Here is a 69,907-nt window from a genome sequence, read left to right as displayed (position 1 = left end):
TAATGTCCACCCATAATTAATGAATAGCGGGCAACAAGTAGGTTCCAATGCCCAACCATACATCATCAAAAGCAGGAGTGGATGTGTTCGGCTACAAGAAGGTTTGAATGTCCGAGCATAGTTTGTAAAAAGCGGGTAAGAAAAGCTTCGAATGCCCGAACATACACCATCAAAAGACAGACCGGACGTGTTCCGCTGTAAGTAGGTGTGAATGCCCAACCATAGTTGGTAAAAAGAAGGTAAGAAAAGGTTCAAATATCCGACTGTACACAATCAATAGCGGGAGCGGATGTGTTCGGCTACAAGAAGGTGTGAAAGTCTCACCATGGTTTGTAAAAAGCGGGTAAGAAAAGGTGCGAATGCCCGACAATGTATGATCAAAAGAGGGAGCGGAGGTTTTCGGCTACAAGAAGGTCTGAATGTCCGACCAAAGTTTGTAAAAAGCGGGTAAGAAAGGTTTGAATGCCCGACTATACACCATCAAAAGCGGGAGCGGAGGTGTTGCACTGTAAGACGGTGTGAATGTCTGACCATAGTTTGTAAAAAGCAGTAGGTGTGAATGTCAGATCATAAGAAATGAGAAAGGGTGAGAATGCCCTACTATACACCATCAAATGCGAGAGCGGAGGTGTTTTTCTGTGAGTAGGTGTGAATGTCCCACCCTAGTTGCTGAAAAATGTGTTAGAAAAGGTAAGAATGCCAGCCCATACATCATCAAAAGCGGGAGAGGTGGTGTTCGGCTGCAAGAAGGTGTGAATATCCAGCCATAATTACTCACAAACGGGTAAGAAAAGGTAAGAATACCAAACCATAAATTATCAAAAGCGGCAGCAGAGATGTTCGGCTGGTATTTATAAATGTCTAGATAGATTTGAACAAAAAACAACGTAGTATTTTGCAGTAAAAGAAAGAAAGGTTCAGAAATCCGAGAAAAAGCTTTTCATGAGTTCTGCATGATTTGGGATTTTGCTTATAAAATGCATTCCTTCAATCAAACTATGGTAAAACGGCTTTTACCTTCATATTTATCAATGTCTAGATCGACTTCAACAAAGAACAACATTAGATTTTGCAGTAGAAGAAAGAGAGACACTGAAGGAACAGGAATCCGAGAATAAGCTTACTTTCATACGTTCTGCATGATTTGGGATTTTATGTATAAAATGAATTCCTTCACTCAAACCAAGTGAAAACTTCTTTGTCCTTCATATTTATCAATGTCTAGATTGACTTCAACAAAGAACAACATTGTATATTGCAGTAGAAGAAAGAGAGACACTGAAGGAACAGGAATCCGAGAATAAGCTTCTTTTCATACGTTCTGCATGATTTGGGATTTTGCTATAAAATGAATTCCTTCACTCAAACTATGTTAAAACTGCTTTTAACTTCATATTTATCAATGTCTAGATCGACTTCAACAAAGAACAACATTGTATATTGCAGTAGAAGAAAGAGCAACACTGAAGGAACAGGAATCCGAGAATAAGCTTATTTTCATACGTTCTGCATGATTTCGGATTTTCCTATAAAATGAATTGCTTTGCTCAAACCAAGTTAAAATTGCTTTGTCTTCATATTTATCAATGTCAAAGCAGTTTTAACATAGTTTGAGTGAAGGAATTCATTTTAAAACAAAATCTCAAAACATGCACAACACATGAAAAGCTTATTCTCGGATTCCTGATCCTTCAGTGTTGCTATTTGTTATATTGCAAAGTACAACGTGTTTTCTTTGTTTTGTTTAAATCTATCTCGACATTGATAAATATGGAAGGACAAAGCAGGTTTAACTTGGTTTGAGCAAAGCAATTCATTTTGTAGCAAAATCCGAAATCGTGAAGAACTCATGAAAGCAAGCTTATACTCGGATTCCTGAAACTTTTAGATCTTAGATTTGCTCTTTCTTTTACTGCAAAGTACGTTGGGGTTTTTTTTTTTGTTCAAATCTTTCTAGACAAGGTAAATATGAAGGACAAATCAGTTTTAACATAGTTTGAGTGAAGGAATGTATTTTATAAGCAAAATCCCAAATCATGCAAAACTAACGAAAAGCTTTTTCTCGCTTTTCACTGCTTTTTACAAACTGGTCGGACGTTCACACCTTCTTGCAGCCGAACAATTCCGCTTCCACTTTTGATGGTGTATATTTGGGCATTCAAACCTTTTCTTACCCGCTTTTTACAAACCATGGTCGGACTTTCACACCTTCTTGCAGCCGAACACCACCTCTCCCGCTTTTGATGATGTATGGTCCAGCATTCTTACCTTTTCTAACACATTTTTCAGCAATTATGGTCGGACATTCACACCTACTCACAGCCAAACACTTCCGCTCCCGCATTTGATGGTGTTTAGTCAGGCATTCTCACCCTTTCTCATCAACTTTTTGCATATGATCTGATATTCACACCTACTTGCAGTCGAACACCTCTGCTTCCGCTTTTGATGGTACATATTTGGGCATTCGAACCTTTTCTTACCCGCTTTTTACATACCATGGGTGGACTTTCACACCTTCTTGTAGCCGAACAACTCTGCTCCCGCTATTGATTGTGTACAGTCGGGTATTTTAACCTTTTCTTACCCGCTTTTTACCAACTATGGTCGGACATTCACACCTTCTTACAGCGGAACACGTCCGCTCCCTCTTTTGATGGTGTATGTTCGGGCATTCGAACCTTTTCTTACCTGCTTTTTACAAACCATGGTCGGACTTTCACACCTTCTTGTAGCCGAACACCTCCGCTCCCTCTTTTGATCATACATTGTTGGGCATTCGCACCTTGTCTTACCCGCTTGTTACAAACTATAGTCAGACATTCACACGTTGCAGCTGAACCACCTCCGCTCCCTGTTTTGATCATGTATGGTCTGGCAATACTAGCTTTTCTTACCCGTTTGTGAGTAATTATGGCTGGACATTCACACCTACTTGCAGTCGAACAGCTCTGCTCCCGCTTTTGATTTTGTTTGGTTGGATATTCGACGCTTTTCTTAACTGCTTTTTACAAACTTTGGTCGGACGTTCACACCTTCTTGCAACCGAACACCTCCGCTTCCGCTTTTGATGGTATATATTCGGGAATTCGAACATTATCTTACCCGTTTTTTACAAACCATGGTCGGACTTTCACACCTTCTTGTAGCCGAACAACTCCACTCCCGCTATTGATTGTGTACAGTCGTGTAGTTTAACCTTTTCTTACCCGCTTTTTACCAACTATGGTCGGACATTCACACCGTCTACAGCGGAACACCTCCGCTTCCGCTTTTGATGGTGTATAGTCGGGCATTCGAACCTTTTCTTACCCGCTTTTTACAAACTATGGTCGGACATTCAAACCTTCTTGTAGCCGAAAAGCTCCGCTCCCTCTTTTGATCATACATTGTCGGGCATTTGCAACTTTTCTTACCCGCTTTTTACAAACCATGGTCGGACTGTCACACCTTCTTGTAGCTGAACACATCCGCTCCCACTATTGATTGTGTACAGTCAGGTTTTTTAACGTTTTCTTACCCGCTTCTTACCAACTCTGGTCGGACATTCACACCTTCTTAAAGCGGAACACGTCCGCTCCCTCTTTTGATGGTGTATGTTTGGGCATTCGAACCTTTTCTTACCCGCTTTTTACAAACTATGCTCGGACATTCAAACCTTCTTGTAGCCGAACACATCCACTCCTGCTTTTGATGATGTGTGGTCTGGCATTCGAACCTACTTCTTGCCCGCTTTTCATTAATTATGGGTGGACATTCACACCTTGTCGCAGCCAAACACCTCCGCTCCCTGTTTTGATCATGTATGGTTGGACATTCGCACCTTTTCTCAACCGCTTTTTGCAAACTATGGTCAGCGATTCACAGCTTCCTCTCCACCATACTTGTATGGTGGAAGATTCACACCCACTTGCATCCGAAGACCTCCGCCCCCACTTTTGTTGATATTTAGTCGGTCATTCGCACCTTACCCGCTTTTGGCAAACTATGGCCTTCTTGCAGCCAAACACCACTGATCTCGTTTTTGATGATGTAAGGTTGGACAATCAGACCTTGCTTCACCTGCTTTTCACCAAATATAGTCGGACATTCACACCTTCTTGCAGCCGAACACTTCCGCTCCACCTTTTAGTGTTCTATCACACCTTTTTTTCACCGCATTTTATAGATTATGGTTGGAAATTCTCAACCATTGTCATCCGAAGACCTCTCCTCCCGCTTTTGTTAATATATTTGAACTTTAGTCGGACATTCACACCTTCTTGCAGCTGAACCACCTCCTCTCCCTGTTTTGATCATGTATGGTCTGGCAATACTACCTTTTCTTACCCGTTTGTGAGTAATTATGGCTGGACATTCACACCTACTTTCAGCAGAACACCACCTCTCTCGCTTTTGATGATGTATGGACCGGCATTCTTACCTTTTCTAACACATTTTTCAGCAATTATGGTCGGACATTCCCACCTACTCAGAGCCGAACACCTCCGCTCCCGCATTTGATGGTGTATAGTCGGGCATTCTCACTCTTTCTCATCAGCTTTTTGCAAATTATGATCTGATATTCACAGCTGCTTTTGATAATGTATGGTTGGGCATTCGCACCTTTTTTTACCCATTTTTCAGGAATTATGGGTGGACATTCACACCGTCTTGCAGCTGAAAACATCCTCTCCCGCTTATGATCATGTGCGGTTTGATATTCGAAAATTTTCTTTCATGTTTTAAAGAAATTATTGATGGACATTCAGACCTTCTTGCAGCTGAACCCCTCTGCTCGCGCTTTTGATGGTGTATAGTAGGGCTTTCGAGCCTTTTCTTCCAGGTTTTTACAAATTATGGTTGGACATTCAGACCTTCTTGCAGCTGAACACCTCCGCTCCCTCTTTTGATCATACATTGTCTGGCATTCGCACCTTGTCTTACGCGCTTTTTACAAACTTTAGTCGGACATTCAGACCTTCTTGCAGCTGAACCACCTCCGCTCCCTGTTTTGATCATGTATGGTCTGGCAATACTACCTTTTCTTACCCGTTTGTGAGTAATTTTGGCTGGACATTCACACCTACTCAAAGCCGAACAACTCCGCTACCGCATTTGATGGTGTATAGTCGGGCATTCTCACCCTTTCTCATCAGCTTTTTGCAAATTATGATCTGACATTCACACCTACTTGCAGTCGAACAGCTCTGCTCCCGCTTTTGATTATGTTTGGTTGGATATTCGAACCTTTTCTTCACTGCTTTTTACAAACTTTGTTCGGAGGTACACGTCTTCTTGAAGCCGAACACCTCCGCTTCCGCTTTTGATGGTGTATAGTCGGGCTTTCGAGCCTTTTCTTACCTGGTTTTTAGAAATTATGGTTGGACATTCAGACCTCGCAGCCGAACACCTCCGCTCCCTCTTTTGATCATACATTGTCGTTATTCGCACCTTGTCTTACCCGCTTTTTACAAACTATAGTCAGACATTCACACGTTGCAGCTGAACCACCTCTGCTCCCTGTTTTGATTATGTATGGTCTGGCAATACTACCTTTTCTTACCCGGTTGTGAGTAATTATGGCTGGATATTCACACCTACTTGCAGTCGAACAGCTCTGCTCCCGCTTTTGATTTTGTTTGGTTGGATATTCGAACCTTTTCTTAACTGCTTTTTACAAACTTTGGTCGGACGTTCACACCTTCTTGCAGCCGAACAACTCCACTCCCGCTATTTATTGTGTACAGTCGGGTAGTTTAACCTTTTCTTACCCGCTTTTTACCAACTATGGTCGGACATTCACACCGTCTTACAGCGGAACACCTCCGCTTCCGCTTTTGATGGTGTATAGTCGGGCATGCGAACCTTTTCTTACCCGCTTTTTACAAACTATGGTCGGACATTCAAACCTTCTTGTAGCCGAAAGCCTCCGCTGCCTCTTTTGATCATACATTGTCGGGCATTCGCACCCTTTCTTACCCGCTTTTTATAAAACCATGGTCGGACTGTCACAACTTCTTGTAGCCGAACACATCTGCTCCCGCTATCGATTGTGTACAGTTGGGTTTTTTAACCTTTTCTTACCCGCTTTTTACCAGCTCTGGTCGGACATTCACACCTTCTTACAGCGGAACACGTCCGCTCCCTCTTTTGATGGTGTATTTTCGGGCATTCAAACCTTTTCTTACCCGCTTTTTACAAACTATGCTCGGACATTCAGACCTTCTTGCAGCTGAATCACCTCCGCTCCCTGTTTTGATTATGTATGGTCTGGCAATACTACCTTTTCTTACCCGTTTTTGAGCAATTATGGCTGGACATTCACACCTACTTTCAGCAGAACACCACCTCTCTCGCTTTTGATGATGTATGGACCGGCATTCTTACCTTTTCTAACACATTTTTCAGCAATTATGGTCGGACATTCCCACCTACTCAGAGCCGAACACCTCCGTTCCCGCATTTGATGGTGTATAGTCGGGCATTCTCACTCTTTCTCATCAGCTTTTTGCAAATTATGATCTGATATTCACAGCTGCTTTTGATAATGTATGGTTGGGCATTCGCACCTTTTTTTACCCATTTTTCAGGAATTATGGGTGGACATTCACACCGTCTTGCAGCTGAAAACATCCTCTCCCGCTTATGATCATGTGCGGTTTGATATTCGAAAATTTTCTTTCATGTTTTAAAGAAATTATTGATGGACATTCAGACCTTCTTGCAGCTGTACCCCTCTGCTCACGCTTTTGATGGTGTATAGTAGGGCTTTCGAGCCTTTTCTTCCCGGTTTTTACAAATTATGGTTGGACATTCAGACCTTCTTGCAACCTAACACCTCCGCTCCCTCTTTTGATCATACATTGTCTGGCATTCGCACCTTGTCTTACGCGCTTTTTACAAACTTTAGTCGGACATTCAGACCTTCTTGCAGCTGAACCACCTCCGCTCCCTGTTTTGATCATGTATGGTCTGGCAATACTACCTTTTCTTACCCGTTTGTGAGTAATTTTGGCTGGACATTCACACCTACTCAAAGCCGAACAACTCCGCTACCGCATTTGATGGTGTATAGTCGGGCATTCTCACCCTTTCTCATCAGCTTTTTGCAAATTATGATCTGACATTCACACCTACTTGCAGTCGAACAGCTCTGCTCCCGCTTTTGATTATGTTTGGTTGGATATTCGAACCTTTTCTTAACTGCTTTTTACAAACTTTGTTCGGAGGTACACGTCTTCTTGAAGCCGAACACCTCCGCTTCCGCTTTTGATGGTGTATAGTCGGGCTTTCGAGCCTTTTCTTACCTGGTTTTTAGAAATTATGGTTGGACATTCAGACCTTGCAGCCGAACACCTCCGCTCCCTCTTTTGATCATACATTGTCGGTTATTCGCACCTTGTCTTACCCGCTTTTTGCAAACTATAGTCAGACATTCACACGTTGCAGCTGAACCACCTCTGCTCCCTGTTTTGATTATGTATGGTCTGGCAATACTACCTTTTCTTACCCGGTTGTGAGTAATTATGGCTGGACATTCACACCTACTTGCAGTCGAACAGCTCTGCTCCCGCTTTTGATTTTGTTTGGTTGGATATTCGAACCTTTTCTTAACTGCTTTTTACAAACTTTGGTCGGACGTTCACACCTTCTTGCAGCCGAACACCTCCGCTTCCGCTTTTGATAGTATATATTCGGGCATTCGAACCTTTTGTTACCCGCTTTTTACAAACCATGGGTGGACTTTCACACCTTCTTGTACCCGAACAACCCTGCTCCCGCTATTGGTGGTGTACAGTCGGGTATTTTAACCTTTTCTTACCCGCTTTTTACAAACTATGGTCGGACATTCACACCTTCTTACAGCGGAACACGTCTGCTCCACCTTTTAGTGTTCTATCACACCTTTTTTTCACCGCATTTTATGGATTATGGTTGGAAATTCTCAACCACTCTCATCCGAAGACCTCTCCTCCCGCTTTTGTGAATATATTTGAACTTTAGTCGGACATTCACACCTTCTTGCAGCTGAACCACCTCCGCTCCCTGTTTTGATCATGTATGATCTGGCAATACTACATTTTCTTACCTGTTTGTGAGTAATTATGGCTGGACATTCACACCTACTTTCAGCAGAACACCACCTCTCTCGCTTTTGATGATGTATGGACCGGCATTCTTACCTTTTCTAACACATTTTTCAGCAATTATGGTCGGAGATTCACACCTACTAACAGACGAACAACTCCGCTCCCGCATTTGATGGTGTATAGTTGTTGTTTTGCAAATTATGATCTGACATTCACACTTACTTGCAGTCGAACAGTTCTGCTCCCGCTTTTGATTATGTTTGGTTGGATATTCGAAACTTTTCTTAACTGCTTTTTACAAACTTTGGTTGGACGTTCAAACCCTCTTGTAGCCGAACACATCCACAGCTGCTTTTGATGATGTATGGTTGGGTATTCGCACCTTTTTTTTACCCATTTTTCAGTAATTATGGGTGGACATTCACACCTTGCAGCTGAACACCTCCTCTCCCACTTATGATCATGTGCGGTTTGATTTTCAAAATTTTTACTTTAATTTTTTCTAGCAATTATTGATGGACATTCAGACCTTCTTGCAGCTGAACAACTCCGCTCCCTCTTTTGATCATAAATTGTCGGGCATTCGAACCTTTTCTTACCCGCTTTTTACAAAACTTGGTCGGACTTTCACACCTTTTAGTAGCCGAACAACTCCGCTCCCGCTATTGATTGTGTACAGTCGGGTATTTTAACCTTTTCTTACCCGCTTTTTACCAACTATGGTCGGACATTCATAACTTCTTACAACGGAACACCTCCGCTCCTTATTTTGATGATGTATGGTTGGGCATTCAAACCTACTTGTTGCCCGCTTTTCATTAATTATGGGTGGACATTCACACCTTGTCGCAGCCAAACACCTCCGCTCCCTGTTTTGATGGTGTATAATGGTGGACATTCGCACCTTTTCTCACCCGCTTTTTACTATGGTCGGCCATTCACAGCTTCCTCTCCACCATACTTGTATGGTGGGATATTCACACCCACTTGCATCCGAAGACCTCCGCCCCCACTTTTGTTGATATTTAGTCGGTCATTCGCACCTTACCCGCTTTTGGCAAACTATGGCCTTCTTGCAGCCAAACACCTGATCTCGCTTTTGATGATGTAAGGTTGGGCATTCAGACCTTGCTTCACCTACTTTTCACCAAATATAGTCGGACATTCACACCTTCTTGCAGCCGAACACTTCCGCTCCACTTTTGAGTGTTCTATGTAGCATTCACACCTTTTTCTTCACCGCATTTTATAGATTATGGTTGGAAATTCTCACCCACTCTCATCCGAAGACCTCTCCTCCCGCTTTTGTTAATGTATAGTCGGGCATGAGAACCTTTTCTTACCCGCTTTTTACAAATTATGGTTGGACATTCACACCTACTTGCAGCCGAATACTGATACTGATCCTCCCGTAATAAAATGGTCGGATCTTATCAAACACACTTTGTTTCTTGTGACAATCAAGTCAGCGAAACAGCGTATACACGTCAAGACACTGAATCAAGTTTGCCACAAGAACTCATAAGTTTGGCAGTATTGCTCTGCCGTCAGCAATCATACACCCATTTTATTTTCGTGAGACATGTGCAGGCACCTGTTCATCTACTGTTCTATCACTATGAATTAGTTTATCTATTATCAATAAGGATACTTCTACAACTACTATCAAAGTATGTCCGGACTTCTTATGTTGTCAGTTGCTATATATGAATAAGTGGGTAGCTACTGACAAGCATTAAGCATGTCACACAGCCCAAACATATAACATTTCAGGACACACCACACAGTTAACAACCACAGTGAAGCGTGTCAAAGCCCAAACATGTAACATTCAACGGGACACTTACACAACACATTAAAATCAAACAGTCAGACAACATACAAGAACATATACCCCAGCCGGCATTGCTCCCTGCCTATTTTCCTACAGCTCACTATGTGTGCGCACACCTTTATTCACAAACTCTTCAACTTATACTCTTTTACCGAAGCTGCTACAGCTCGATTGGCCGAATACCCTTAGATCCTATTTCGGTGAATTTGACATCTGCCTTACATGTAACAGATTAGCGATTTAGTTTGAGTGAAGGAATTCATTTTATAGCAAAATCCCAAATCGTGAAGAACTCATGAAAGTAAGCTTATTCTCGGATTCATGAAACTTTAGATTTGCTCTGTCTTTTACTGCAAAGTACAACGTTGTTTTTTTTGTTTAAATCTTTCTAGACTTGGTAAATATGAAGGACAAAGCAGTTTTAACATAGTTTGAGTGAAGGAATTCATTTTATAGATAAAATCCCAAGAGTCTGCTGAGAAACAAGAATGAATGAGAAGTAGACTTTAACACGGCTCTAGGAGCGAGCCGAGTGTGGGCTAACCGGGAGAATTGCTTGAAAGAAACGCGACACCGAATGAGCGGTCAGAACAAAGCCTCAATACGGTTTTCCCGTGGTGTTTTTGTTGCTGCCTTGTCTTTTGCACAGAGTAAAAGACAAGGCAGCCATCGAATAGGGCCCGATTGTTCCTACTTGGTCAGCCGAGGAGCAAGGGGGGGAGCAAGCGTCTCAACCAAGCAAAGCTCACCATGGGGAAGGTGGCTATGCCAACTAGCCTGATGCCCTGCTCCCGCAGTGATGGATAATCGTACTCTGGTTTCTCTTCATAACGTACAAGTCTTTCGCCTTTTACTAAAGACTTCCGTGGAAAGCAGCACTAATGAGTTGTTTCTATTTTTGGCAGGCTTTACCTTTGCGGGTGAAGCCCTTTCCGTCTGTGCAAAAGAAATCTTGTTACTGTGCAGAGTGACTTCTCTGAGTAGAGTCGCCTTACTTGTTGCAACTGTGCCGATGTTGCTTGGATGGTGCTTGCTGGAGCGTGCGGGAGTGCAAAGTTATACCATTTAAAAGGGCTGAAGAGTGCTCAGTGCAGCGGGTGGGCGGAGGTGCAAAGTGACACTCTGGCCACCTATGGCCATAAAAAGAACACCGCTACAAGTGTGCATTGTGCCAGGAAGGGCCCTCGGACGTGAACCAGTGGACAGTTATCGCTTCTCGGCCTTTTGGCTAAGATCAAGTGTAGTACCTGTTCTTATCAGTTTAATATCTGATATGGCCTTTGTACGAGGACTACATATTAAATGGATTTTTAGGAATAGGAGTTGAAAAAGGAGCTTGCTCCGTTCACTCCAAGCATCGACCCGGTACTGCAGTGCCGCTGGGAACGGTGCGCTCTTCTCTGCTCTTGTGAAAAAGCAAACAGTGGTGCAGGATGGAAGTTTCAGGGAGCCCAAGATGAAACTTTCTTTTAGTCTGCTGAGAAAAGAGAGTGAATGCGAAGTAGACTTTAACACAGCTCTGGGGGCGAGCCGAGTGCGGGCTAACCGGGAGAATTGCTTGAAAGAAACGCGACACTGAATGAGCGGTCAGAACAAAGCCTCAATACGGTGTTCCCGTGGTGTTTGTGGCTGCCTTGTCTTTTGCACAGAGTAAAAGACAAGGCAGCCATCGAATAGGGCCCGATTTTTCCTACTTGGTCAGCCGAGGAGCAAGGAGGGGGAGCAAGCGTCTCAACCAAGCAAAGCTCACCATGGGGAAGGTGGCTATGCCAACTAGCCTGATGCCCTGCTCCCGCAGTGACAGATAATCGTACTCTGGTTTCTCTTCATAATGTACAAGTCTTTCGCCTTTTACTAAAGACTTCCGTGGAGAGCAGCACTAATGAGTTGTTTCTATTTTTGGCAGGCTTTACCTTTGCGGGTGAAGCCCTTTCTGTCTGTGCAAAAGAAATCTTGTTACTGTGCAGAGTGACTTCTCTGAGTAGAGTTGCCTTACTTGTTGCGACTGTGCCGATGTTTGAAGCTGGAGTGCAAAGTTGTTGCTTGAATGGTGCTCGCTGGAGCGTGCGGGAGTGCAAAGTTATACCATTTAAAAGGGCTGAAGAGTGCTCAGTGCAGCGGGTGGGCGGAGATGCAAAGTGACACTCTGGCCACCTCGAAAACCGAGGTTACATCCAGTACCAGGGGCAGCCCAAGCTCTGCCGCAAGTGTGGTGAGCATGGGCACCTGGTTGAGGCTTGTACCAAGGTGATATGTGGGAAGTGCAGAGAAATTGGGGACACTTTTGGAGAGTGTCCAAATGGCAGGAAATGTAATCTCTGTGGAGAATTAAATCACCTCTTCTGAGATTGCCCTAAATCTTTTGCCAACAAATTAAAGACGGTAAAGCCACAGTCAAGCCAACAAAGAGAAGGACCAGAGGTGGCAGTTGGTGAACAAAGTGAAGAGGTTGACCCAATAAATTCAAACTTCCCGCTAAAAGCTTGGATTGGAAGTGAGGAGCAAAAAGGAGAGGGGCCTGTAGAGGCCTCACCACTCAGTGCTGAAGTCTGTGAGAATTCACAGGCAGAGGGTGGAGCTAAGCTAAATGAGGAGGAAGAGCAGACAGGTGAGTCTAGTGAAGGTACTCACCTCCCCGAAGGTCAACAGCCGAGGAGGACGGCATCTGAGTTGTCCTCTGATTCCCTTTAGCTCTGCAATCAACCCCCAGGGACTCAAAGTTAAATGCAACATTGCATCAGAGGCCAACACGAGAGTCCGAAAAGGAGAGTGTGTAATTTGTTTTGATAACTTAGAAAAACGAAAATGACATACCTACTTTCCTTTATCCTTTTAATGGTTCTCACCTTCTCAACACTAAATGTGAGAAGTGTGAAATCAAAGACAAGAGCCCAGAGTATTATATCCTTCTTAGACTCCATAAAATCAGATGTGTTTTTAATACAAGAATGTGGACTACCTTTTTTGAAAAACCATAGACAATGGGAGGAAATGTGGCCCAATTTATCGATTTGGAGTGGCTCAAATCAAATTAAAAATGATGGTGTGGCCATTCTAATTAAAAATCCGCATGTTCTGGTGCGAGACGGACGGGCACTTTTAGCACACTTGAATTTTATGGGGCAAGACTTTAACCTCTTAAATATTTATGGTTTCAATGGAAAAAATGACAGGTATGACCTTTTAGAAGATTACTCACAAACGGGTAAGAAATGGTAGTATTGCCAGACAATACATGATCAAAACAGGGAGCGGAGGTGGTTCAGCTGCAAGGTGTGAATTTCTGACTAAAGTTTGTAAAAAGCGCGTAAGACAAGGTGCGAATGCCCAACAATGTATGATCAAAAGAGGGAGCGGAGGTTTTCGGCTGCAAGGTCTGAATGTCCAACCATAATTTGTAAAAACCGGGGAAGAAAAGGCTCGAAAGCCCGACTATACACCATCAAAAGCGGGAGCGGAGGTGTTCAGCTGCAAGAAGGTGTGAATGTCCGACCATAGTTGGTAAAAAGCGGGTAAGAAAAGGTTAAAATGCCCGACTGTACACCATCAAAAGCGGAAGCGGAGGTGTTCCGCTGTAGACGGTGTGAATGTCCGACCATAGTTGTTAAAAAGCGGGTAAGAAAAGGTTAAACTACACGACTGTACACAATCAATAGCGGGAGTGGAGTTGTTCGGCTACAAGAAGGTGTGAAAGTCCGACCATGGTTTGTAAAAAACGGGTAAGAAAAGGTTCGAATTCCCGAATATATACCATCAAAAGCGGAAGCGGAGGTGTTCGGTTGCAAGAAGGTGTGAACGTCCGACCAAAGTTTGTAAAAAGCAGTTAAGAAAAGGTTCGAATATCCAACCAAACAAAATCAAAAGCAGGAGCAGAACTGTTCGACTGCAAGTAGGTGTGAATGTCCAGCCATAATTACTCACAAATGGGTAAGAAAAGGTAGTATTGCCACTCCATACATGATCAAAACAGGGAGCGGAGGTGGTTCAGCTGCAACGTGTGAATGTCTGACTATAGTTTGTAAAAAGCGGGTAAGACAAGGTGCGAATGCCCGACAATGTATGATCAAAAGTGGGAGCGGAGGTGTTCGGCTGCAAGGTCTGAATATCCAACCATAATTTCTAAAAACCGGGTAAGAAAAGGCTCGAAAGCCCGACTTTACACCATCAAAAGCGGGAGCGGAGGTGTTCAGCTGCAAGAAGGTGTGAATGTTCGACTAAAGTTTGTAAAAATCTGGTAAGACAAGGTATGAATGTCCGACAATGTATGATCAAAAGCGGGAGCGGAGGTGTTTGGCTGCGACAAGGTGTGAATGTCCACCCATAATTAATGAAAAGCGGGCAAGAAGTAGGTTCGAATGCCCAACCACTCATCATCAAAAGCAGGAGTGGATGTGTTCGGCTATAAAAAGGTTTGAATGTCCGAGCATAATTTGTAAAAAGCGGGTAAGAAAAGGTTCGAATGCCCGAACATACACCATCAAAAGAGGGAGCGGAGGTGTTCCGCTGTAAGAAGGTGTGAATGTCCGACCAGAGTTGGTAAAAAGCGGGTAAGAAAAGGTTAAAAAAACCCGACTGTACACAATCAATAGCGGGAGCAGATGTGTTCGGCTACAAGAAGGTGTGACAGTCCGACCATGGTTTGTAAAAAGCGGGTAAGAAAAGGTGCAAATGCCCGACAATGTATGATCAAAAGAGGGAGCGGAGCTTTTCGGCTACAAGAAGGTTTGAATGTCCGACCATAGTTTGTAAAAAGCGGGTAAGAAAAGGTTCGAATGCCCGACTATACACCATCAAAAGCGGAAGCGGAGGTGTTCCGCTGTAGACGGTGTGAATGTCCGACCATAGTTGGTAAGAAAAGGTTAAACTACACGACTGTACACAATCAATAGCGGGAGTGGAGTTGTTCGGCTACAAGAAGGTGTGAAAGTCCGACCATGGTTTGTAAAAAACGGGTAAGATAATGTTCGAATTCCCGAATATATACCATCAAAAGCGGAAGCGGAGGTGTTCGGTTGCAAGAAGGTGTGAACGTCCGACCAAAGTTTGTAAAAAGCAGTTAAGAAAAGGTTCGAATATCCAACCAAACAAAATCAAAAGCAGGAGCAGAGCTGTTCGACTGCAAGTAGGTGTGAATGTCCAGCCATAATTACTCACAAATGGGTAAGAAAAGGTAGTATTGCCACTCCATACATGATCAAAACAGGGAGCGGAGGTGGTTCAGCTGCAACGTGTGAATGTCTGACTATAGTTTGTAAAAAGCGGGTAAGACAAGGTGCGAATGCCCGACAATGTATGATCAAAAGAGGGAGCGGAGGTGTTCGGCTGCAAGGTCTGAATATCCAACCATAATTTCTAAAAACCGGGTAAGAAAAGGCTCGAAAGCCCGACTTTACACCATCAAAAGCGGGAGCGGAGGTGTTCAGCTGCAAGAAGGTGTGAATGTTCGACTAAAGTTTGTAAAAATCTGGTAAGACAAGTTATGAATGCCCGACAATGTATGATCAAAAGCGGGAGCGGAGGTGTTCAGCTGCAAAGAAGGTCTGAATGTCCATCAATAATTGCTAGAAAACATGAAAGTAAAAATTTCTAATATCAAACCGCGCATGATCATAAGTGGGAGAGGAGGTGTTCAGCTGCAAGAAGGTGTGAATGTCCATCAATAATTGCTAGAAAACATGAAAGTAAAAATTTCTAAAATCAAACCGCACATGATCATAAGTGGGAGAGGAGGTGTTCAGCTGCAAGAAGGTGTGAATATCCACCCATAATTCCTGAAAAATGGGTAAAAAAAAGGTGCGAATGCCCAACCATACATCATCAAAAGCAGCTGTGGATGTGTTCGGCTACAAGAAGGTGTGAACGTCCAACCAAAGTTTGTAAAAAGCAGTTAAGAAAAGGTTCGAATATCCAACCAAACATAATCAAAAGCGGGAGCAGAACTGTTCGACTGCAAGTAGGTGTGGATGTCAGATCATAATTTGCAAAAAGCTGATGAGAAAGGGTGAGAATGCCCGACTATACACCATCAAATGCGGGAGCGGAGTTGTTCGTCTGTGAGTAGGTGTGAATCTCCGAACATAATTGCTGAAAAATGTGTTAGAAAAGGTAAGAATGCCGGTCCATACATCATCAAAAGCGAGAGAGGTGGTGTTCTGCTGAAAGTAGGTGTGAATGTCCAGCCATAATTACTCACAAACGGGTAAGAAAAGGTAGTATTGCCAGACCATACATGATCAAAACAGTAAGCGGAGGTGGTTCAGCTGCAAGAAGGTGTGGATGTCTGACTATAGTTTGTAAAAAGCGGGTAAGACAAGGTGCGAATGCCCGACAATGTAAGGCAAGGCAAGACAAGGCAAGTATATTTGTATAGCACAATTCAACAACAAGGTGATTCAAAGTGCTTCACAGAGACATTAAAACAGAAGAAATAAAAAGCATGATTTAAAATTTAAACAAAAGAAGGAAATAAGAACAATAGATAAAATCAGAAAAAATTATATATATGAAAGATAAAATCAATAGTTAAAACATGATTCCGTTTTGAAACTCAAGCTTATTCAAATGCAGCTGAAAATAGATGTGTCTTCAACCTGGACTTAAATACACTGAGTGTTTCAGCTGATCTGAGGCTTTCTGGGACTTTGTTCCAGACATGTGGAGCATAGAAGCTGAATGCAGCTTCTCCATGTCTGGTTTTGACTCTGGGAACTGATAAAATACCGGATCCAGATGACCTGAGGGGTCTGGAAGGTTCATAGTGGGTCAGGAGGTCACTGATGTATTTTGGTCCTTGACCATTCAGAGCTTTATAGACCAGCATCAGAACTTTAAAGTTTATCCTCTGATGGACAGGCAGCCAGTGTAAAGACTTGAGAGCTGGACTGTGATGTGCTCCACTTTTTTGGTCTTAGTGAGGACTCGAGCAGCTGAGTTCTGGATGAGCTGCAGTTGTCTAACTGACTTTTTAGGCAGACCTGTAAAGATGCTATTACAATAATCAAGCCTACTAAAGATGAATGCATGGACTAGTTTTTCCAGGTCCTGCTGAGACATCAGATCTTTTAGCCTTGATATATTCTTAAGGTGATAGTAGGCTGACTTTGTTAATGCCTTAATGTGTTTGTCCAAATTTAGGTCTGAGTCCATCACTACACCCAGATTTCTGGCCTGGTTGGTCGTTTTTAGATTTATAGATTGAAGCTCTGTGGTGACTTTCAATCGTTTATCTTTGGCTCCAAAGACAATTACCTCAGTTTTGTTTTTGTTTAGCTGGAGGAAGTTGTGGCACATCCAGTCATTAATCTCCTCAATGCATTTTCCAAGGGCCTGTACAGGCCCTCTGTCTCCTGGTGACATTGTTATATACATCTGTGTGTCATCTGCATAGCTATGGTAGTTTATTTGGTTGTTTTTTATAATCTGTGCCAGTGGGAGCATGTAGATGTTAAACAGAAGAGGTCCCAGGATGGAACCTTGGGGAACTTGTGATTCTTGTCTGCTCAGATGTAAAGTTACCTATTGACACAAAGTACTTCCTGTTCTCTAAGTATGTTTTGAACCAGTTTAGTACAGTTCCGGAAAGACCAGCCCAGTTCTCCAGTTGTTTGAGTAATATATTGTGGTCAACTGTATCAAAGGCAGCACTGAGATCCAGTAAAACTAAGACTGACATTTTTCCACTGTCTGTATTCAGACATATGTCATTAAACACTTTGGTCAGAGCAGTCTCAGTGCTGTGGTGCTGTCTAAAGCCTGACTGGAAGGTATCATAGCAGTTATTTTGTGTTAAAAAGTAATTAAGCTGTTGAAAAACCGCTTTTTCAATGATCTTACTTAAAAATGGGAGATTTGAGATGGGCCTGTAGTTGTTCATTTGCGTCTTATCAAGATTGTCCTTTTTCAGCAGAGGTTTAATTACAGCTGTTTTTAGTGGCTCTGGAAACACACCTGACGTTAAGGACAGGTTCACAATCAGTAACAGGTCTGACTCCAAAGTCTTTGAGACCCCTTTGAAAAAACCTGTTGGTAGGATGTCTAAACAGCAAGAGGAGGACTTCAGGTGACGTAAGATGTCCTCCAGGTCTTTACTGTTAATGGGTTGAAATAGTGTCATGGTGTTTAAACCGGTTTTCGGTGGACACAGTACATATGCTGAACCTGCTGCTGATGTACCAACTGCTTGTCTAATATTTTGGACTTTGTCTATGAAGAATTTGGCAAAGTCATTGCAGGCCATGGTGGAATGGAGTTCATTTGCCACTGACACAGGAGGGTTTGTTAGCCTGTCAACTGTAGCAAATAAGGCCCGAGCATTATGACTGTTTTTGGTGATGATGTCAGGGAAGTAGGATTTCCTTGCATTCCTCAGTTGTAAATTATAAGAGTGAAGTTTCTCTTTATAGATGTCATAATGAACCTGGAGATTTGTTTTTCTCCATCGGCGCTCAGCTTTCCGACACACTCTTTTCCCATTTTTCACCAGTGTGGAATTTCGCCATGGAGACTTCTTCCTTCCAGAGATAACCTTCACCTTAATGGGAGCAATAGTATCCATAACATTTAACATTTTAGTATTAAAGCTACTGACGAGCTCACTGACTGAACCCCCGGACAGGGCAGGTGCTAAGGAGAAAACCTGGTTAAAGATCTTACTACTGTTTTCAGTTTTGAGATCACTGCTGTTGAGACATTTGTGTGCACTGAAATCGTACTCTCAAAGAAAACACAGGAATGGTCAGACAGGCCCACATCAGACACAGTAATCTTTGAAATGCTTAGACCCTTGGAGATCACTAAGTCTAGAGTGTGCCCCCTATTGTGCGTAGGCTCTGTTATATGCTGAGTCAGCCCAAAGTTGTCCAGAGTGTTACTCAGGTCTTTAGTCCCTCTGTCCTGAGGATTGTCCATATGGATGTTAAAATCACCAACAATAATTATACAGTCAAAATCAACACAGATCATAGACAGCAGTTCACTGAGGTCTTCAGAAAAATCTGAACAGTATTTAGGGGGCCTGTAAATATTCAGAAACAGGACACTGGGTGAGGCCTTCACCTGTATAGCCATATATTCAAAGGACTGAAAACTTCCAGGAGATAACTGCTTACATTGAAAGGATTCATTGAATAAGACTGCGACCCCTCCTCCTCTCCTGCTCACTCTGGCCTCGCTGATAAAACTGTAACCAGGAGGGGTTGACTCAATAAGAACAGCAGCACTGTTATTTTGTTCCAACCAAGTTTCAGTTAAAAACATAAAATCCAGGGTGTGCTCAGTGATAAAATCATCAATTAAGAATGTTTTCCCAGCTAAAGACCTAACATTTAATAAAGCCAACTTAAGTGTTTTAGAGGTATTATTTGCCCCCTCGTGTTTGGGTGCAGTCTGTGGCACACAAGGTATGTTTACTTTATTTAAAGATCTTTTTGAGTGCAACTCTCTGTGTTTTGACTGGGTCACATTTCTCCTTCTGTCACCTAAAAGTACAGAAATTTTAAGATCTTCTAATAAACAGGGTCCCAGCTTGTCCTGGGAAAAGTCACGACTGTCAGAATTCACACAGCCTGGACCCCTCACACATCACACATCAGACTGCGGAGACAGTACATGGTGGCAGCGTGAAGGGACAGAAGGGGGTGGGGCTGGGCTCCGTCGCTTCGGCTGCTCTAGTAGGGGCGGGGCTCGGCGGGGAACCTTTGGCCGCTTTGGTGGGGGGTTTATGGGGGATAAAAAGGGATTGGGCTGGGGGGTAGATCTAAGCCCAGCATTGACCCGTTCCATCATCTCCTCAGTGAATTTCAGGTGAGGGGAGGAGGAGGGAGAAAGGGAGGGTGAGGAGCACAATGACCTGTCAGGGGTTTGGGGGGCTGGGGAAGGTCCTGGTCCTGGTCCCTGGTCCTGGTCATTAGTGCTGTTGAGAGGGTTTGGGGCAAATAAAGACCTCTCTTCTTGCCTCTGATGTCTCTCCTTTCCAAAGTTCCTCTTGGGTGGGGGCAGATGGAGTTCCTCCTCAAGGTTTCTGCTGGGATTTGTTTGTTCCTCTCTATGAGATAACTCCTTGTTTATCTCAGCCTTGGCCCCGAGCACAAATGGATGACGTAGGAAATAAAATATGTTGGAGGTGAACAGTTTCACCCCTGACTTGTTAAAATTAAATCCATTTGCCATGTATGATCAAAAGAGGGAGCGGAGGTGTTTGGCTGCAAGGTCTGAATGTCCAGCCATAATTTCTAAAAACCGGGTAAGAAAAGGCTCGAAAGCCCGACTTTACACCATCAAAAGCGGGAGCGGAGGTGTTCAGCTGCAAGAAGGTGTGAATGTTCGACTAAAGTTTGTAAAAATCTGGTAAGACAAGGTGCGAATGCCCAACAATGTATGATCAAAAGCGGGAGCGGAGGTGTTCAGCTGCAAGAAGGTCTGAATGTCCATCAATAATTGCTAGAAAACATGAAAGTAAAAATTTCGAAAATCAAACCGCACATGATCATAAGTGGGAGAGGAGGTGTTCCGCTGCAAGAAGATGTGAATATCCACCCATAATTCCTGAAAAAAGGGGAAAAAAATGGTGCGAATGCCCAACCATACATCATCAAAAGCAGCTGTAGATGTGTTCGGCTACAAGAAGGTGTGAACGTCCAACCAAAGTTTGTAAAAAGCAGTTAAGAAAAGGTTCGAATATCCAACCAAACATAATCAAAAGCGGGAGCAGAACTGTTCGACTGCAAGTAGGTGTGGATGTCAGATCCATCCATCCATCCATCATCTGCCGCTTATCCGGGGGTCGGGTCGCGGGGGCAGCAGCTTGAGCAGAGAAACCCAGACGTCTCTGTCCCCGGCCACTTCCTCCAGCTCTTCCGGGGGGACCCCGAGGCGTTCCCAGGCCAGCCGAGAGACATAGTCTCTCCAGCGTGTCCTGGGTCTTCCCCGGGGTCTCCTCCCAGTGGGACGTGCCCGGAACACCTCCCCAGGGAGGCGCCCAGGGGGCATCCTAACCAGATGCCCGAGCCACCTCATCTGACTCCTCTCAATGCGGAGGAGCAGCGGTTCTACTCCGAGCCCCTCCCGGATGACTGAGCTTCTCACCCTATCTCTAAGGGAGAGCCCAGACACCTTGCGGAGGAAACCCATTTCGGCCGCTTGTATTCGCGATCTTGTTCTTTCGGTCACTACCCACAACTCGTGACCATAGGTGAGGATGGGAACGTAGATTGACCAGTAAGTAGAGAGCTTCGCCTTCTGGCTCAGCTCCCTCTTCACAACGACGGGTCGGTGCAGAGCCCGCAACACTGCAGACGCCGCACCGATCCGCCCGTCAATCTCCCGCTCCATTCGTCCCTCACTCGTGAACAAGACCCCGAGATACTTGAACTCCTCCACTTGGGGAAGGATCTCATTCCCGACCCGGAGAGAGCATTCCACCCTTTTCCGGCTGAGAACCATAGTCTCGGATTTGGAGGTGCTGATTCTCATCCCAGCCGCTTCACACTCGGCTGCGAATCGCTCCAGTGAGAGCTGAAGGTCACGGCCTGACGACGCTAACAGAACCACATCATCTGCAAAAAGCAGAGACCCGATTCTGAGGTCGCCAAATCGGACACCCTCAACGCCCTGGCTGCGCCTAGAAATTCTGTCCATAAAAGTTAGGAACAGAATCGGTGACAAAGGGCAGCCCTGACGGAGTCCAACTCTCACCGGAAACGTATCCGACTTACTGCCGGCAATGCGGACCAAACTCTGGCACCGGTCATACAGAGACCGAACGGACCCTATCAAGGGGTCCGGCACTCCATATTCCCGGAGCACCCCCCACAGGACTCCACGAGGGACACGGTCGAACGCTTTCTCCAAGTCCACAAAACACATGTAGACTGGTTGGGCGAACTCCCATGCACCCTCCAGGATCCTGCCGAGGGTATAGAGCTGGTCCACTGTTCCACGGCCAGGACGAAAGCCACACTGCATCTCCTGAATCCGAGGCTCGATTATCCGACGGATCCTCCTCTCCAATACCCCCGAATAGACCTTACCAGGGAGGCTGAGGAGTGTGATACCCCTATAGTTGGAACACACCCTCCGGTCCCCCTTTTTAAAGAGGGGGACCACCACCCCAATCTGCCAGTCCAGAGGCACTGTCCCCGATGTCCACGCGATGCTGCAGAGGCGTGTCAGCCAAGACAGCCCTACAACATCCAGAGCCTTGAGAAACTCAGGACGGACCTCATCCACCCCCGGGGCCTTGCCACCGAGGAGCTTTTTGACCACCTCGGCAACCTCAGCCCCAGAAATGGGAGGCCCCGTCTCCGAGCTCTCCGACTCTGCCTCTTCCGAGCACGTGTTGGTAGGATTGAGGAGTTCCTCGAAGTACTCCCCCCACCGACTCACAACATCCCTAGTTGAGGTCAGCAAAGCCCCGTCCCCACTGTAAACAGTGTTGACTGTGAGCCGCTTCCCCCCCCTGAGACGCCGGATGGTGGACCAGAATCTCTTCGAGGCCGTCCGGAAATCGTTCTCCATGGTCTCACCGAACTCCTCCCAGGCCCGAGTTTTTTTCTCAGCAACCGCCGAAGCCGCAGCCCGTCTGGCCTGTCGGTACCTATCAGCTGCTTCCAGGGTCCCACTGGCCAAAAAGGCCCGATAGGACTCCTTCTTCAGCTTGACGGCTTCCCTCACCACTGGTGTCCACCAGCAGGTTCGAGGGTTGCCGCCACGACAGGCACCGACCACCTTACGGCCACAACTCCGATCAGCTGCCTCGGCAATGGAGTCACGGAACATGGCCCATTCGGACTCAATGTCCCCCACCTCCCCCGGGATATGGTTGAAGCTCTGCCGGAGGTGGGAGTTAAAGCTCCTTCTGACGGGGGATTCTGACAAACGCTCCCAGCAGACCCTCACAATACGTTTGGGCCTGCCAGGTCTGATCGGCATCCTCCCCCACCAGCGGAGCCAACTCACCACCAGGTGGTGATCAGTTGACAGCTCCGCCCCTCTCTTCACCCGAGTGTACAGGACATACGGCCGCAAGTCCGATGATACAACCACAAAGTCGATCATCGAACTGCGGCCAAGGGTGTCCTGGTGCCAAGTGCACATATGGACACCCTTATGTCTGAACATGGTGTTCGTTATGGACAGTCCATGACCAGCACAGAAGTCCAACAACATAACACCACTCTGGTTCAGATCGGGGGGGCCGTTCCTCCCAATCACACCCCTCCAGGTCTCACTGTCATTGCCCACGTGAGCATTGAAGTCCCCCAGCAGAACGAGGGAGTCTCCGGTAGGAGCATTCTCCAGTGCCTCCCCCAGAGACTCCAAAAAGGGTGGGTACTCTGAACTGCTGTTTGGCGCATAGGCACAAACAACAGTCAGGACTCGTCCCCCCACCCGAAGGCGGAGGGAGGCTACCCTCTCGTTCACTGGGGTAAACCCCAATGTACTGGCACACAGCCGGGGGGCAATAAGTATGCCCACACCTGCTCTGCGCCTCTCACCACGGGCAACTCCAGAGTGGAAGAGAGTCCAACCCCTCTCAAGAGGACTGGTTCCAGAGCCCAAGCCGTGCGTCGAGGTGAGTCCGACTATATCTAGCCGGAACCGCTCAGCCTCGCGCACCAGCTCCGGCTCCTTCCCCAACAGAGAGGTGACATTCCACGTCCCAAGAGCTAGCTTCAGTAGCCGAGGATCAGACCGCCAAGGCCTCTGCCTTCGGCCGCTACCCAGCTCACATCGCACCCGACCCCCTTGGCCCCTCCCACGGGTGGTGAGCCCGTCGGAAGGGGGACCCACGTCATCATTTCGGGCTATGCCCGACCGAGCCCCATGGGCACAGACCCGGCCACCAGGCGCCCGCTGCCGGGCCCCACCCCCGGGCCTGGCTCCGGGGGGAGGCCCCGGTGTCCCATATCCGGGCAAGGGATCACGAGGTCCAAATTTTTTGTTCATCATAAGGGGTCTTTTGAGCTGTTCTTTGTCTGGTCCCTCATCTAGGATCTGCTTGCCTTGGGTGACCCTACCAGGGGCTTAAAGCCCCGAGCAACATAGCTCCCGGACTCATTGGGGCACGCAAACTCCCCCACCACGATAAGGTGACAGCTCAGGAGGGAGGGATGTCAGATCATAATTTGCAAAAAGCTGATGAGAAAGGGTGAGAATGCCCAACTATACACCATCAAATGCGGGAGCGGAGTTGTTCGTCTGTGAGTAGGTGTGAATCTCCGACCATAATTGCTGAAAAATGTGTTAGAAAAGGTAAGAATGCCGGTCCATACATCATCAAAAGCGAGAGAAGTGGTGTTCTGCTGAAAGTAGGTGTGAATGTCCAGCCATAATTACTCACAAACGGGTAAGAAAAGGTAGTATTGCCAGACCATACATGATCAAAACAGGGAGCGGAGGTGGTTCAGCTGCAAGAAGGTGTGAATGTCCGACTAAAGTTCAAATATATTAACAAAAGCGGGAGGAGAGGTCTTCGGATGAGAGTGTTTGAGAATTTCCAACCATAATCTATAAAATGCGGTGAAAAAAAGGTGTTATAGAACACTAAAAGGTGGAGCGGAAGTGTTCGGCTGCAAGAAGGTGTGAATGTCCGACTATATTTGGTGAAAAGCATGTGAAGCAAGGTCTGAATGCCCAACCTTACATCATCAAAAGCGAGATCAGAGGTGTTTGGCTGCAAGAAGGCCATAGTTTGCCAAAAGCGGGTAAGGTGCGAATGACCGACTAAATATCAACAAAAGTGGGGGCGGAGGTCTTCGGATGCAAGTGGGTGTGAATATTCCACCATACAAGTATGGTGGAGAGAAAGCTATGAATTGCTGACCATTGTTTGCAAAAAGCGGGTGAGAAAAGGTGCGAATGTCCAACCATACATGATCAAAACAGGGAGCGGACGTGTTTGGCTGCGACAAGGTTTTAATGTCCACCCATAATTAATGAATAGCGGGCAACAAGTAGGTTCCAATGCCCAACCATACATCATCAAAAGCAGGAGTGGATGTGTTCGGCTACAAGAAGGTTTGAATGTCCGAGCATAGTTTGTAAAAAGCGGGTAAGAAAAGCTTCGAATGCCCGAACATACACCATCAAAAGACAGACCGGACGTGTTCCGCTGTAAGTAGGTGTGAATGCCCAACCATAGTTGGTAAAAAGAAGGTAAGAAAAGGTTCAAATATCCGACTGTACACAATCAATAGCGGGAGCGGATGTGTTCGGCTACAAGAAGGTGTGAAAGTCTCACCATGGTTTGTAAAAAGCGGGTAAGAAAAGGTGCGAATGCCCGACAATGTATGATCAAAAGAGGGAGCGGAGGTTTTCGGCTACAAGAAGGTCTGAATGTCCGACCAAAGTTTGTAAAAAGCGGGTAAGAAAGGTTTGAATGCCCGACTATACACCATCAAAAGCGGGAGCGGAGGTGTTGCACTGTAAGACGGTGTGAATGTCTGACCATAGTTTGTAAAAAGCAGTAGGTGTGAATGTCAGATCATAATTTGCAAAAAGCTGATGAGAAAGGGTGAGAATGCCCTACTATACACCATCAAATGCGAGAGCGGAGGTGTTTGTCTGTGAGTAGGTGTGAATGTCCCACCCTAGTTGCTGAAAAATGTGTTAGAAAAGGTAAGAATGCCAGCCCATACATCATCAAAAGCGGGAGAGGTGGTGTTCGGCTGCAAGAAGGTGTGAATATCCAGCCATAATTACTCACAAACGGGTAAGAAAAGGTAAGAATACCAAACCATAAATTATCAAAAGCGGCAGCAGAGATGTTCGGCTGGTATTTATAAATGTCTAGATAGATTTGAACAAAAAACAACGTAGTATTTTGCAGTAAAAGAAAGAAAGGTTCAGAAATCCGAGAAAAAGCTTTTCATGAGTTCTGCATGATTTGGGATTTTGCTTATAAAATGCATTCCTTCAATCAAACTATGGTAAAACGGCTTTTACCTTCATATTTATCAATGTCTAGATCGACTTCAACAAAGAACAACATTAGATTTTGCAGTAGAAGAAAGAGAGACACTGAAGGATCAGGAATCCGAGAATAAGCTTATTTTCATACGTTCTGCATGATTTGGGATTTTGCTATAAAATGAATTCCTTCACTCAAACTATGTTAAAACTGCTTTTACCTTCATATTTATCAATGTCTAGATCGACTTCAACAAAGAACAACATTGTATATTGCAGTAGTAGAAAGAGCAACACTGAAGGAACAGGAATCCGAGAATAAGCTTACTTTCATACGTTCTGCATGATTTGGGATTTTATGTATAAAATGAATTCCTTCACTCAAACCAAGTGAAAACTTCTTTGTCCTTCATATTTATCAATGTCTAGATCGACTTCAACAAAGAACAACATTGTATATTGCAGTAGAAGAAAGAGAGACACTGAAGGAACAGGAATCCGAGAATAAGCTTCTTTTCATACGTTCTGCATGATTTGGGATTTTGCTATAAAATGAATTCCTTCACTCAAACTATGTTAAAACTGCTTTTAACTTCATATTTATCAATGTCTAGATCGACTTCAACAAAGAACAACATTGTATATTGCAGTAGAAGAAAGAGCAACACTGAAGGAACAGGAATCCGAGAATAAGCTTATTTTCATACGTTCTGCATGATTTCGGATTTTCCTATAAAATGAATTGCTTTGCTCAAACTAAGTTAAAATTGCTTTGTCTTCATATTTATCAATGTCAAAGCAGTTTTAACATAGTTTGAGTGAAGGAATTCATTTTAAAACAAAATCTCAAAACATGCACAACACATGAAAAGCTTATTCTCGGATTCCTGATCCTTCAGTGTTGCTATTTGTTATATTGCAAAGTACAACGTGTTTTCTTTGTTTTGTTTAAATCTATCTCGACATTGATAAATATGGAAGGACAAAGCAGGTTTAACTTGGTTTGAGCAAAGCAATTCATTTTGTAGCAAAATCCGAAATCGTGAAGAACTCATGAAAGCAAGCTTATACTCGGATTCCTGAAACTTTTAGATCTTAGATTTGCTCTTTCTTTTACTGCAAAGTACGTTGGGGTTTTTTTTTGTTTAAATCTTTCTAGACAAGGTAAATATGAAGGACAAATCAGTTTTAACATAGTTTGAGTGAAGGAATGCATTTTATAAGCAAAATCCCAAATCATGCAAAACTAACGAAACGCTTTTTCTCGCTTTTCACTGCTTTTTACAAACTGGTCGGACGTTCACACCTTCTTGCAGCCGAACAATTCCGCTTCCACTTTTGATGGTGTATATTCGGGCATTCAAACCTTTTCTTACCCGCTTTTTACAAACCATGGTCGGACTTTCACACCTTCTTGCAGCCGAACACCACCTCTCCCGCTTTTGATGATGTATGGTCCAGCATTCTTACCTTTTCTAACACATTTTTCAGCAATTATGGTCGGACATTCACACCTACTCACAGCCAAACACTTCCGCTCCCGCATTTGATGGTGTTTAGTCAGGCATTCTCACCCTTTCTCATCAACTTTTTGCATATGATCTGATATTCACACCTACTTGCAGTCGAACACCTCTGCTTCCGCTTTTGATGGTACATATTTGGGCATTCGAACCTTTTCTTACCCGCTTTTTACATACCATGGGTGGACTTTCACACCTTCTTGTAGCCGAACAACTCTGCTCCCGCTATTGATTGTGTACAGTCGGGTATTTTAACCTTTTCTTACCCGCTTTTTACCAACTATGGTCGGACATTCACACCTTCTTACAGCGGAACACGTCCGCTCCCTCTTTTGATGGTGTATGTTCGGGCATTCGAACCTTTTCTTACCTGCTTTTTACAAACCATGGTCGGACTTTCACACCTTCTTGTAGCCGAACACCTCCGCTCCCTCTTTTGATCATACATTGTTGGGCATTCGCACCTTGTCTTACCCGCTTGTTACAAACTATAGTCAGACATTCACACGTTGCAGCTGAACCACCTCCGCTCCCTGTTTTGATCATGTATGGTCTGGCAATACTAGCTTTTCTTACCCGTTTGTGAGTAATTATGGCTGGACATTCACACCTACTTGCAGTCGAACAGCTCTGCTCCCGCTTTTGATTTTGTTTGGTTGGATATTCGACGCTTTTCTTAACTGCTTTTTACAAACTTTGGTCGGACGTTCAAACCTTCTTGCAACCGAACACCTCCGCTTCCGCTTTTGATGGTATATATTCGGGAATTCGAACCTTTTCTTACCCGCTTTTTACAAACCATGGTCGAACTTTCACACCTTCTTGTAGCCGAACAACTCCACTCACGCTATTGATTGTGTACAGTCGGGTAGTTTAACCTTTTCTTACCCGCTTTTTACCAACTATGGTTGGACATTCACACCGTCTTACAGCGGAACACCTCCGCTTCCGCTTTTGATGGTGTATAGTCGGGCATTCGAACATTTTCTTACCCGCTTTTTACAAACTATGGTCGGACATTAAATCCTTCTTGTAGCCGAAAAGCTCCGCTCCCTCTTTTGATCATACATTGTCGGGCATTTGCAACTTTTCTTACCCGCTTTTTACAAACCATGGTCGGACTGTCACACCTTCTTGTAGCTGAACACATCCGCTCCCACTATTGATTGTGTACAGTCAGGTTTTTTAACGTTTTCTTACCCGCTTCTTACCAACTCTGGTCGGACATTCACACCTTCTTAAAGCGGAACACGTCCGCTCCCTCTTTTGATGGTGTATGTTTGGGCATTCGAACCTTTTCTTACCCGCTTTTTACAAACTATGCTCGGACATTCAAACCTTCTTGTAGCCGAACACATCCACTCCTGCTTTTGATGATGTGTGGTTGGGCATTCGAACCTACTTCTTGCCCGCTTTTCATTAATTATGGGTGGACATTCACACCTTGTCGCAGCCAAACACCTCCGCTCCCTGTTTTGATCATGTATGGTTGGACATTCGCACCTTTTCTCAACCGCTTTTTGCAAACTATGGTCAGCGATTCACAGCTTCCTCTCCACCATACTTGTATGGTGGAAGATTCACACCCACTTGCATCCGAAGACCTCCGCCCCCACTTTTGTTGATATTTAGTCGGTCATTCGCACCTTACCCGCTTTTGGCAAACTATGGCCTTCTTGCAGCCAAACACCACTGATCTCGTTTTTGATGATGTAAGGTTGGACAATCAGACCTTGCTTCACCTGCTTTTCACCAAATATAGTCGGACATTCACACCTTCTTGCAGCCGAACACTTCCGCTCCACCTTTTAGTGTTCTATCACACCTTTTTTTCACCGCATTTTATAGATTATGGTTGGAAATTCTCAACCATTGTCATCCGAAGACCTCTCCTCCCGCTTTTGTTAATATATTTGAACTTTAGTCAGACATTCACACCTTCTTGCAGCTGAACCACCTCCTCTCCCTGTTTTGATCATGTATGGTCTGGCAATACTACCTTTTCTTACCCGTTTGTGAGTAATTATGGCTGGACATTCACACCTACTTTCAGCAGAACACCACCTCTCTCGCTTTTGATGATGTATGGACCGGCATTCTTACCTTTTCTAACACATTTTTCAGCAATTATGGTCGGACATTCCCACCTACTCAGAGCCGAACACCTCCGCTCCCGCATTTGATGGTGTATAGTCGGGCATTCTCACTCTTTCTCATCAGCTTTTTGCAAATTATGATCTGATATTCACAGCTGCTTTTGATAATGTATGGTTGGGCATTCGCACCTTTTTTTACCCATTTTTCAGGAATTATGGGTGGACATTCACACCGTCTTGCAGCTGAAAACATCCTCTCCCGCTTATGATCATGTGCGGTTTGATATTCGAAAATTTTCTTTCATGTTTTAAAGAAATTATTGATGGACATTCAGACCTTCTTGCAGCTGAACCCCTCTGCTCGCGCTTTTGATGGTGTATAGTAGGGCTTTCGAGCCTTTTCTTCCCGGTTTTTACAAATTATGGTTGGACATTCAGACCTTCTTGCAACCTAACACCTCCGCTCCCTCTTTTGATCATACATTGTCTGGCATTCGCACCTTGTCTTACGCGCTTTTTACAAACTTTAGTCGGACATTCAGACCTTCTTGCAGCTGAACCACCTCCGCTCCCTGTTTTGATCATGTATGGTCTGGCAATACTACCTTTTCTTACCCGTTTGTGAGTAATTTTGGCTGGACATTCACACCTACTCAAAGCCGAACAACTCCGCTACCGCATTTGATGGTGTATAGTCGGGCATTCTCACCCTTTCTCATCAGCTTTTTGCAAATTATGATCTGACATTCACACCTACTTGCAGTCGAACAGCTCTGCTCCCGCTTTTGATTATGTTTGGTTGGATATTCGAACCTTTTCTTCACTGCTTTTTACAAACTTTGTTCGGAGGTACACGTCTTCTTGAAGCCGAACACCTCCGCTTCCGCTTTTGATGGTGTATAGTCGGGCTTTCGAGCCTTTTCTTACCTGGTTTTTAGAAATTATGGTTGGACATTCAGACCTCGCAGCCGAACACCTCCGCTCCCTCTTTTGATCATACATTGTCGGTTATTCGCACCTTGTCTTACCCGCTTTTTACAAACTATAGTCAGACATTCACACGTTGCAGCTGAACCACCTCTGCTCCCTGTTTTGATTATGTATGGTCTGGCAATACTACCTTTTCTTACCCGGTTGTGAGTAATTATGGCTGGACATTCACACCTACTTGCAGTCGAACAGCTCTGCTCCCGCTTTTGATTTTGTTTGGTTGGATATTCGAACCTTTTCTTAACTGCTTTTTACAAACTTTGGTCGGACGTTCACACCTTCTTGCAGCCGAACAACTCCACTCCCGCTATTTATTGTGTACAGTCGGGTAGTTTAACCTTTTCTTACCCGCTTTTTACCAACTATGGTCGGACATTCACACCGTCTTACAGCGGAACACCTCCGCTTCCGCTTTTGATGGTGTATAGTCGGGCATGCGAACCTTTTCTTACCCGCTTTTTACAAACTATGGTCGGACATTCAAACCTTCTTGTAGCCGAAAGCCTCCGCTGCCTCTTTTGATCATACATTGTCGGGCATTCGCACCCTTTCTTACCCGCTTTTTATAAAACCATGGTCGGACTGTCACAACTTCTTGTAGCCGAACACATCTGCTCCCGCTATCGATTGTGTACATTTGGGTTTTTTAACCTTTTCTTATCCGCTTTTTACCAGCTCTGGTCGGACATTCACACCTTCTTACAGCGGAACACGTCCGCTCCCTCTTTTGATGGTGTATTTTCGGGCATTCAAACCTTTTCTTACCCGCTTTTTACAAACTATGCTCGGACATTCAGACCTTCTTGCAGCTGAATCACCTCCGCTCCCTGTTTTGATTATGTATGGTCTGGCAATACTACCTTTTCTTACCCGTTTGTGAGTAATTATGGCTGGACATTCACACCTACTTTCAGCAGAACACCACCTCTCTCGCTTTTGATGATGTATGGACCGGCATTCTTACCTTTTCTAACACATTTTTCAGCAATTATGGTCGGACATTCCCACCTACTCAGAGCCGAACACCTCCGTTCCCGCATTTGATGGTGTATAGTCGGGCATTCTCACTCTTTCTCATCAGCTTTTTGCAAATTATGATCTGATATTCACAGCTGCTTTTGATAATGTATGGTTGGGCATTCGCACCTTTTTTTACCCATTTTTCAGGAATTATGGGTGGACATTCACACCGTCTTGCAGCTGAAAACATCCTCTCCCGCTTATGATCATGTGCGGTTTGATATTCGAAAATTTTCTTTCATGTTTTAAAGAAATTATTGATGGACATTCAGACCTTCTTGCAGCTGAACCCCTCTGCTCGCGCTTTTGATGGTGTATAGTAGGGCTTTCGAGCCTTTTCTTCCCGGTTTTTACAAATTATGGTTGGACATTCAGACCTTCTTGCAACCTAACACCTCCGCTCCCTCTTTTGATCATACATTGTCTGGCATTCGCACCTTGTCTTACGCGCTTTTTACAAACTTTAGTCGGACATTCAGACCTTCTTGCAGCTGAACCACCTCCGCTCCCTGTTTTGATCATGTATGGTCTGGCAATACTACCTTTTCTTACCCGTTTGTGAGTAATTTTGGCTGGACATTCACACCTACTCAAAGCCGAACAACTCCGCTACCGCATTTGATGGTGTATAGTCGGGCATTCTCACCCTTTCTCATCAGCTTTTTGCAAATTATGATCTGACATTCACACCTACTTGCAGTCGAACAGCTCTGCTCCCGCTTTTGATTATGTTTGGTTGGATATTCGAACCTTTTCTTAACTGCTTTTTACAAACTTTGTTCGGAGGTACACGTCTTCTTGAAGCCGAACACCTCCGCTTCCGCTTTTGATGGTGTATAGTCGGGCTTTCGAGCCTTTTCTTACCTGGTTTTTAGAAATTATGGTTGGACATTCAGACCTTGCAGCCGAACACCTCCGCTCCCTCTTTTGATCATACATTGTCGGTTATTCGCACCTTGTCTTACCCGCTTTTTGCAAACTATAGTCAGACATTCACACGTTGCAGCTGAACCACCTCTGCTCCCTGTTTTGATTATGTATGGTCTGGCAATACTACCTTTTCTTACCCGGTTGTGAGTAATTATGGCTGGACATTCACACCTACTTGCAGTCGAACAGCTCTGCTCCCGCTTTTGATTTTGTTTGGTTGGATATTCGAACCTTTTCTTAACTGCTTTTTACAAACTTTGGTCGGACGTTCACACCTTCTTGCAGCCGAACACCTCCGCTTCCGCTTTTGATAGTATATATTCGGGCATTCGAACCTTTTGTTACCCGCTTTTTACAAACCATGGGTGGACTTTCACACCTTCTTGTACCCGAACAACCCTGCTCCCGCTATTGGTGGTGTACAGTCGGGTATTTTAACCTTTTCTTACCCGCTTTTTACAAACTATGGTCGGACATTCACACCTTCTTACAGCGGAACACGTCTGCTCCACCTTTTAGTGTTCTATCACACCTTTTTTTCACCGCATTTTATGGATTATGGTTGGAAATTCTCAACCACTCTCATCCGAAGACCTCTCCTCCCGCTTTTGTGAATATATTTGAACTTTAGTCGGACATTCACACCTTCTTGCAGCTGAACCACCTCCGCTCCCTGTTTTGATCATGTATGATCTGGCAATACTACATTTTCTTACCTGTTTGTGAGTAATTATGGCTGGACATTCACACCTACTTTCAGCAGAACACCACCTCTCTCGCTTTTGATGATGTATGGACCGGCATTCTTACCTTTTCTAACACATTTTTCAGCAATTATGGTCGGAGATTCACACCTACTAACAGACGAACAACTCCGCTCCCGCATTTGATGGTGTATAGTTGTTGTTTTGCAAATTATGATCTGACATTCACACTTACTTGCAGTCGAACAGTTCTGCTCCCGCTTTTGATTATGTTTGGTTGGATATTCGAAACTTTTCTTAACTGCTTTTTACAAACTTTGGTTGGACGTTCAAACCCTCTTGTAGCCGAACACATCCACAGCTGCTTTTGATGATGTATGGTTGGGTATTCGCACCTTTTTTTTACCCATTTTTCAGTAATTATGGGTGGACATTCACACCTTCTTGCAGCTGAACACCTCCTCTCCCACTTATGATCATGTGCGGTTTGATTTTAAAAATTTTTACTTTAATTTTTTCTAGCAATTATTGATGGACATTCAGACCTTCTTGCAGCTGAACAACTCCGCTCCCTCTTTTGATCATAAATTGTCGGGCATTCGAACCTTTTCTTACCCGCTTTTTACAAAACTTGGTCGGACTTTCACACCTTTTAGTAGCCGAACAACTCCGCTCCCGCTATTGATTGTGTACAGTCGGGTATTTTAACCTTTTCTTACCCGCTTTTTACCAACTATGGTCGGACATTCATAACTTCTTACAACGGAACACCTCCGCTCCTTATTTTGATGATGTATGGTTGGGCATTCAAACCTACTTGTTGCCCGCTTTTCATTAATTATGGGTGGACATTCACACCTTGTCGCAGCCAAACACCTCCGCTCCCTGTTTTGATGGTGTATAATGGTGGACATTCGCACCTTTTCTCACCCGCTTTTTACTATGGTCGGCCATTCACAGCTTCCTCTCCACCATACTTGTATGGTGGGATATTCACACCCACTTGCATCCGAAGACCTCCGCCCCCACTTTTGTTGATATTTAGTCGGTCATTCGCACCTTACCCGCTTTTGGCAAACTATGGCCTTCTTGCAGCCAAACACCTGATCTCGCTTTTGATGATGTAAGGTTGGGCATTCAGACCTTGCTTCACCTACTTTTCACCAAATATAGTCGGACATTCACACCTTCTTGCAGCCGAACACTTCCGCTCCACTTTTGAGTGTTCTATGTAGCATTCACACCTTTTTCTTCACCGCATTTTATAGATTATGGTTGGAAATTCTCACCCACTCTCATCCGAAGACCTCTCCTCCCGCTTTTGTTAATGTATAGTCGGGCATGAGAACCTTTTCTTACCCGCTTTTTACAAATTATGGTTGGACATTCACACCTACTTGCAGCCGAATACTGATACTGATCCTCCCGTAATAAAATGGTCGGATCTTATCAAACACACTTTGTTTCTTGTGACAATCAAGTCAGCGAAACAGCGTATACACGTCAAGACACTGAATCAAGTTTGCCACAAGAACTCATAAGTTTGGCAGTATTGCTCTGCCGTCAGCAATCATACACCCATTTTATTTTCGTGAGACATGTGCAGGCACCTGTTCATCTACTGTTCTATCACTATGAATTAGTTTATCTATTATCAATAAGGATACTTCTACAACTACTATCAAAGTATGTCCGGACTTCTTATGTTGTCAGTTGCTATATATGAATAAGTGGGTAGCTACTGACAAGCATTAAGCATGTCACACAGCCCAAACATATAACATTTCAGGACACACCACACAGTTAACAACCACAGTGAAGCGTGTCAAAGCCCAAACATGTAACATTCAACGGGACACTTACACAACACATTCAAATCAAACAGTCAGACAACATACAAGAACATATACCCCAGCCGGCATTGCTCCCTGCCTATTTTCCTACAGCTCACTATGTGTGCGCACACCTTTATTCACAAACTCTTCAACTTATACTCTTTTACCGAAGCTGCTACAGCTCGATTGGCCGAATACCCTTAGATCCTATTTCGGTGAATTTGACATCTGCCTTACATGTAACAGATTAGCGATTTAGTTTGAGTGAAGGAATTCATTTTATAGCAAAATCCCAAATCGTGAAGAACTCATGAAAGTAAGCTTATTCTCGGATTCATGAAACTTTAGATTTGCTCTGTCTTTTACTGCAAAGTACAACGTTGTTTTTTTTGTTTAAATCTTTCTAGACATGGTAAATATGAAGGACAAAGCAGTTTTAACATAGTTTGAGTGAAGGAATTCATTTTATAGATAAAATCCCAAGAGTCTGCTGAGAAACAAGAATGAATGAGAAGTAGACTTTAACACGGCTCTAGGAGCGAGCCGAGTGTGGGCTAACCGGGAGAATTGCTTGAAAGAAACGCGACACCGAATGAGCGGTCAGAACAAAGCCTCAATACGGTTTTCCCGTGGTGTTTTTGTTGCTGCCTTGTCTTTTGCACAGAGTAAAAGACAAGGCAGCCATCGAATAGGGCCCGATTGTTCCTACTTGGTCAGCCGAGGAGCAAGGGGGGGAGCAAGCGTCTCAACCAAGCAAAGCTCACCATGGGGAAGGTGGCTATGCCAACTAGCCTGATGCCCTGCTCCCGCAGTGATGGATAATCGTACTCTGGTTTCTCTTCATAACGTACAAGTCTTTCGCCTTTTACTAAAGACTTCCGTGGAAAGCAGCACTAATGAGTTGTTTCTATTTTTGGCAGGCTTTACCTTTGCGGGTGAAGCCCTTTCCGTCTGTGCAAAAGAAATCTTGTTACTGTGCAGAGTGACTTCTCTGAGTAGAGTCGCCTTACTTGTTGCAACTGTGCCGATGTTGCTTGGATGGTGCTTGCTGGAGCGTGCGGGAGTGCAAAGTTATACCATTTAAAAGGGCTGAAGAGTGCTCAGTGCAGCGGGTGGGCGGAGGTGCAAAGTGACACTCTGGCCACCTATGGCCATAAAAAGAACACCGCTACAAGTGCGCATTGTGCCAGGAAGGGCCCTTGGACGTGAACCAGTGGACAGATATCACTTCTCGGCCTTTTGGCTAAGATCAAGTGTAGTACCTGTTCTTATCAGTTTAATATCTGATATGGCCTTTGTACGAGGACTACATATTAAATTGATTTTTAGCAATAGGAGTTGAAAAAGGAGCTTGCTCCGTTCACTCCAAGCATCGACCCGGTACTGCAGTGCCGCTGGGAACGGTGCGCTCTTCTCTGCTCTTGTGAAAAAGCAAACAGTGGTGCAGGATGGAAGTTTCAGGGAGCCCAAGATGAAACTTTCTTTTAGTCTGCTGAGAAAAGAGAGTGAATGCGAAGTAGACTTTAACACAGCTCTGGGGGCAAGCCGAGTGCGGGCTAACCGGGAGAATTACTTGAAAGAAACGCGACACTGAATGAGCGGTCAGAACAAAGCCTCAATACAGTGTTCCCGTGGTGTTTGTGGCTGCCTTGTCTTTTGCACAGAGTAAAAGACAAGGCAGCCATCGAATAGGGCCCGATTTTTCCTACTTGGTCAGTCGAGGATCATGGAGGGGGAGCAAGCGTCTCAACCAAGCAAAGCTCACCATGGGGAAGGTGGCTATGCCAACTAGCCTGATGCCCTGCTCCCGCAGTGACGGATAATCGTACTCTGGTTTCTCTTCATAACGTACAAGTCTTTCGCCTTTTACTAAAGACTTCCGTGGAAAGCAGCATTAATGAGTTGTTTCTATTTTTGGCAGGCTTTGCCTTAGCGGGTGAAACCCTTTCCGTCTGTGCAAAAGAAATCTTGTTACTGTGCAGAGTGACTTCTCTGAGTAGAGTCGCCTTACTTGTTGCGACTGTGCCGATGTTTGAAGCTGGAGTGCAACGTTGTTGCTTGGATGGTGCTTGCTGGAGCGTGCGGGAGTGCAAAGTTATACCATTTAAAAGGGCTGAAGAGTGCTCAGTGCAGCGGGTGGGCGGAGGTGCAAAGTGACACTCTGGCCACCTATGGCCATAAAAAGAACACCGCTACAAGTGTGCATTGTGCCAGGAAGGGCCCTCGGACGTGAACCAGTGGACAGTTATCGCTTCTCGGCCTTTTGGCTAAGATCAAGTGTAGTACCTGTTCTTATCAGTTTAATATCTGATATGGCCTTTGTACGAGGACTACATATTAAATGGATTTTTAGCAATAGGAGTTGAAAAAGGAGCTTGCTCCGTTCACTCCAAGCATCGACCCGGTACTGCAGTGCCGCTGGGAACGGTGCGCTCTTCTCTGCTCTTGTGAAAAAGCAAACAGTGGTGCAGGATGGAAGTTTCAGGGAGCCCAAGATGAAACTTTCTTTTAGTCTGCTGAGAAAAGAGAGTGAATGCGAAGTAGACTTTAACACAGCTCTGGGGGCGAGCCGAGTGCGGGCTAACCGGGAGAATTGCTTGAAAGAAACGCGACACTGAATGAGCGGTCAGAACAAAGCCTCAATACGGTGTTCCCGTGGTGTTTGTGGCTGCCTTGTCTTTTGCACAGAGTAAAAGACAAGGCAGCCATCGAATAGGGCCCGATTTTTCCTACTTGGTCAGCCGAGGAGCAAGGAGGGGGAGCAAGCGTCTCAACCAAGCAAAGCTCACCATGGGGAAGGTGGCTATGCCAACTAGCCTGATGCCCTGCTCCCGCAGTGACAGATAATCGTACTCTGGTTTCTCTTCATAATGTACAAGTCTTTCGCCTTTTACTAAAGACTTCCGTGGAGAGCAGCACTAATGAGTTGTTGCTATTTTTGGCAGGCTTTACCTTTGCGGGTGAAGCCCTTTCTGTCTGTGCAAAAGAAATCTTGTTACTGTGCAGAGTGACTTCTCTGAGTAGAGTTGCCTTACTTGTTGCGACTGTGCCGATGTTTGAAGCTGGAGTGCAAAGTTGTTGCTTGAATGGTGCTCGCTGGAGCGTGCGGGAGTGCAAAGTTATACCATTTAAAAGGGCTGAAGAGTGCTCAGTGCAGCGGGTGGGCGGAGATGCAAAGTGACACTCTGGCCACCTCGAAAACCGAGGTTACATCCAGTACCAGGGGCAGCCCAAGCTCTGCCGCAAGTGTGGTGAGCATGGCCACCTGGTTGAGGCTTGTACCAAGGTGATATGTGGGAAGTGCAGAGAAATTGGGGACACTTTTGGAGAGTGTCCAAATGGCAGGAAATGTAATCTCTGTGGAGAATTAAATCACCTCTTCTGAGATTGCCCTAAATCTTTTGCCAACAAATTAAAGACGGTAAAGCCACAGTCAAGCCAACAAAGAGAAGGACCAGAGGTGGCAGTTGGTGAACAAAGTGAAGAGGTTGACCCAATAAATTCAAACTTCCCGCTAAAAGCTTGGATTGGAAGTGAGGAGCAAAAAGGAGAGGGGCCTGTAGAGGCCTCACCACTCAGTGCTGAAGTCTGTGAGAATTCACAGGCAGAGGGTGGAGCTAAGCTAAATGAGGAGGAAGAGCAGACAGGTGAGTCTAGTGAAGGTACTCACCTCCCCGAAGGTCAACAGCCGAGGAGGACGGCATCTGAGTTGTCCTCTGATTCCCTTTAGCTCTGCAATCAACCCCCAGGGACTCAAAGTTAAATGCAACATTGCATCAGAGGCCAACACGAGAGTCCGAAAAGGAGAGCTAGTTTCCCAAGAAATAACCTGAGTGTGTAATTTGTTTTGATAACTTAGAAAAACGAAAATGACATACCTACTTTCCTTTATCCTTTTAATGGTTCTCACCTTCTCAACACTAAATGTGAGAAGTGTGAAATCAAAGACAAGAGCCCAGAGTATTATATCCTTCTTAGACTCCATAAAATCAGATGTGTTTTTAATACAAGAATGTGGACTACCTTTTTAGAAAAACCATAGACAATGGGAGGAAATGTGGCCCAATTTATCGATATGGAGTGGCTCAAATCAAATTAAAAATGATGGTGTGGCCATTCTAATTAAAAATCCGCATGTTCTGGTGCGAGACGGACGGGCACTTTTAGCACACTTGAATTTTATGGGGCAAGACTTTAACCTCTTAAATATTTATGGTTTCAATGGAAAAAATGACAGGTATGACCTTTTAGAAGATTACTCACAAACGGGTAAGAAATGGTAGTATTGCCAGACAATACATGATCAAAACAGGGAGCGGAGGTGGTTCAGCTGCAAGGTGTGAATTTCTGACTAAAGTTTGTAAAAAGCGCGTAAGACAAGGTGCGAATGCCCAACAATGTATGATCAAAAGAGGGAGCGGAGGTTTTCGGCTGCAAGGTCTGAATGTCCAACCATAATTTGTAAAAACCGGGGAAGAAAAGGCTCGAAAGCCCGACTATACACCATCAAAAGCGGGAGCGGAGGTGTTCAGCTGCAAGAAGGTGTGAATGTCCGACCATAGTTGGTAAAAAGCGGGTAAGAAAAGGTTAAAATGCCCGACTGTACACCATCAAAAGCGGAAGCGGAGGTGTTCGGCTTCAAGAAGACGTGAACCTCCGAACAAAGTTTGTAAAAAGCAGTTAAGAAAAGGTTCGAATATCCAACCAAACATAATCAAAAGCGGGAGCAGAGCTTTTCGACTGCAAGTAGGTGTGAATGTCAGATCATGATTTGCAAAAAGCTGATGAGAAAGGGTGAGAATGCCCGACTATACACCATCAAATGCGGTAGCGGAGTTGTTTGTCTGTGAGTAGGTGTGAATCTGCGACCATAATTGCTGAAAAATGTGTTAGAAAAGGTAAGAATGCCGGTCCATACATCATCAAAAGCGAGAGAGGTGGTGTTCTGCTGAAAGTAGGTGTGAATGTCCAGCCATAATTACTCACAAACGGGTAAGAAAAGGTAGTATTGCCAGACCATACATGATCAAAACAGGGAGCGGAGGTGGTTCAGCTGCAACGTGTGAATGTCTGACTATAGTTTGTAAAAAGCGGGTAAGACAAGGTGCGAATGCCCGACAATGTATAATCAAAAGAGGGAGCGGAGGTGTTCGGCTGCAAGGTCTGAATGTCCAACCATAATTTCTAAAAACCGGGTAAGAAAAGGCTCAAAAGCCCGACTTTACACCATCAAAAGCGGGAGCGGAGGTGTTCAGCTGCAAGAAGGTGTGAATGTTCGACTAAAGTTTGTAAAAATCTGGTAAGACAAGGTATGAATGTCCGACAATGTATGATCAAAAGCGGGAGCGGAGATGTTCAGCTGCAAGAAGGTCTGAATGTCCATCAATAATTGCTAGAAAAAATTAAAGTAAAAATTTCGAAAATCAAACCGCACATGATCATAAGTGGGAGAGGAGGTGTTCAGCTGCAAGAAGGTGTGAATGTCCACCCATAATTCCTTAAAAATGGGTAAAAAAAAGGTGCGAATACCCAACCATACATCATCAAAAGCAGGTGTTAATGTCAGATCATAATTTGCAAAAAGCTGATGAGAAAGGGTGAGAATGCCCGACTATACACCATCAAATGCGGGAGCGGAGTTGTTTGTCTGTGAGTAGGTGTGAATCTCCGACCATAATTGCTGAAAAATGTGTTAGAAAAGGTAAGAATGCCGGTCCATACATCATCAAAAGCGAGAGAGGTGGTGTTCTGCTGAAAGTAGGTGTGAATGTCCAGCCATAATTACTCACAAACGGGTAAAAAAAAGTAGTATTGCCAGACCATACATGATCAAAACAGGGAGCGGAGGTTGTTCAGCTGCAAGAAGGTGTGAATGTCTGACTAAAGTTCAAATATATTAACAAAAGCGGGAGGAGAGGTCTTCGGATAGATTGGTTGAGAATTTCCAACCATAATCTATAAAATGCGGTGAAAAAAAGGTGTGATAGAACACTAAAAGGTGGAGCGGAAGTGTTCGGCTGCAAGAAGGTGTGAATGTCCGACTATATTTGGTGAAAAGCAGGTGAAGCAAGGTCTGAATGCCCAACCTTACATCATCAAAAGTGAGATCAGAGGTGTTTGGCTGCAAGAAGGCCATAGTTTGCCAAAAGCGGGTAAGGTGCGAATGACCGACTAAATATCAACAAAAGTGGGGGCGGAGGTCTTCGGATGCAAGTGGGTGTGAATATCCCACCATACAAGTATGGTGGAGAGGAAGCTGTGAATTGCTGACCATAGTTTGCAAAAAGCGGGTGAGAAAAGGTGCGAATGTCCAACCATACACCATCAAAACAGGGAGCGGAGGTGTTTGGCTGCGACAAGGTGTGAATGTCCACCCATAATTAATGAAAAGCGGGCAAGAAGTAGGTTCGAATGACCAACCACTCATCATCAAAAGCAGGAGTGGATGTGTTCGGCTATAAAAAGGTTTGAATGTCCGAGCATAATTTGTAAAAAGCGGGTAAGAAAAGGTTCGAATGCCCGAACATACACCATCAAAAGAGGGAGCGGAGGTGTTCCGCTGTAAGAAGGTGTGAATGTCCGACCAGAGTTGGTAAAAAGCGGGTAAGAAAAGGTTAAAAAACCCGACTGTACACAATCAATAGCGGGAGCAGATGTGTTCGGCTACAAGAAGGTGTGACAGTCCGACCATGGTTTGTAAAAAGCGGGTAAGAAAAGGTGCAAATGCCCGACAATGTATGATCAAAAGAGGGAGCGGAGCTTTTCGGCTACAAGAAGGTTTGAATGTCCGACCATAGTTTGTAAAAAGCGGGTAAGAAAAGGTTCGAATGCCCGACTATACACCATCAAAAGCGGAAGCGGAGGTGTTCCGCTGTAGACGGTGTGAATGTCCGACCATAGTTGTTAAAAAGCGGGTAAGAAAAAGTTAAACTACACGACTGTACACAATCAATAGCGGGAGTGGAGTTGTTCGGCTACAAGAAGGTGTGAAAGTCCGACCATGGTTTGTAAAAAACGGGTAAGAAAAGGTTCGAATTCCCGAATATATACCATCAAAAGCGGAAGCGGAGGTGTTCGGTTGCAAGAAGGTGTGAACTTCCGACCAAAGTTTGTAAAAAGCAGTTAAGAAAAGGTTCGAATATCCAACCAAACAAAATCAAAAGCAGGAGCAGAGCTGTTCGACTGCAAGTAGGTGTGAATGTCCAGCCATAATTACTCACAAACGGGTAAGAAAAGGTAGTATTGCCACTCCATACATGATCAAAACAGGGAGCGGAGGTGGTTCAGCTGCAACGTGTGAATGTCTGACTATAGTTTGTAAAAAGCGGGTAAGACAAGGTGCGAATGCCCGACAATGTATGATCAAAAGAGGGAGCGGAGGTGTTCGGCTGCAAGGTCTGAATATCCAACCATAATTTCTAAAAACCGGGTAAGAAAAGGCTCGAAAGCCCGACTTTACACCATCAAAAGCGGGAGCGGAGGTGTTCAGCTGCAAGAAGGTGTGAATGTTCGACTAAAGTTTGTAAAAATCTGGTAAGACAAGTTATGAATGCCCGACAATGTATGATCAAAAGCGGGAGCGGAGGTGTTCAGCTGCAAAGAAGGTCTGAATGTCCATCAATAATTGCTAGAAAACATGAAAGTAAAAATTTCTAATATCAAACCGCGCATGATCATAAGTGGGAGAGGAGGTGTTCAGCTGCAAGAAGGTGTGAATGTCCATCAATAATTGCTAGAAAACATGAAAGTAAAAATTTCTAAAATCAAACCGCACATGATCATAAGTGGGAGAGGAGGTGTTCAGCTGCAAGAAGGTGTGAATATCCACCCATAATTCCTGAAAAATGGGTAAAAAAAAGGTGCGAATGCCCAACCATACATCATCAAAAGCAGCTGTGGATGTGTTCGGCTACAAGAAGGTGTGAACGTCCAACCAAAGTTTGTAAAAAGCAGTTAAGAAAAGGTTCGAATATCCAACCAAACATAATCAAAAGCGGGAGCAGAACTGTTCGACTGCAAGTAGGTGTGGATGTCAGATCATAATTTGCAAAAAGCTGATGAGAAAGGGTGAGAATGCCCGACTATACACCATCAAATGCGGGAGCGGAGTTGTTCGTCTGTGAGTAGGTGTGAATCTCCGAACATAATTGCTGAAAAATGTGTTAGAAAAGGTAAGAATGCCGGTCCATACATCATCAAAAGCGAGAGAGGTGGTGTTCTGCTGAAAGTAGGTGTGAATGTCCAGCCATAATTACTCACAAACGGGTAAGAAAAGGTAGTATTGCCAGACCATACATGATCAAAACAGTAAGCGGAGGTGGTTCAGCTGCAAGAAGGTGTGGATGTCTGACTATAGTTTGTAAAAAGCGGGTAAGACAAGGTGCGAATGCCCGACAATGTAAGGCAAGGCAAGACAAGGCAAGTATATTTGTATAGCACAATTCAACAACAAGGTGATTCAAAGTGCTTCACAGAGACATTAAAACAGAAGAAATAAAAAGCATGATTTAAAATTTAAACAAAAGAAGGAAATAAGAACAATAGATAAAATCAGAAAAAATTATATATATGAAAGATAAAATCAATAGTTAAAACATGATTCCGTTTTGAAACTCAAGCTTATTCAAATGCAGCTGAAAATAGATGTGTCTTCAACCTGGACTTAAATACACTGAGTGTTTCAGCTGATCTGAGGCTTTCTGGGACTTTGTTCCAGACATGTGGAGCATAGAAGCTGAATGCAGCTTCTCCATGTCTGGTTTTGACTCTGGGAACTGATAAAATACCGGATCCAGATGACCTGAGGGGTCTGGAAGGTTCATAGTGGGTCAGGAGGTCACTGATGTATTTTGGTCCTTGACCATTCAGAGCTTTATAGACCAGCATCAGAACTTTAAAGTCTATCCTCTGATGGACAGGCAGCCAGTGTAAAGACTTGAGAGCTGGACTGTGATGTGCTCCACTTTTTTGGTCTTAGTGAGGACTCGAGCAGCTGAGTTCTGGATGAGCTGCAGTTGTCTAACTGACTTTTTAGGCAGACCTGTAAAGATGCTATTACAATAATCAAGCCTACTAAAGATGAATGCATGGACTAGTTTTTCCAGGTCCTGCTGAGACATCAGATCTTTTAGCCTTGATATATTCTTAAGGTGATAGTAGGCTGACTTTGTTAATGCCTTAATGTGTTTGTCCAAATTTAGGTCTGAGTCCATCACTACACCCAGATTTCTGGCCTGGTTGGTCGTTTTTAGATTTATAGATTGAAGCTCTGTGGTGACTTTCAATCGTTTATCTTTGGCTCCAAAGACAATTACCTCAGTTTTGTTTTTGTTTAGCTGGAGGAAGTTGTGGCACATCCAGTCATTAATCTCCTCAATGCATTTTCCAAGGGCCTGTACAGGCCCTCTGTCTCCTGGTGACATTGTTATATACATCTGTGTGTCATCTGCATAGCTATGGTAGTTTATTTGGTTGTTTTTTATAATCTGTGCCAGTGGGAGCATGTAGATGTTAAACAGAAGAGGTCCCAGGATGGAACCTTGGGGAACTTGTGATTCTTGTCTGCTCAGATGTAAAGTTACCTATTGACACAAAGTACTTCCTGTTCTCTAAGTATGTTTTGAACCAGTTTAGTACAGTTCCGGAAAGACCAGCCCAGTTCTCCAGTTGTTTGAGTAATATATTGTGGTCAACTGTATCAAAGGCAGCACTGAGATCCAGTAAAACTAAGACTGACATTTTTCCACTGTCTGTATTCAGACATATGTCATTAAACACTTTGGTCAGAGCAGTCTCAGTGCTGTGGTGCTGTCTAAAGCCTGACTGGAAGGTATCATAGCAGTTATTTTGTGTTAAAAAGTAATTAAGCTGTTGAAAAACCGCTTTTTCAATGATCTTACTTAAAAATGGGAGATTTGAGATGGGCCTGTAGTTGTTCATTTGCGTCTTATCAAGATTGTCCTTTTTCAGCAGAGGTTTAATTACAGCTGTTTTTAGTGGCTCTGGAAACACACCTGACGTTAAGGACAGGTTCACAATCAGTAACAGGTCTGACTCCAAAGTCTTTGAGACCCCTTTGAAAAAACCTGTTGGTAGGATGTCTAAACAGCAAGAGGAGGACTTCAGGTGACGTAAGATGTCCTCCAGGTCTTTACTGTTAATGGGTTGAAATAGTGTCATGGTGTTTAAACCGGTTTTCGGTGGACACAGTACATATGCTGAACCTGCTGCTGATGTACCAACTGCTTGTCTAATATTTTGGACTTTGTCTATGAAGAATTTGGCAAAGTCATTGCAGGCCATGGTGGAATGGAGTTCATTTGCCACTGACACAGGAGGGTTTGTTAGCCTGTCAACTGTAGCAAATAAGGCCCGAGCATTATGACTGTTTTTGGTGATGATGTCAGGGAAGTAGGATTTCCTTGCATTCCTCAGTTGTAAATTATAAGAGTGAAGTTTCTCTTTATAGATGTCATAATGAACCTGGAGATTTGTTTTTCTCCATCGGCGCTCAGCTTTCCGACACACTCTTTTCCCATTTTTCACCAGTGTGGAATTTCGCCATGGAGACTTCTTCCTTCCAGAGATAACCTTCACCTTAATGGGAGCAATAGTATCCATAACATTTAACATTTTAGTATTAAAGCTACTGACGAGCTCACTGACTGAACCCCCGGACAGGGCAGGTGCTAAGGAGAAAACCTGGTTAAAGATCTTACTACTGTTTTCAGTTTTGAGATCACTGCTGTTGAGACATTTGTGTGCACTGAAATCGTACTCTCAAAGAAAACACAGGAATGGTCAGACAGGCCCACATCAGACACAGTAATCTTTGAAATGCTTAGACCCTTGGAGATCACTAAGTCTAGAGTGTGCCCCCTATTGTGCGTAGGCTCTGTTATATGCTGAGTCAGCCCAAAGTTGTCCAGAGTGTTACTCAGGTCTTTAGTCCCTCTGTCCTGAGGATTGTCCATATGGATGTTAAAATCACCAACAATAATTATACAGTCAAAATCAACACAGATCATAGACAGCAGTTCACTGAGGTCTTCAGAAAAATCTGAACAGTATTTAGGGGGCCTGTAAATATTCAGAAACAGGACACTGGGTGAGGCCTTCACCTGTATAGCCATATATTCAAAGGACTGAAAACTTCCAGGAGATAACTGCTTACATTGAAAGGATTCATTGAATAAGACTGCGACCCCTCCTCCTCTCCTGCTCACTCTGGCCTCGCTGATAAAACTGTAACCAGGAGGGGTTGACTCAATAAGAACAGCAGCACTGTTATTTTGTTCCAACCAAGTTTCAGTTAAAAACATAAAATCCAGGGTGTGCTCAGTGATAAAATCATCAATTAAGAATGTTTTCCCAGCTAAAGACCTAACATTTAATAAAGCCAACTTAAGTGTTTTAGAGGTATTATTTGCCCCCTCGTGTTTGGGTGCAGTCTGTGGCACACAAGGTATGTTTACTTTATTTAAAGATCTTTTTGAGTGCAACTCTCTGTGTTTTGACTGGGTCACATTTCTCCTTCTGTCACCTAAAAGTACAGAAATTTTAAGATCTTCTAATAAACAGGGTCCCAGCTTGTCCTGGGAAAAGTCACGACTGTCAGAATTCACACAGCCTGGACCCCTCACACATCACACATCAGACTGCGGAGACAGTACATGGTGGCAGCGTGAAGGGACAGAAGGGGGTGGGGCTGGGCTCCGTCGCTTCGGCTGCTCTAGTAGGGGCGGGGCTCGGCGGGGAACCTTTGGCCGCTTTGGTGGGGGGTTTATGGGGGATAAAAAGGGATTGGGCTGGGGGGTAGATCTAAGCCCAGCATTGACCCGTTCCATCATCTCCTCAGTGAATTTCAGGTGAGGGGAGGAGGAGGGAGAAAGGGAGGGTGAGGAGCACAATGACCTGTCAGGGGTTTGGGGGGCTGGGGAAGGTCCTGGTCCTGGTCCCTGGTCCTGGTCATTAGTGCTGTTGAGAGGGTTTGGGGCAAATAAAGACCTCTCTTCTTGCCTCTGATGTCTCTCCTTTCCAAAGTTCCTCTTGGGTGGGGGCAGATGGAGTTCCTCCTCAAGGTTTCTGCTGGGATTTGTTTGTTCCTCTCTATGAGATAACTCCTTGTTTATCTCAGCCTTGGCCCCGAGCACAGATGGATGACGTAGGAAATAAAATATGTTGGAGGTGAACAGTTTCACCCCTGACTTGTTAAAATTAAATCCATTTGCCATGTATGATCAAAAGAGGGAGCGGAGGTGTTTGGCTGCAAGGTCTGAATGTCCAGCCATAATTTCTAAAAACCGGGTAAGAAAAGGCTCGAAAGCCCGACTTTACACCATCAAAAGCGGGAGCGGAGGTGTTCAGCTGCAAGAAGGTGTGAATGTTCGACTAAAGTTTGTAAAAATCTGGTAAGACAAGGTGCGAATGCCCAACAATGTATGATCAAAAGCGGGAGTGGAGGTGTTCAGCTGCAAGAAGGTCTGAATGTCCATCAATAATTGCTAGAAAACATGAAAGTAAAAATTTCGAAAATCAAACCGCACATGATCATAAGTGGGAGAGGAGGTGTTCCGCTGCAAGAAGATGTGAATATCCACCCATAATTCCTGAAAAAAGGGGAAAAAAATGGTGCGAATGCCCAACCATACATCATCAAAAGCAGCTGTAGATGTGTTCGGCTACAAGAAGGTGTGAACGTCCAACCAAAGTTTGTAAAAAGCAGTTAAGAAAAGGTTCGAATATCCAACCAAACATAATCAAAAGCGGGAGCAGAACTGTTCGACTGCAAGTAGGTGTGGATGTCAGATCCATCCATCCATCATCTGCCGCTTATCCGGGGGTCGGGTCGCGGGGGCAGCAGCTTGAGCAGAGAAACCCAGACGTCTCTGTCCCCGGCCACTTCCTCCAGCTCTTCCGGGGGGACCCCGAGGCGTTCCCAGGCCAGCCGAGAGACATAGTCTCTCCAGCGTGTCCTGGGTCTTCCCCGGGGTCTCCTCCCAGTGGGACGTGCCCGGAACACCTCCCCAGGGAGGCGCCCAGGGGGTATCCTAACCAGATGCCCGAGCCACCTCATCTGACTCCTCTCAATGCGGAGGAGCAGCGGTTCTACTCCGAGCCCCTCCCGGATGACTGAGCTTCTCACCCTATCTCTAAGGGAGAGCCCAGACACCCTGCGGAGGAAACCCATTTCGGCCGCTTGTATTCGCGATCTTGTTCTTTCGGTCACTACCCACAACTCGTGACCATAGGTGAGGATGGGAACGTAGATTGACCAGTAAGTAGAGAGCTTCGCCTTCTGGCTCAGCTCCCTCTTCACAACGACGGGTCGGTGCAGAGCCCGCAACACTGCAGACGCCGCACCGATCCGCCCGTCAATCTCCCGCTCCATTCGTCCCTCACTCGTGAACAAGACCCCGAGATACTTGAACTCCTCCACTTGGGGAAGGATCTCATTCCCGACCCGGAGAGAGCATTCCACCCTTTTCCGGCTGAGAACCATAGTCTCGGATTTGGAGGTGCTGATTCTCATCCCAGCCGCTTCACACTCGGCTGCGAATCGCTCCAGTGAGAGCTGAAGGTCACGGCCTGACGACGCTAACAGAACCACATCATCTGCAAAAAGCAGAGACCCGATTCTGAGGTCGCCAAATCGGACACCCTCAACGCCCTGGCTGCGCCTAGAAATTCTGTCCATAAAAGTTAGGAACAGAATCGGTGACAAAGGGCAGCCCTGACGGAGTCCAACTCTCACCGGAAACGTATCCGACTTACTGCCGGCAATGCGGACCAAACTCTGGCACCGGTCATACAGAGACCGAACGGACCCTATCAAGGGGTCCGGCACTCCATATTCCCGGAGCACCCCCCACAGGACTCCACGAGGGACACGGTCGAACGCTTTCTCCAAGTCCACAAAACACATGTAGACTGGTTGGGCGAACTCCCATGCACCCTCCAGGATCCTGCCGAGGGTATAGAGCTGGTCCACTGTTCCACGGCCAGGACGAAAGCCACACTGCATCTCCTGAATCCGAGGCTCGATTATCCGACGGATCCTCCTCTCCAATACCCCCGAATAGACCTTACCAGGGAGGCTGAGGAGTGTGATACCCCTATAGTTGGAACACACCCTCCGGTCCCCCTTTTTAAAGAGGGGGACCACCACCCCAATCTGCCAGTCCAGAGGCACTGTCCCCGATGTCCACGCGATGCTGCAGAGGCGTGTCAGCCAAGACAGCCCTACAACATCCAGAGCCTTGAGAAACTCAGGACGGACCTCATCCACCCCCGGGCCCTTGCCACCGAGGAGCTTTTTGACCACCTCGGCAACCTCAGCCCCAGAAATGGGAGGCCCCGTCTCCGAGCTCTCCGACTCTGCCTCTTCCGAGCACGTGTTGGTAGGATTGAGGAGTTCCTCGAAGTACTCCCCCCACCGACTCACAACATCCCTAGTTGAGGTCAGCAAAGCCCCGTCCCCACTGTAAACAGTGTTGACTGTGAGCCGCTTCCCCCCCCTGAGACGCCCGATGGTGGACCAGAATCTCTTCGAGGCCGTCCGGAAATCGTTCTCCATGGTCTCACCGAACTCCTCCCAGGCCCGAGTTTTTTTCTCAGCAACCGCCGAAGCCGCAGCCCGTCTGGCCTGTCAGTACCTATCAGCTGCTTCCAGGGTCCCACTGGCCAAAAAGGCCCGATAGGACTCCTTCTTCAGCTTGACGGCTTCCCTCACCACTGGTGTCCACCAGCAGGTTCGAGGGTTGCCGCCACGACAGGCACCGACCACCTTACGGCCACAACTCCGATCAGCTGCCTCGGCAATGGAGTCACGGAACATGGCCCATTCGGACTCAATGTCCCCCACCTCCCCCGGGATATGGTTGAAGCTCTGCCGGAGGTGGGAGTTAAAGCTCCTTCTGACGGGGGATTCTGACAAACGCTCCCAGCAGACCCTCACAATACGTTTGGGCCTGCCAGGTCTGATCGGCATCCTCCCCCACCAGCGGAGCCAACTCACCACCAGGTGGTGATCAGTTGACAGCTCCGCCCCTCTCTTCACCCGAGTGTACAGGACATACGGCCGCAAGTCCGATGATACAACCACAAAGTCGATCATCGAACTGCGGCCAAGGGTGTCCTGGTGCCAAGTGCACATATGGACACCCTTATGTCTGAACATGGTGTTCGTTATGGACAGTCCATGACCAGCACAGAAGTCCAACAACATAACACCACTCTGGTTCAGATCGGGGGGGCCGTTCCTCCCAATCACACCCCTCCAGGTCTCACTGTCATTGCCCACGTGAGCATTGAAGTCCCCCAGCAGAACGAGGGAGTCTCCGGTAGGAGCATTCTCCAGTGCCTCCCCCAGAGACTCCAAAAAGGGTGGGTACTCTGAACTGCTGTTTGGCGCATAGGCACCAACAACAGTCAGGACTCGTCCCCCCACCCGAAGGCGGAGGGAGGCTACCCTCTCGTTCACTGGGGTAAACCCCAATGTACTGGCACACAGCCGGGGGGCAATAAGTATGCCCACACCTGCTCTGCGCCTCTCACCACGGGCAACTCCAGAGTGGAAGAGAGTCCAACCCCTCTCAAGAGGACTGGTTCCAGAGCCCAAGCCGTGCGTCGAGGTGAGTCCGACTATATCTAGCCGGAACCGCTCAGCCTCGTGCACCAGCTCCGGCTCCTTCCCCAACAGAGAGGTGACATTCCACGTCCCAAGAGCTAGCTTCAGTAGCCGAGGATCAGACCGCCAAGGCCTCTGCCTTCGGCCGCTACCCAGCTCACATCGCACCCGACCCCCTTGGCCCCTCCCACGGGTGGTGAGCCCGTCGGAAGGGGGACCCACGTCATCATTCCTGGCTCCGGGGGGAGGCCCCGGTGTCCCATATCCGGGCAAGGGATCACGAGGTCCAAATTTTTTGTTCATCATAAGGGGTCTTTTGAGCTGTTCTTTGTCTGGTCCCTCATCTAGGATCTGCTTGCCTTGGGTGACCCTACCAGGGGCTTAAAGCCCCGAGCAACATAGCTCCCGGACTCATTGGGGCACGCAAACTCCCCCACCACGATAAGGTGACAGCTCAGGAGGGAGGGATGTCAGATCACAATTTGCAAAAAGCTGATGAGAAAGGGTGAGAATGCCCAACTATACACCATCAAATGCGGGAGCGGAGTTGTTCGTCTGTGAGTAGGTGTGAATCTCCGACCATAATTGCTGAAAAATGTGTTAGAAAAGGTAAGAATGCCGGTCCATACATCATCAAAAGCGAGAGAAGTGGTGTTCTGCTGAAAGTAGGTGTGAATGTCCAGCCATAATTACTCCCAAACGGGTAAGAAAAGGTAGTATTGCCAGACCATACATGATCAAAACAGGGAGCGGAGGTGGTTCAGCTGCAAGAAGGTGTGAATGTCCGACTAAAGTTCAAATATATTAACAAAAGCGAGAGGAGAAGTCTTCGGATGAGAGTGTTTGAGAATTTCCAACCATAATCTATAAAATGCGGTGAAAAAAAGGTGTTATAGAACACTAAAAGGTGGAGCGGATGTGTTCGGCTGCAAGAAGGTGTGAATGTCCGACTATATTTGGTGAAAAGCATGTGAAGCAAGGTCTGAATGCCCAACCTTACATCATCAAAAGCGAGATCAGAGGTGTTTGGCTGCAAGAAGGCCATAGTTTGCCAAAAGCGGGTAAGGTGCGAATGACCGACTAAATATCAACAAAAGTGGGGGCGGAGGTCTTCGGATGCAAGTGGGTGTGAATATTCCACCATACAAGTATGGTGGAGAGGAAGCTATAAATTGCTGACCATTGTTTGCAAAAAGCGGGTGAGAAAAGGTGCGAATGTCCAACCATACATGATCAAAACAGGGAGCGGACGTGTTTGGCTGCGACAAGGTTTTAATGTCCACCCATAATTAATGAATAGCGGGCAACAAGTAGGTTCCAATGCCCAACCATACATCACCAAAAGCAGGAGTGGATGTGTTCGGCTACAAGAAGGTTTGAATGTCCGAGCATAGTTTGTAAAAAGCGGGTAAGAAAAGCTTCGAATGCCCGAACATACACCATCAAAAGACAGACCGGACGTGTTCCGCTGTAAGTAGGTGTGAATGCCCAACCATAGTTGGTAAAAAGAAGGTAAGAAAAGGTTCAAATATCCGACTGTACACAATCAATAGCGGGAGCGGATGTGTTCGGCTACAAGAAGGTGTGAAAGTCTCACCATGGTTTGTAAAAAGCGGGTAAGAAAAGGTGCGAATGCCCGACAATGTATGATCAAAAGAGGGAGCGGAGGTTTTCGGCTACAAGAAGGTCTGAATGTCCGACCAAAGTTTGTAAAAAGCGGGTAAGAAAGGTTTGAATGCCCGACTATACACCATCAAAAGTGGGAGCGGAGGTGTTGCACTGTAAGACGGTGTGAATGTCTGACCATAGTTTGTAAAAAGCAGTAGGTGTGAATGTCAGATCATAATTTGCAAAAAGCTGATGAGAAAGGGTGAGAATGCCCTACTATACACCATCAAATGCGAGAGCGGAGGTGTTTGTCTGTGAGTAGGTGTGAATGTCCCACCCTAGTTGCTGAAAAATGTGTTAGAAAAGGTAAGAATGCCAGCCCATACATCATCAAAAGCGGGAGAGGTGGTGTTCGGCTGCAAGAAGGTGTGAATATCCAGCCATAATTACTCACAAACGGGTAAGAAAAGGTAAGAATACCAAACCATAAATTATCAAAAGCGGCAGCAGAGATGTTCGGCTGGTATTTATAAATGTCTAGATAGATTTGAACAAAAAACAACGTAGTATTTTGCAGTAAAAGAAAGAAAGGTTCAGAAATCCGAGAAAAAGCTTTTCATGAGTTCTGCATGATTTGGGATTTTGCTTATAAAATGCATTCCTTCAATCAAACTATGGTAAAACGGCTTTTACCTTCATATTTATCAATGTCTAGATCGACTTCAACAAAGAACAACATTAGATTTTGCAGTAGAAGAAAGAGAGACACTGAAGGATCAGGAATCCGAGAATAAGCTTATTTTCATACGTTCTGCATGATTTGGGATTTTGCTATAAAATGAATTCCTTCACTCAAACTATGTTAAAACTGCTTTTACCTTCATATTTATCAATGTCTAGATCGACTTCAACAAAGAACAACATTGTATATTGCAGTAGAAGAAAGAGCAACACTGAAGGAACAGGAATCCGAGAATAAGCTTACTTTCATACGTTCTGCATGATTTGGGATTTTATGTATAAAATGAATTCCTTCACTCAAACCAAGTGAAAACTTCTTTGTCCTTCATATTTATCAATGTCTAGATCGACTTCAACAAAGAACAACATTGTATATTGCAGTAGAAGAAAGAGAGACACTGAAGGAACAGGAATCCGAGAATAAGCTTCTTTTCATACGTTCTGCATGATTTGGGATTTTGCTATAAAATGAATTGCTTTGCTCAAACCAAGTTAAAATTGCTTTGTCTTCATATTTATCAATGTCAAAGCAGTTTTAACATAGTTTGAGTGAAGGAATTCATTTTAAAACAAAATCTCAAAACATGCACAACACATGAAAAGCTTATTCTCGGATTCCTGATCCTTCAGTGTTGCTATTTGTTATATTGCAAAGTACAACGTGTTTTCTTTGTTTTGTTTAAATCTATCTCGACATTGATAAATATGGAAGGACAAAGCAGGTTTAACTTGGTTTGAGCAAAGCAATTCATTTTGTAGCAAAATCCGAAATCGTGAAGAACTCATGAAAGCAAGCTTATACTCGGATTCCTGAAACTTTTAGATCTTAGATTTGCTCTTTCTTTTACTGCAAAGTACGTTGGGGTTTTTTTTGTTTAAATCTTTCTAGACAAGGTAAATATGAAGGACAAATCAGTTTTAACATAGTTTGAGTGAAGGAATGCATTTTATAAGCAAAATCCCAAATCATGCAAAACTAACGAAAAGCTTTTTCTCGCTTTTCACTGCTTTTTACAAACTGGTCGGACGTTCACACCTTCTTGCAGCCGAACAATTCCGCTTCCACTTTTGATGGTGTATATTCGGGCATTCAAACCTTTTCTTACCCGCTTTTTACAAACCATGGTCGGACTTTCACACCTTCTTGCAGCCGAACACCACCTCTCCCGCTTTTGATGATGTATGGTCCAGCATTCTTACCTTTTCTAACACATTTTTAAGCAATTATGGTCGGACATTCACACCTACTCACAGCCAAACACTTCCGCTCCCGCATTTGATGGTGTTTAGTCAGGCATTCTCACCCTTTCTCATCAACTTTTTGCATATGATCTGATATTCACACCTACTTGCAGTCGAACACCTCTGCTTCCGCTTTTGATGGACAATATTTGGGCATTCGAACCTTTTGTTACCCGCTTTTTACATACCATGGGTGGACTTTCACACCTTCCTGTAGCCGAACAACTCTGCTCCCGCTATTGATTGTGTACAGTCGGGTATTTTAACCTTTTCTTACCCGCTTTTTACCAACTATGGTCGGACATTCACACCTTCTTACAGCGGAACACGTCCGCTCCCTCTTTTGATGGTGTATGTTCGGGCATTCGAACCTTTTCTTACCTGCTTTTTACAAACCATGGTCGGACTTTCACACCTTCTTGTAGCCGAACACCTCCGCTCCCTCTTTTGATCATACATTGTTGGGCATTCGCACCTTGTCTTACCCGCTTTTTACAAACTATAGTCAGACATTCACACGTTGCAGCTGAACCACCTCCGCTCCCTGTTTTGATCATGTATGGTCTGGCAATACTAGCTTTTCTTACCCGTTTGTGAGTAATTATGGCTGGACATTCACACCTACTTGCAGTCGAACAGCTCTGCTCCCGCTTTTGATTTTGTTTGGTTGGATATTCGAACCTTTTCTTAACTGCTTTTTACAAACTTTGGTCGGACGTTCACACCTTCTTGCAGCCGAACAACTCCACTCCCGCTATTTATTGTGTACAGTCGGGTAGTTTAACCTTTTCTTACCCGCTTTTTACCAACTATGGTCGGACATTCACACCGTCTTACAGCGGAACACCTCCGCTTCCGCTTTTGATGGTGTATAGTCGGGCATGCGAACCTTTTCTTACCCGCTTTTTACAAACTATGGTCGGACATTCAAACCTTCTTGTAGCCGAAAGCCTCCGCTGCCTCTTTTGATCATACATTGTCGGGCATTCGCACCCTTTCTTACCCGCTTTTTATAAAACCATGGTCGGACTGTCACAACTTCTTGTAGCCGAACACATCTGCTCCCGCTATCGATTGTGTACAGTTGGGTTTTTTAACCTTTTCTTACCCGCTTTTTACCAGCTCTGGTCGGACATTCACACCTTCTTACAGCGGAACACGTCCGCTCCCTCTTTTGATGGTGTATTTTCGGGCATTCAAACCTTTTCTTACCCGCTTTTTACAAACTATGCTCGGATATTCAGACCTTCTTGCAGCTGAATCACCTCCGCTCCCTGTTTTGATTATGTATGGTCTGGCAATACTACCTTTTCTTACCCGTTTGTGAGTAATTATGGCTGGACATTCACACCTACTTTCAGCAGAACACCACCTCTCTCGCTTTTGATGATGTATGGACCGGCATTCTTACCTTTTCTAACACATTTTTCAGCAATTATGGTCGGACATTCCCACCTACTCAGAGCCGAACACCTCCGTTCCCGCATTTGATGGTGTATAGTCGGGCATTCTCACTCTTTCTCATCAGCTTTTTGCAAATTATGATCTGATATTCACAGCTGCTTTTGATAATGTATGGTTGGGCATTCGCACCTTTTTTTACCCATTTTTCAGGAATTATGGGTGGACATTCACACCGTCTTGCAGCTGAAAACATCCTCTCCCGCTTATGATCATGTGCGGTTTGATATTCGAAAATTTTCTTTCATGTTTTAAAGAAATTATTGATGGACATTCAGACCTTCTTGCAGCTGAACCCCTCTGCTCGCGCTTTTGATGGTGTATAGTAGGGCTTTCGAGCCTTTTCTTCCCGGTTTTTACAAATTATGGTTGGACATTCAGACCTTCTTGCAACCTAACACCTCCGCTCCCTCTTTTGATCATACATTGTCTGGCAATCGCACCTTGTCTTACGCGCTTTTTACAAACTTTAGTCGGACATTCAGACCTTCTTGCAGCTGAACCACCTCCGCTCCCTGTTTTGATCATGTATGGTCTGGCAATACTACCTTTTCTTACCCGTTTGTGAGTAATTTTGGCTGGACATTCACACCTACTCAAAGCCGAACAACTCCGCTACCGCATTTGATGGTGTATAGTCGGGCATTCTCACCCTTTCTCATCAGCTTTTTGCAAATTATGATCTGACATTCACACCTACTTGCAGTCGAACAGCTCTGCTCCCGCTTTTGATTATGTTTGGTTGGATATTCGAACCTTTTCTTAACTGCTTTTTACAAACTTTGTTCGGAGGTACACATCTTCTTGAAGCCGTACACCTCCGCTTCCGCTTTTGATGGTGTATAGTCGGGCTTTCGAGCCTTTTCTTACCTGGTTTTTAGAAATTATGGTTGGACATTTCGACCTTGCAGCCGAACACCTCCGCTCCCTCTTTTGATCATACATTGTCGGTTATTCGCACTTTGTCTTACCCGCTTTTTGCAAACTATAGTCAGACATTCACACGTTGCAGCTGAACCACCTCTGCTCCCTGTTTTGATTATGTATGGTCTGGCAATACTACCTTTTCTTACCCGGTTGTGAGTAATTATGGCTGGACATTCACACCTACTTGCAGTCGAACAGCTCTGCTCCCGCTTTTGATTTTGTTTGGTTGGATATTCGAACCTTTTCTTAACTGCTTTTTACAAACTTTGGTCGGACGTTCACACCTTCTTGCAGCCGAACACCTCCGCTTCCGCTTTTGATAGTATATATTCGGGCATTCGAACCTTTTGTTACCCGCTTTTTACAAACCATGGGTGGACTTTCACACCTTCTTGTACCCGAACAACCCTGCTCCCGCTATTGGTGGTGTACAGTCGGGTATTTTAACCTTTTCTTACCCGCTTTTTACAAACTATGGTCGGACATTCACACCTTCTTACAGCGGAACACGTCTGCTCCACCTTTTAGTGTTCTATCACACCTTTTTTTCACCGCATTTTATGGATTATGGTTGGAAATTCTCAACCACTCTCATTCGAAGACCTCTCCTCCCGCTTTTGTGAATATATTTGAGCTTTAGTCGGACATTCACACCTTCTTGCAGCTGAACCACCTCCGCTCCCTGTTTTGATCATGTATGATCTGGCAATACTACATTTTCTTACCTGTTTGTGAGTAATTATGGCTGGACATTCACACCTACTTTCAGCAGAACACCACCTCTCTCGCTTTTGATGATGTATGGACCGGCATTCTTACCTTTTCTAACACATTTTTCAGCAATTATGGTCGGAGATTCACACCTACTAACAGACGAACAACTCCGCTCCCGCATTTGATGGTGTATAGTTGTTGTTTTGCAAATTATGATCTGACATTCACACTTACTTGCAGTCGAACAGTTCTGCTCCCGCTTTTGATTATGTTTGGTTGGATATTCGAAACTTTTCTTAACTGCTTTTTACAAACTTTGGTTGGACGTTCAAACCTTCCTGTAGCCGAACACATCCACAGCTGCTTTTGATGATGTATGGTTGGGTATTCGCACCTTTTTTTTACCCATTTTTCAGTAATTATGGGTGGACATTCACACCTTCTTGCAGCTGAACACCTCCTCTCCCACTTATGATCATGTGCGGTTTGATTTTCAAAATTTTTACTTTAATTTTTTCTAGCAATTATTGATGGACATTCAGACCTTCTTGCAGCTGAACAACTCCGCTCCCTCTTTTGATCATAAATTGTCGGGCATTCGAACCTTTTCTTACCCGCTTTTTACAAAACTTGGTCGGACTTTCACACCTTTTAGTAGCCGAACAACTCCGCTCCCGCTATTGATTGTGTACAGTCGGGTATTTTAACCTTTTCTTACCCGCTTTTTACCAACTATGGTCGGACATTCATAACTTCTTACAACGGAACACCTCCGCTCCTTATTTTGATGATGTATGGTTGGGCATTCAAACCTACTTGTTGCCCGCTTTTCATTAATTATGGGTGGACATTCACACCTTGTCGCAGCCAAACACCTCCGCTCCCTGTTTTGATGGTGTATAATGGTGGACATTCGCACCTTTTCTCACCCGCTTTTTACTATGGTCGGCCATTCACAGCTTCCTCTCCACCATACTTGTATGGTGGGATATTCACACCCACTTGCATCCGAAGACCTCCGCCCCCACTTTTGTTGATATTTAGTCGGTCATTCGCACCTTACCCGCTTTTGGCAAACTATGGCCTTCTTGCAGCCAAACACCTGATCTCGCTTTTGATGATGTAAGGTTGGGCATTCAGACCTTGCTTCACCTACTTTTCACCAAATATAGTCGGACATTCACACCTTCTTGCAGCCGAACACTTCCGCTCCACTTTTGAGTGTTCTATGTAGCATTCACACCTTTTTCTTCACCGCATTTTATAGATTATGGTTGGAAATTCTCACCCACTCTCATCCGAAGACCTCTCCTCCCGCTTTTGTTAATGTATAGTCGGGCATGAGAACCTTTTCTTACCCGCTTTTTACAAATTATGGTTGGACATTCACACCTACTTGCAGCCGAATACTGATACTGATCCTCCCGTAATAAAATGGTCGGATCTTATCAAACACACTTTGTTTCTTGTGACAATCAAGTCAGCGAAACAGCGTATACACGTCAAGACACTGAATCAAGTTTGCCACAAGAACTCATAAGTTTGGCAGTATTGCTCTGCCGTCAGCAATCATACACCCATTTTATTTTCGTGAGACATGTGCAGGCACCTGTTCATCTACTGTTCTATCACTATGAATTAGTTTATCTATTATCAATAAGGATACTTCTACAACTACTATCAAAGTATGTCCGGACTTCTTATGTTGTCAGTTGCTATATATGAATAAGTGGGTAGCTACTGACAAGCATTAAGCATGTCACACAGCCCAAACATATAACATTTCAGGACACACCACACAGTTAACAACCACAGTGAAGCGTGTCAAAGCCCAAACATGTAACATTCAACGGGACACTTACACAACACATTCAAATCAAACAGTCAGACAACATACAAGAACATATACCCCAGCCGGCATTGCTCCCTGCCTATTTTCCTACAGCTCACTATGTGTGCGCACACCTTTATTCACAAACTCTTCAACTTATACTCTTTTACCGAAGCTGCTACAGCTCGATTGGCCGAATACCCTTAGATCCTATTTCGGTGAATTTGACATCTGCCTTACATGTAACAGATTAGCGATTTAGTTTGAGTGAAGGAATTCATTTTATAGCAAAATCCCAAATCGTGAAGAACTCATGAAAGTAAGCTTATTCTCGGATTCATGAAACTTTAGATTTGCTCTGTCTTTTACTGCAAAGTACAACGTTGTTTTTTTTGTTTAAATCTTTCTAGACATGGTAAATATGAAGGACAAAGCAGTTTTAACATAGTTTGAGTGAAGGAATTAATTTTATAGATAAAATCCCAAGAGTCTGCTGAGAATCAAGAATGAATGCGAAGTAGACTTTAACACGGCTCTAGGAGCGAGCCGAGTGTGGGCTAACCGGGAGAATTGCTTGAAAGAAACGCGACACCGAATGAGCGGTCAGAACAAAGCCTCAATACGGTTTTCCCGTGGTGTTTTTGTTGCTGCCTTGTCTTTTGCACAGAGTAAAAGACAAGGCAGCCATCGAATAGGGCCCGATTGTTCCTACTTGGTCAGCCGAGGAGCAAGGGGGGGAGCAAGCGTCTCAACCAAGCAAAGCTCACCATGGGGAAGGTGGCTATGCCAACTAGCCTGATGCCCTGCTCCCGCAGTGATGGATAATCGTACTCTGGTTTCTCTTCATAACGTACAAGTCTTTCGCCTTTTACTAAAGACTTCCGTGGAAAGCAGCACTAATGAGTTGTTTCTATTTTTGGCAGGCTTTACCTTTGTGGGTAAAGCCCTTTCCGTCTGTGCAAAAGAAATCTTGTTACTGTGCAGAGTGACTTCTCTGAGTAGAGTCGCCTTACTTGTTGCAACTGTGCCGATGTTGCTTGGATGGTGCTTGCTGGAGCGTGCGGGAGTGCAAAGTTATACCATTTAAAAGGGCTGAAGAGTGCTCAGTGCAGCGGGTGGGCGGAGGTGCAAAGTGACACTCTGGCCACCTATGGCCATAAAAAGAACACCGCTACAAGTGCGCATTGTGCCAGGAAGGGCCCTTGGACGTGAACCAGTGGACAGATATCACTTCTCGGCCTTTTGGCTAAGATCAAGTGTAGTACCTGTTCTTATCAGTTTAATATCTGATATGGCCTTTGTACGAGGACTACATATTAAATTGATTTTTAGCAATAGGAGTTGAAAAAGGAGCTTGCTCCGTTCACTCCAAGCATCGACCCGGTACTGCAGTGCCGCTGGGAACGGTGCGCTCTTCTCTGCTCTTGTGAAAAAGCAAACAGTGGTGCAGGATGGAAGTTTCAGGGAGCCCAAGATGAAACTTTCTTTTAGTCTGCTGAGAAAAGAGAGTGAATGCGAAGTAGACTTTAACACAGCTCTGGGGGCAAGCCGAGTGCGGGCTAACCGGGAGAATTACTTGAAAGAAACGCGACACTGAATGAGCGGTCAGAACAAAGCCTCAATACAGTGTTCCCGTGGTGTTTGTGGCTGCCTTGTCTTTTGCACAGAGTAAAAGACAAGGCAGCCATCGAATAGGGCCCGATTTTTCCTACTTGGTCAGCCGAGGATCATGGAGGGGGAGCAAGCGTCTCAACCAAGCAAAGCTCACCATGGGGAAGGTGGCTATGCCAACTAGCCTGATGCCCTGCTCCCGCAGTGACGGATAATCGTACTCTGGTTTCTCTTCATAACGTACAAGTCTTTCGCCTTTTACTAAAGACTTCCGTGGAAAGCAGCACTAATGAGTTGTTTCTATTTTTGGCAGGCTTTACTTTGCGGGTGAAGCCCTTTCCGTCTGTGCAAAAGAAATCTTGTTACTGTGCAGAGTGACTTCTCTGAGTAGAGTCGCCTTACTTGTTGCGACTGTGCCGATGTTTGAAGCTGGAGTGCAACGTTGTTGCTTGGATGGTGCTTGCTGGAGCGTGCGGGAGTGCAAAGTTATACCATTTAAAAGGGCTGAAGAGTGCTCAGTGCAGCGGGTGGGCGGAGGTGCAAAGTGACACTCTGGCCACCTATGGCCATAAAAAGAACACCGCTACAAGTGTGCATTGTGCCAGGAAGGGCCCTCGGACGTGAACCAGTGGACAGTTATCGCTTCTCGGCCTTTTGGCTAAGATCAAGTGTAGTACCTGTTCTTATCAGTTTAATATCTGATATGGCCTTTGTACGAGGACTACATATTAAATGGATTTTTAGCAATAGGAGTTGAAAAAGGAGCTTGCTCCGTTCACTCCAAGCATCGACCCGGTACTGCAGTGCCGCTGGGAACGGTGCGCTCTTCTCTGCTCTTGTGAAAAAGCAAACAGTGGTGCAGGATGGAAGTTTCAGGGAGCCCAAGATGAAACTTTCTTTTAGTCTGCTGAGAAAAGAGAGTGAATGCGAAGTAGACTTTAACACAGCTCTGGGGGCGAGCCGAGTGCGGGCTAACCGGGAGAATTGCTTGAAAGAAACGCGACACTGAATGAGCGGTCAGAACAAAGCCTCAATACAGTGTTCCCGTGGTGTTTGTGGCTGCCTTGTCTTTTGCACAGAGTAAAAGACAAGGCAGCCATCGAATAGGGCCCGATTTTTCCTACTTGGTCAGCCGAGGAGCAAGGAGGGGGAGCAAGCGTCTCAACCAAGCAAAGCTCACCATGGGGAAGGTGGCTATGCCAACTAGCCTGATGCCCTGCTCCCGCAGTGACAGATAATCGTACTCTGGTTTCTCTTCATAATGTACAAGTCTTTCGCCTTTTACTAAAGACTTCCGTGGAGAGCAGCACTAATGAGTTGTTGCTATTTTTGGCAGGCTTTACCTTTGCGGGTGAAGCCCTTTCTGTCTGTGCAAAAGAAATCTTGTTACTGTGCAGAGTGACTTCTCTGAGTAGAGTTGCCTTACTTGTTGCGACTGTGCCGATGTTTGAAGCTGGAGTGCAAAGTTGTTGCTTGAATGGTGCTCGCTGGAGCGTGCGGGAGTGCAAAGTTATACCATTTAAAAGGGCTGAAGAGTGCTCAGTGCAGCGGGTGGGCGGAGATGCAAAGTGACACTCTGGCCACCTCGAAAACCGAGGTTACATCCAGTACCAGGGGCAGCCCAAGCTCTGCCGCAAGTGTGGTGAGCATGGGCACCTGGTTGAGGCTTGTACCAAGGTGATATGTGGGAAGTGCAGAGAAATTGGGGACACTTTTGGAGAGTGTCCAAATGGCAGGAAATGTAATCTCTGTGGAGAATTAAATCACCTCTTCTGAGATTGCCCTAAATCTTTTGCCAACAAATTAAAGACGGTAAAGCCACAGTCAAGCCAACAAAGAGAAGGACCAGAGGTGGCAGTTGGTGAACAAAGTGAAGAGGTTGACCCAATAAATTCAAACTTTCCGCTAAAAGCTTGGATTGGAAGTGAGGAGCAAAAAGGAGAGGGGCCTGTAGAGGCCTCACCACTCAGTGCTGAAGTCTGTGAGAATTCACAGGCAGAGGGTGGAGCTAAGCTAAATGAGGAGGAAGAGCAGACAGGTGAGTCTAGTGAAGGTACTCACCTCCCCGAAGGTCAACAGCCGAGGAGGACGGCATCTGAGTTGTCCTCTGATTCCCTTTAGCTCTGCAATCAACCCCCAGGGACTCAAAGTTAAATGCAACATTGCATCAGAGGCCAACACGAGAGTCCGAAAAGGAGAGCTATTTTCCCAAGAAATAACCTGAGTGTGTAATTTGTTTTGATAACTTAGAAAAACGAAAATGACATAACTACTTTCCTTTATCCTTTTAATGGTTCTCACCTTCTCAACACTAAATGTGAGAAGTGTGAAATCAAAGACAAGAGCCCAGAGTATTATATCCTTCTTCGACTCCATAAAATCAGATGTGTTTTTAATACAAGAATGTGGACTACCTTTTTTGAAAAACCATAGACAATGGGAGGAAATGTGGCCCAATTTATCGATATGGAGTGGTTCAAATCAAATTAAAAATGATGGTGTGGCCATTCTAATTAAAAATCCGCATGTTCTGGTGCGAGACGGACGGGCACTTTTAGCACACTTGAATTTTATGGGGCAAGACTTTAACCTCTTAAATATTTATGGTTTCAATGGAAAAAATGACAGGTATGACCTTTTAGAAGATTACTCACAAACGGGTAAGAAATGGTAGTATTGCCAGACAATACATGATCAAAACAGGGAGCGGAGGTGGTTCAGCTGCAAGGTGTGAATTTCTGACTAAAGTTTGTAAAAAGCGCGTAAGACAAGGTGCGAATGCCCAACAATGTATGATCAAAAGAGGGAGCGGAGGTTTTCGGCTGCAAGGTCTGAATGTCCAACCATAATTTGTAAAAACCGGGGAAGAAAAGGCTCGAAAGCCCGACTATACACCATCAAAAGCGGGAGCGGAGGTGTTCAGCTGCAAGAAGGTGTGAATGTCCGACCATAGTTGGTAAAAAGCGGGTAAGAAAAGGTTAAAATGCCCGACTGTACACCATCAAAAGCGGAAGCGGAGGTGTTCGGCTTCAAGAAGACGTGAACCTCCGAACAAAGTTTGTAAAAAGCAGTTAAGAAAAGGTTCGAATATCCAACCAAACATAATCAAAAGCGGGAGCAGAGCTTTTCGACTGCAAGTAGGTGTGAATGTCAGATCATGATTTGCAAAAAGCTGATGAGAAAGGGTGAGAATGCCCGACTATACACCATCAAATGCGGTAGCGGAGTTGTTTGTCTGTGAGTAGGTGTGAATCTGCGACCATAATTGCTGAAAAATGTGTTAGAAAAGGTAAGAATGCCGGTCCATACATCATCAAAAGCGAGAGAGGTGGTGTTCTGCTGAAAGTAGGTGTGAATGTCCAGCCATAATTACTCACAAACGGGTAAGAAAAGGTAGTATTGCCAGACCATACATGATCAAAACAGGGAGCGGAGGTGGTTCAGCTGCAACGTGTGAATGTCTGACTATAGTTTGTAAAAAGCGGGTAAGACAAGGTGCGAATGCCCGACAATGTATGATCAAAAGTGGGAGCGGAGGTGTTCGGCTGCAAGGTCTGAATATCCAACCATAATTTCTAAAAACCGGGTAAGAAAAGGCTCGAAAGCCCGACTTTACACCATCAAAAGCGGGAGCGGAGGTGTTCAGCTGCAAGAAGGTGTGAATGTTCGACTAAAGTTTGTAAAAATCTGGTAAGACAAGGTATGAATGTCCGACAATGTATGATCAAAAGCGGGAGCGGAGGTGTTCATCTGCAAGCAGGTCTGAATGTCCATCAATAATTGCTAGAAAACATGAAAGTAAAAATTTGTAAAATCAAACCACACATGATCATAAGTGGGAGAGGAGGTGTTCAGCTGCAAGAAGGTGTGAATATCCACCCATAATTCCTGAAAAATGGGTAAAAAAAAGGTGCGAATGCCCAACCATACATCATCAAAAGCAGCTGTGGATGTGTTCGGCTACAAGAAGGTGTGAACGTCCAACCAAAGTTTGTAAAAAGCAGTTAAGAAAAGGTTCGAATATCCAACCAAACATAATCAAAAGCGGGAGCAGAACTCTTCGACTGCAAGTAGGTGTGGATGTCAGATCATAATTTGCAAAAAGCTGATGAGAAAGGGTGAGAATGCCCGACTATACACCATCAAATGCGGGAGCGGAGTTGTTTGTCTGTGAGTAGGTGTGAATCTGCGACCATAATTGCTGAAAAATGTGTTAGAAAAGGTAAGAATGCCGGTCCATACATCATCAAAAGCGAGAGAGGTGGTGTTCTGCTGAAAGTAGGTGTGAATGTCCAGCCATAATTACTCACAAACGGGTAAGAAAAGGTAGTATTGCCAGACCATACATGATCAAAACAGGGAGCGGAGGTGGTTCAGCTGCAACGTGTGAATGTCTGACTATAGTTTGTAAAAAGCGGGTAAGAGAAGGTCCGAATGCCCGACAATGTATAATCAAAAGAGGGAGCGGAGGTGTTCAGCTGCAAGAAGGTGTGAATGTTCGACTAAAGTTTGTAAAAATCTGGTAAGACAAGGTGCGAATGCCCGACAATGTATGATCAAAAGCGGGAGCGGAGGTGTTCAGCTGCAAGAAGGTCTGAATGTCCATCAATAATTGCTAGAAAAAAATAAAGTAAAAATTTCGAAAATCAAACCGCACATGATCATAAGTGGGAGAGGAGGTGTTCAGCTGCAAGAAGGTGTGAATGTCCACCCATAATTGCTGAAAAATGGGTAAAAAAAAGGTGCGAATACCCAACCATACATCATCAAAAGCAGGTGTTAATGTCAGATCATAATTTGCAAAAAGCTGATGAGAAAGGGTGAGAATGCCCGACTATACACCATCAAATGCGGGAGCGGAGTTGTTTGTCTGTGAGTAGGTGTGAATCTCCGACCATAATTGCTGAAAAATGTGTTAGAAAAGGTAAGAATGCCGGTCCATACATCATCAAAAGCGAGAGAGGTGGTGTTCTGCTGAAAGTAGGTGTGAATGTCCAGCCATAATTACTCACAAACGGGTAAGAAAAAGTAGTATTGCCAGACCATACATGATCAAAACAGGGAGCGGAGGTGGTTCAGCTGCAAGAAGGTGTGAATGTCCGACTAAAGTTCAAATATATTAACAAAAGCGGGAGGAGAGGTCTTCGGATGAGAGTGGTTGAGAATTTCCAACCATAATCTATAAAATGCGGTGAAAAAAAGGTGTGATAGAACACTAAAAGGTGGAGCGGAAGTGTTCGGCTGCAAGAAGGTGTGAATGTCCGACTATATTTGGTGAAAAGCAGGGGAAGCAAGGTCTGAATGCCCAACCTTACATCATCAAAAGCGAGATCAGAGGTGTTTGGCTGCAAGAAGGCCATAGTTTGCCAAAAGCGGGTAAGGTGCGAATGACCGACTAAATATCAGCAAAAGTGGGGGCGGAGGTCTTCGGATGCAAGTGGGTGTGAATATCCCACCATACAAGTATGGTGGAGAGGAAGCTGTGAATTGCTGACCATAGTTTGCAAAAAGCGGGTGAGAAAAGGTGCGAATGTCCAACCATACGTGATCAAAACAGGGAGCGGAGGTGTTTGGCTGCGACAAGGTGTGAATGTCCACCCATAATTAATGAAAAGCGGGCAAGAAGTGGGTTCGAATGCCCAACCACACATCATCAAAAGCAGGAGTGGATGTGTTCGGCTATAAGAAGGTTTGAATGTCCGAGCATAGTTTGTAAAAAGCGGGTAAGAAAAGGTTCGAATGCCCGAACATACACCATCAAAAGAGGGAGCGGAGGTGTTCCGCTGTAAGAAGGTGTGAATGTCCGACCAGAGTTGGTAAAAAGCGGGTAAGAAAAGGTTAAAAAAACCCGACTGTACACAATCAATAGCGGGAGCAGATGTGTTCGGCTACAAGAAGGTGTGACAGTCCGACCATGGTTTGTAAAAAGCGGGTAAGAAAAGGTGCAAATGCCCGACAATGTATGATCAAAAGAGGGAGCGGAGCTTTTCGGCTACAAGAAGGTTTGAATGTCCGACCATAGTTTGTAAAAAGCGGGTAAGAAAAGGTTCGAATGCCCGACTATACACCATCAAAAGCGGAAGCGGAGGTGTTCCGCTGTAGACGGTGTGAATGTCCGACCATAGTTGGTAAAAAGCGGGTAAGAAAAGGTTAAACTACACGACTGTACACAATCAATAGCGGGAGTGGAGTTGTTCGGCTACAAGAAGGTGTGAAAGTCCGACCATGGTTTGTAAAAAACGGGTAAGATAATGTTCGAATTCCCGAATATATACCATCAAAAGCGGAAGCGGAGGTGTTCGGTTGCAAGAAGGTGTGAACGTCCGACCAAAGTTTGTAAAAAGCAGTTAAGAAAAGGTTCGAATATCCAACCAAACAAAATCAAAAGCAGGAGCAGAGCTGTTCGACTGCAAGTAGGTGTGAATGTCCAGCCATAATTACTCACAAATGGGTAAGAAAAGGTAGTATTGCCACTCCATACATGATCAAAACAGGGAGCGGAGGTGGTTCAGCTGCAACGTGTGAATATCTGACTATAGTTTGTAAAAAGCGGGTAAGACAAGGTGCGAATGCCCGACAATGTATGATCAAAAGAGGGAGCGGAGGTGTTCGGCTGCAAGGTCTGAATATCCAACCATAATTTCTAAAAACCGGGTAAGAAAAGGCTCGAAAGCCCGACTTTACACCATCAAAAGCGGGAGCGGAGGTGTTCAGCTGCAAGAAGGTGTGAATGTTCGACTAAAGTTTGTAAAAATCTGGTAAGACAAGTTATGAATGCCCGACAATGTATGATCAAAAGCGGGAGCGGAGGTGTTCAGCTGCAAAGAAGGTCTGAATGTCCATCAATAATTGCTAGAAAACATGAAAGTAAAAATTTCTAATATCAAACCGCGCATGATCATAAGTGGGAGAGGAGGTGTTCAGCTGCAAGAAGGTGTGAATGTCCATCAATAATTGCTAGAAAACATGAAAGTAAAAATTTCTAAAATCAAACCGCACATGATCATAAGTGGGAGAGGAGGTGTTCAGCTGCAAGAAGGTGTGAATATCCACCCATAATTCCTGAAAAATGGGTAAAAAAAAGGTGCGAATGCCCAACCATACATCATCAAAAGCAGCTGTGGATGTGTTCGGCTACAAGAAGGTGTGAACGTCCAACCAAAGTTTGTAAAAAGCAGTTAAGAAAAGGTTCGAATATCCAACCAAACATAATCAAAAGCGGGAGCAGAACTGTTCGACTGCAAGTAGGTGTGGATGTCAGATCATAATTTGCAAAAAGCTGATGAGAAAGGGTGAGAATGCCCGACTATACACCATCAAATGCGGGAGCGGAGTTGTTCGTCTGTGAGTAGGTGTGAATCTCCGAACATAATTGCTGAAAAATGTGTTAGAAAAGGTAAGAATGCCGGTCCATACATCATCAAAAGCGAGAGAGGTGGTGTTCTGCTGAAAGTAGGTGTGAATGTCCAGCCATAATTACTCACAAACGGGTAAGAAAAGGTAGTATTGCCAGACCATACATGATCAAAACAGTAAGCGGAGGTGGTTCAGCTGCAAGAAGGTGTGGATGTCTGACTATAGTTTGTAAAAAGCGGGTAAGACAAGGTGCGAATGCCCGACAATGTAAGGCAAGGCAAGACAAGGCAAGTATATTTGTATAGCACAATTCAACAACAAGGTGATTCAAAGTGCTTCACAGAGACATTAAAACAGAAGAAATAAAAAGCATGATTTAAAATTTAAACAAAAGAAGGAAATAAGAACAATAGATAAAATCAGAAAAAATTATATATATGAAAGATAAAATCAATAGTTAAAACATGATTCCGTTTTGAAACTCAAGCTTATTCAAATGCAGCTGAAAATAGATGTGTCTTCAACCTGGACTTAAATACACTGAGTGTTTCAGCTGATCTGAGGCTTTCTGGGACTTTGTTCCAGACATGTGGAGCATAGAAGCTGAATGCAGCTTCTCCATGTCTGGTTTTGACTCTGGGAACTGATAAAATACCGGATCCAGATGACCTGAGGGGTCTGGAAGGTTCATAGTGGGTCAGGAGGTCACTGATGTATTTTGGTCCTTGACCATTCAGAGCTTTATAGACCAGCATCAGAACTTTAAAGTCTATCCTCTGATGGACAGGCAGCCAGTGTAAAGACTTGAGAGCTGGACTGTGATGTGCTCCACTTTTTTGGTCTTAGTGAGGACTCGAGCAGCTGAGTTCTGGATGAGCTGCAGTTGTCTAACTGACTTTTTAGGCAGACCTGTAAAGATGCTATTACAATAATCAAGCCTACTAAAGATGAATGCATGGACTAGTTTTTCCAGGTCCTGCTGAGACATCAGATCTTTTAGCCTTGATATATTCTTAAGGTGATAGTAGGCTGACTTTGTTAATGCCTTAATGTGTTTGTCCAAATTTAGGTCTGAGTCCATCACTACACCCAGATTTCTGGCCTGGTTGGTCGTTTTTAGATTTATAGATTGAAGCTCTGTGGTGACTTTCAATCGTTTATCTTTGGCTCCAAAGACAATTACCTCAGTTTTGTTTTTGTTTAGCTGGAGGAAGTTGTGGCACATCCAGTCATTAATCTCCTCAATGCATTTTCCAAGGGCCTGTACAGGCCCTCTGTCTCCTGGTGACATTGTTATATACATCTGTGTGTCATCTGCATAGCTATGGTAGTTTATTTGGTTGTTTTTTATAATCTGTGCCAGTGGGAGCATGTAGATGTTAAACAGAATAGGTCTCAGGATGGAACCTTGGGGAACTTGTGATTCTTGTCTGCTCAGATGTAAAGTTACCTATTGACACAAAGTACTTCCTGTTCTCTAAGTATGTTTTGAACCAGTTTAGTACAGTTCCGGAAAGACCAGCCCAGTTCTCCAGTTGTTTGAGTAATATATTGTGGTCAACTGTATCAAAGGCAGCACTGAGATCCAGTAAAACTAAGACTGACATTTTTCCACTGTCTGTATTCAGACATATGTCATTAAACACTTTGGTCAGAGCAGTCTCAGTGCTGTGGTGCTGTCTAAAGCCTGACTGGAAGGTATCATAGCAGTTATTTTGTGTTAAAAAGTAATTAAGCTGTTGAAAAACCGCTTTTTCAATGATCTTACTTAAAAATGGGAGATTTGAGATGGGCCTGTAGTTGTTCATTTGCGTCTTATCAAGATTGTCCTTTTTCAGCAGAGGTTTAATTACAGCTGTTTTTAGTGGCTCTGGAAAC

General features: G+C 44.8%; 13 non-coding genes across 13 annotated transcripts; all 13 read left to right on the top strand.

Annotated features, from left to right (window-relative positions):
* The first annotated feature begins 10,715 nt into the window (after window positions 1–10,715).
* LOC140308186 (U5 spliceosomal RNA) lies at window positions 10,716–10,829 on the top strand. Its single transcript, XR_011916156.1, has one exon. It is a non-coding gene; the product is annotated as a U5 spliceosomal RNA (small nuclear RNA).
* Window positions 10,830–11,114: 285 nt separating this feature from the next.
* On the top strand, window positions 11,115–11,305 carry LOC140307952 (U2 spliceosomal RNA). Its single transcript, XR_011915971.1, has one exon. It is a non-coding gene; the product is annotated as a U2 spliceosomal RNA (small nuclear RNA).
* Window positions 11,306–11,716: 411 nt separating this feature from the next.
* LOC140308087 (U5 spliceosomal RNA) lies at window positions 11,717–11,830 on the top strand. The gene has a single exon (XR_011916065.1). It is a non-coding gene; the product is annotated as a U5 spliceosomal RNA (small nuclear RNA).
* Window positions 11,831–35,734: 23,904 nt separating this feature from the next.
* LOC140308185 (U5 spliceosomal RNA) lies at window positions 35,735–35,848 on the top strand. Its single transcript, XR_011916155.1, has one exon. It is a non-coding gene; the product is annotated as a U5 spliceosomal RNA (small nuclear RNA).
* A 285-nt stretch (window positions 35,849–36,133) lies between these two features.
* LOC140307846 (U2 spliceosomal RNA) lies at window positions 36,134–36,324 on the top strand. The gene has a single exon (XR_011915874.1). It is a non-coding gene; the product is annotated as a U2 spliceosomal RNA (small nuclear RNA).
* A 411-nt stretch (window positions 36,325–36,735) lies between these two features.
* On the top strand, window positions 36,736–36,849 carry LOC140308345 (U5 spliceosomal RNA). Its single transcript, XR_011916301.1, has one exon. It is a non-coding gene; the product is annotated as a U5 spliceosomal RNA (small nuclear RNA).
* Window positions 36,850–37,157: 308 nt separating this feature from the next.
* On the top strand, window positions 37,158–37,348 carry LOC140307921 (U2 spliceosomal RNA). Its single transcript, XR_011915942.1, has one exon. It is a non-coding gene; the product is annotated as a U2 spliceosomal RNA (small nuclear RNA).
* Window positions 37,349–37,759: 411 nt separating this feature from the next.
* On the top strand, window positions 37,760–37,873 carry LOC140308309 (U5 spliceosomal RNA). Its single transcript, XR_011916268.1, has one exon. It is a non-coding gene; the product is annotated as a U5 spliceosomal RNA (small nuclear RNA).
* A 22,016-nt stretch (window positions 37,874–59,889) lies between these two features.
* On the top strand, window positions 59,890–60,005 carry LOC140308090 (U5 spliceosomal RNA). Its single transcript, XR_011916067.1, has one exon. It is a non-coding gene; the product is annotated as a U5 spliceosomal RNA (small nuclear RNA).
* Window positions 60,006–60,288: 283 nt separating this feature from the next.
* Window positions 60,289–60,479, top strand: LOC140307844 (U2 spliceosomal RNA). The gene has a single exon (XR_011915873.1). It is a non-coding gene; the product is annotated as a U2 spliceosomal RNA (small nuclear RNA).
* A 411-nt stretch (window positions 60,480–60,890) lies between these two features.
* Window positions 60,891–61,004, top strand: LOC140308351 (U5 spliceosomal RNA). The gene has a single exon (XR_011916307.1). It is a non-coding gene; the product is annotated as a U5 spliceosomal RNA (small nuclear RNA).
* A 307-nt stretch (window positions 61,005–61,311) lies between these two features.
* Window positions 61,312–61,502, top strand: LOC140307919 (U2 spliceosomal RNA). The gene has a single exon (XR_011915940.1). It is a non-coding gene; the product is annotated as a U2 spliceosomal RNA (small nuclear RNA).
* Window positions 61,503–61,913: 411 nt separating this feature from the next.
* LOC140308308 (U5 spliceosomal RNA) lies at window positions 61,914–62,027 on the top strand. Its single transcript, XR_011916267.1, has one exon. It is a non-coding gene; the product is annotated as a U5 spliceosomal RNA (small nuclear RNA).
* The last annotated feature ends 7,880 nt before the right edge of the window (window positions 62,028–69,907 follow it).

Source organism: Leuresthes tenuis, unplaced genomic scaffold, assembly GCF_036924035.1.
Source record: "Leuresthes tenuis unplaced genomic scaffold, fLeuTen1.0.hap1 SCAF_5, whole genome shotgun sequence".
Classification (NCBI taxonomy): domain Eukaryota; kingdom Metazoa; phylum Chordata; class Actinopteri; order Atheriniformes; family Atherinopsidae; genus Leuresthes; species Leuresthes tenuis.
The sequence above is the reverse complement of the archived record's forward strand: the minus strand, read 5'-3'. Positions and strand labels throughout refer to the sequence as shown.